Here is a 72,089-nt window from a genome sequence, read left to right as displayed (position 1 = left end):
AGTATTGTTCTGGTAACCACAGCTGCCGGTATTTTTCCGTAGAAACAACGGGATTTTTTTTTACAGTGTATTTATGATATTTGTGCTGTATTGTGCTATGAATCTGAATACCATATTACAGTTTTTTACAGACGCTAGGACACATTTCTCAATACTTAGGTCACTTTTGCAAAACTCTTCACACAGTGAGCACAACAGAAGTCTATGTGGGCTAAACTGAGGATCAATTATCATTGCTTTGGCACAAAATGCATTCAATGACTACATCTCTCAAATTTCATGAATTCTTTTCTCACTCAGACACAACAACTGCCAAAACTCTTTGTACGTACAGGCCAATTTGCACATGCTTACATACTGTTTTCAAAACTGTTAAACTTATGTTTAAAACAATAACATAATACAAAACTGAATAAGACAGAAATTTGCTACATTCCTAAAGTAATATTTTAATAACAGTTTTTTACAGACGCTAGGACACATTTCTCAATACTTAGGTCACTTTTGCAAAACTCTTCACACAGTTCTCCTAACCAACTTTCATCTTGGCAAAGCAGTTCATTTCACATTCAAAATGCACTACAACTACCAAAACACTGTATTCAGGTCTCAAATCAACTCATTCTTCCAGAACACTAGCAAAGGTTGACAGCCGACAAACACACTTTGTCACCCACAAAACAATGACCTAAAAAACACTAACAACATGTAGCATTATACAATGTTTTCTTGTGTAAAACAAGGACACATCTCTGTTTATAATTCACTGCAATATATGTTACTGGAATGAATCAGACATGATGCAGAATTTGTCAATTTTTATGTCGTTTATTTATTTTTATATTTTTTTATAATTCCAAAATTCAAGAATTTGTATACACACCATCCACTGATACAGATACAATTCAATTGTTTTTAAAGCATTTACAGTTTTTTACAGACGCTAGGACACATTTCTCAATACTTAGGTCACTTTTGCAAAACTCTTCACACAGTGAGCACAACAGAAGTCTATGTGGGCTAAACTGAGGATCAATTATCATTGCTTTGACACAAAATGCATTCAATGACTACATCTCTCAAATTTCATGAATTCTTTTCTCACTCAGACACAACAACTGCCAAAACTCTTTGTACGTACAGGCCAATTTGCACATGCTTACATACTGTTTTCAAAACTGTTAAACTTATGTTCAAAACAATAACATAATACAAAACTGAATAAGACAGCATTTTACTACATTCCTACAGTCATATTTTAATGAAATATATTTTAAATCTTAAAATTAAATGCTATAAAAACAATTGAATTGTATCTGTATCAGTGGATGGTGTGTATACAAATTCTTGTATTTTGGAATTATAAAAAAATATAAAAATAAATAAAATACATAAAATATTGACAAATTCTGCATCATGTCTGATTCATTCCAGTAACATATATTGCAGTGAATTATAAACAGAGATGTGTCCTTGTTTTACACAAGAAAACATTGTATAATGCTACATGTTGTTAGTGTTTTTTAGGTCATTGTTTTGTGGGTGACAAAGTGTGTTTGTCGGCTGTCAACCTTTGCTAGTGTTCTGGAAGAATAAGTTTATTTGAGACCTGAATACAGTGTTTTGGTAGTTGTAGTGCATTTTGAATGTGAAATGAACTGCTTTGCCAAGATGAAAGTTGGTTAGGGGAACTGTGTGAAGAGTTTTGCAAAAGTGACCTAAGTATTGAGAAATGTGTCCTAGCGTCTGTAAAAAACTGTAATGGTAATTATAGAGAGATCTCTACAAGACCATGGTATTATCTGAATGGCTTTTTTGATATTCAGATCAGTTCATTATTTCTTTGATTAATGAAATGCAAAACATAATTTCTGTATATTACTGGAAAAGCATGTTATTTCACATCAAATAACTGAAACATTAGTAATAATGCATGCATTAGACGTGACACTCACAGTAAATCTTTACAGTATGTAAGCATCAGCTCCGACCCCAACACTGATAATTGTGCAGAAAGTAAACCAGATGAAAATAATCAGCTGTAATTGAATCATGTTGTCAAGTACATCATTGTTGTGAATCACTTAAAGAACTGCAGGATGGCAGGGAGCATCTCAGAGATCTGATCTATGGTTGCATACTGGTATCTGTCAGAGAATAAAAACATTTTAGGACTCCTAACACATCTAACATGAGACACAGCGGCCTGAAGATATATGAAAGCATAAAAATAGACACTTAGTCACAATCTGCATCAAATGCACAGGACATAAAACCACTAACACCTTCTGAGGAGCTGAAGATGGTTTGACGGGTGTCAAACGCCATTTATACGTATATGTCATACTTTATATAATATATCACATACTTCTTTATGTTCTTTACGATCTCCTGCATCTCCTCAAACTTAAACAGGGTGAAGGATCAGCTCTTTCCTGAGACAAAAATCATTTAAATCATTTAAGTTAGGTAAATATTTTTCTAGATAAAGTAATTTCTAGTTTAGTTATCATTCAGAGAAAACTTATCAAGAAGAAAATAAATAAGCATTTAGCTCTTAGTGATTTTAATTATGTTGGGAATATATTGGGGCTTTTTTCTATTTAGAATATTACGTTTTTGTTTCTTGATGTTTTGAGAACTATATACTGTAAAAAAGGAACATGTACAAAAATTTCTTCTTTCTGTATATGCCAGTCTTTGTGTGTCAATAAATGTCATTTTTCATCTGCAGTGTAATTGCAATTAGGGATGTCAATATTCTGGAAGATATAAATGTATTTGTCATTAAAAATGAATGATCAAATAAATAATTAATGAGAAGAATTTAGACTGTGTTTGGAATGAAGCTGTTTAAAAAACAATTAATTTACTACCGTTAATAATAATAATAATAATAATAATATCAAATACAAACATGACTCTTTCTTCATACAAACATTAATTTTTGGGGAAGGTCCTAAGATGGCGGAGTGAGAGGTGTGAACTCATGAACAAATACACAAATGTGTTCTGGAAATAAGCCTAAAAAACACAACCTGCGATCTATAAGTAGCCTAACTTCATGGAAAAACAAGTAATAAGCGATAGCAAGTAATAAACAAGTAATAATAATAAGCGGACAACTGTGGTAGAGACAAGAACTTTACTCAGTCCATTTTGAAGTTCTAATTCCAGAATTTAGAGGAACACCCAGCAGAGGGCCGCACATCAACTTCACCTGATGGTTTCGGTTTCAGTCTGTTCGGTGCAGAAGATAACGGGACAAAGGGAGGAGGAGCAAATAAGTTCAAGTAAACTTGTTTTAACTTCATTTTGCGTAGATTTTTTCATTGTTTGTCTTTTATTTGTGTTACGCAAATGGTTTAAAACTAAATTGGATGTATTAGTTCTGTGCAAGTTAAGTGTAATTAAGTTGTTATAGCTGTAAAGCTCAGTTCCAGCTTCAGTTTCATTGCAAAACAGAAAAAAAATGACTGTTTTTTAATTAGACGTTGTACTAAACAAGTTCTTAATATTGTTATATTTGTCCAATATGCCACACTTGATTCTTAAGATGGTATTATCACCTTGATGTCTGGATCTAACTTGTGGCGCAGATAGAAAATCTCGTCAGATGGTCTCTAATGTGGTCTCTAAATTAATATTTTTGGTTGCAAAAGCGTCCATTTTAGGCATGGTTTGGAAAATATAGCTAAATGTAATAGTTACTAATATTATTTATGATCATAATCTTTGGTAATGCTGGTGATGGAAATCAACCAGAAGAACCTTCTTGCTCTAACATTTGACTTAATCAGTTTATTGATGTTATTAAAAGCAATATTTTTAAGTTACATCATGGAAAATATTTAGTTAAACACTTGTACAAGTTATTATATGATTATTCATACAATGAATGTTAACAGAATATGTTCTCTCTTTGAGGCCAATGAAAATATAAAGCACTCAAAACAAATTTCAAATACTGATCCTGATTAAACGTTTGATATTTCAGGAGACTTGAATCTTGAATTGAAAAGAAGCATTGAAGAACTAAAGTCAGAATTTGACAGAAATCATCAAACTCTCATTGGTCAAATAAAGAAGCTGAATGACATCACTGATGAACTTGAATCCATGCACAAGAACTATACGGTGGGCAGTTTGGTAGGATCATCCATTGGAGCAGCTGGAGGAATCGCACACTCTAAAAAATGCTGGGTTAAAAACAAACCAAGTTGGGTTGAAAATGGACAAACCCAGCGATTGGGTTGTTTTAACCCAGCGGTTGGGTTAAATGTTTGCTCAACCTGCTGGGTTGTTTTATTTAAACCAACTATTGTTTAAAAATTGCTATATGGCTAGCTTAAAATGAACCCAAAATAGTTGGGAAATTAAAAACCAGATGCAATTAGAGGCAACAATAATAGACAAAAGGTGAATGTTTATTAATAAGCTTTAATATTTTATTAATATAAATTTAATAGTTTAATAGTTTATTAATATAAATTTATTAATAAACTATTTAATAAATGTTTATTGTTTAATAATTATTCATTGAACATTAATAAATGTTCATTTCCAACATACTTTGGGTTAATTTTAATTAAGCAATACAGTAATTTTTAAACAATAGTTGAGTTAAATAAAACTACCCAGCAGGTTGGGCAAACATTTAACCCTACCACTGGGTTAAAACAACCCAATTGCTGGGTTTGTCCATTTTCAACCCAACTTGGGTTGTTTTTAACCCAGCATTTTTTAGAGTGCAGCACTTGTAGGTCTGGTGTTGGCCCCGTTTACATTAGGAGCTTCTTTGGCTCTCACTGGTGTTGGTGTTGCTGCTGGAGTAGCTGGAGGAGTAACAGGTGCAACATCTAACATCACTAATGCGATCAAGCAGAACAACCTGCGTAAGACTATTGAGAAGATCATCAGTGATTTCCAGAACACAGTCAAGCCAATGATTGAGATTCTGAGTGAAATTTGTATCATCACAGAGGACATTGAATTGATGGAGAAGACATTAAATGAGCACATAATCCAGAGAGCAGCAAGAGGTGCTGCAGACGCATTAAAGATTGTAAAAGTAGCTAATGTGGCTGAAATTGGAAAAATGTGTGCAGAAGCTGCCAAAGAAATCCGTGTTTATATAAAAGCTGTAAAAGCTATGCGTGGATCTGCACAGCTATCCGTATGGAAGCAGCGATCACTGGCGGGCTCTCTGCTCTGTTTCTTGCTCTTGATGTTTACTGTATTGTTCAAAATTCAGCAGAGCTCTCTGAAATGAATCAACCAGCAGACAAGAGAAAGGCAGAAGATATCAAATCAGAAACGCTGAAATTCATTCTTCATATGAGAAAAACAGCTACTCAGTTTGAGAAGATTATGGATAAAATTAAACATGCCATAGACACATTTTTTTAACAAAATTCTGCAGATCAGCACTTCCTCTCAGATCTGTCAAAGACACTGAGAACATGATCAAACATGTTAATAAAGATGACATCATTGATAATATTTTAACATTATTTGATCAGTCTTATTGTTGTTGTGTTTCTGATTATTTTTCGTGTGGAGTTTTGATTGGGAAAAAAATCAAAATAAAATTATTATTATCATTATTATTATTATTTGTTTATTTTTTCCTGTTTATTGGTCCTTTAGTAGAGAGAGAAATGTTTATATTTTTGTTTATTTTATATTATTGTTTCATTGAAGTTAACAGTTAATTTGGGTTTTTATTTTATTTTGTCTGACCTTGAAGTCTATTGCATTCAATATGTTTATATATTAATAATATTAATGATAGAAAAGAATAATAAAAAAAAAACAGATTCAACCCTGTTAATGTTTGATGCACCTTGACTCTTGAAATACAGTATCTGACTGATATTGTTCTTCATGTTCATGTTATTTTGTAGGATTATTCACTGCTCATTGATCTGTCTATCTCTAGTGTTTTCTGTTTTAGTTGTATTTGTAATTATGTACTTTATATTGTATTATTTAGACCAATGCATCTGTTTGCCACAGTGAGGCTCTGTGACTAGAGACTCTTATTATGAAAAGGACTTTTTGTATTATTATAACAGTTTATCTCTTTGTTACTGTTAAATCACATTTTTTATTTTTATTTACTATCTTTGTTACCTTTCATTTCTTAATGGTTTAGTCCAATAGGAGGCCAAAATTGGCCTTTTTAAGATGGTCTCTCAGAGTTGTTTGAGAGCTCATAGAGAGAGATGGAGGATAATTGTATAGAGAAATTGCTGTTTTGAATCATTTTATTGGTATAACTGGAAGCTTGTTTGCATATAACTTTTGAACAGTTTATTTTATTGTTGTTTGTTTTGTCTTTTTGGATCTTCACTGTAAATACCATTTGCACTCCATTGGAAAACCTTTATTTTTGCACTTCTTGGAATAAACATTGACCTTTTGACTTCATCATCACATCACTTCATTTTTACGCTTCCATCTGCCGGTACATTCAGTGTTAGTGGCTTTATAAAAAGCATGTTTAAATGTGGCGCTGTGATTCCTCTGTGTGCATGTTGTGGGCAGAAAAGGTCTTGTGGCTTATTTTTCGAGCCCGATCACACGAAAATGCATATGAATAGTACGAGTTTGTAATCTCGTAGAATATATACGCCAAAATGAGTTTTGGCGTATTTATGGTACGCAGTTTTTCGCGTGCATATGATACGCACTTTATGGCGTACTATACGTACGAAACCCCCACTTCCCCACCCCCATCCTACCCAAGAGCGTATCATATACATGCCATAAAGTGCGTATCATATGCACGCGAAAAACCGCGTACCATAAGCACGCCAAAACTCATTTTGCCATATATATTCTACGAGATTACAAACTCGTACTATTGATACGCATTCTCATGTGATCGTGTTGTATTTTTCCTGTTGCTTTCCCCTGGGATGTGTGACGATCGAGTGCAGGTAGCGTAAAATTATAGTAGTCTGAGTCTCGCTTGGGAGGTGCAGCCTAAGAGCGCTAGGTGCTGTTTGCTGCCAGTTTGATACACCTGTTTTTATATACCTGTTTTATACCTGTTGGATCTACGCGTTTCATTGATTGACTTCATATATCCGCTCCATATTGCTGTTTCACTGATACAACTGGCTGTGGATGTCGTGGTTCTGCACCACTGATTTGAACAATGTTTTAAAGATTATTCTGCCCAATTTATCTGTACGACAAGTTTGAATAAGTGCTGAACGCTTTCGTCCTCCGTGCAAGTATATTAAATTAACATGCTTGGTATTTTTCTCCAGTGAAGCAGCTTGGACTACTGTGAAATATTAATAGTGATTTATCTATTGTTGTATTTATTTTGTTTGCATTAGTAATTTTTGCTATGTATTTATCTACATTATTTGAGGAGCTGTTTAACAGAAGGAAAGTGAATATTTGTCTTTTTTTTTTTTTGTTTGATTGATTTTGTCTTTGTTTTATCACTGACTTTAATGATGCACTGATTGCTGTGTAGTTTGTCCCTTCTGTTAAAGTGGACTATTACGGGTTTCATAGTAATTGTGGGTGAATAACTGGTAAACTGTTAAGAGATTTTAAGATTTTAAGAACATTTTAGAGTCAGTTATTTTTGTGGAATAAATGTATACTGTTGTTAGATCAAAATCTCAATAATAGGTAGAATATTTGTAGTCTCAGTCATCAGTTTAGAAACAGGCGCCTCAACCCCTGTGATGTGTGGCGGCAGCACCACGAGGCCTCGGGAGAATGACCAAGCAGACACAGATCAAGTGTGGTACAAAGTCATATTTATAGACATAGGTCAAACAACAATCTCCAGGATGGCTTGAGCATCCAATCATACGACTTAAGAATCAAACCTTACCATGTATGGCATTTCACGAAATATAATAACAAATAAGAAATGTATGTGCGTAAATGTGTGTGTGTCTTCAACTTCTGGTTGTGTGTGAGAGTGTCGGCGTGTTCAAGGACTACTACTTCTTGTTTTGTCTAGGTAGGTACATGAGCTGCACAATGGAAAAATCCCAAGACACAGAGAAAGTCAAAAAGTGAAGCCCATAAGAAATTATTTAACAACTGTATTTTTGGAAAGTCACGTCTCTGTCTTTGATTCCATCCGAACCAGCAGGGTCCTTCATCTTGTTGGACTTCCTTTTGGCTGATCCCTTTTTGAAGGTAATTTATTCTTTTCCTGGGTAAAGAGAGAACCTAGGTGGCGTAGTCGGGGTTTCTTCTACTTTTAGCCAAAGGTTACATGTATTGGAATAACATTTTTATCAAATGCATCATGAAATCATCCTGTAGGAGTTTTAAACTGCATTTGAACAGAATTCAGGTTTATTTTTGTGCCGATATTGAGCTTGTGCATATGAAAAAGTCTTGTTGAGTCTGAGCTAAAGGTCAGAAAGCATCACTGGACTGATAATTATTAGGTCGAAGAGTTAAAATACACCCTGTTTTGTGCTGTTTTGTATTGAAAGTTGATACAAACGTGTGATGTGTCTTTATACAGTCACCCGTGTGAGGTTGAGAAGAACTGACCTCAGAAATCCAAAACACCAGTTGATTCAAACACATTGACACCTTAAGACATGATCAAGAAAAGTGACATTAGTGAAGAGAAAAATCCAGCATTCAATGAAATGACACTCGGATGTTTGAATTTACTTAAGTATCTAAAAGAGTCCAATTACTTTTGATGCCGTTGCATGTCGTACCTGAAAGATAATCAGAATAATTGAATCACAAAGAACAGAGACGATACCAAACTGTGCTCTGCAAAGGTAACTTTTATTTGAAATGCTTCTGAAATTAGATCAGATTTAAACATGAATGTGGCATAGCAACTTTTTAAAATGTACAAAGAACAACAACATTTCAAGTCCCACATAGTTTTTCAGTCTCACAGTGATTAAAAACAAGTCATGTGGTTTCATAGCAATCATCTTCTCCTGTCCCTTTCTTTTGTCCATGATAGTGCACAGGCAAGCTGTTGACACAGGCAACAATTACAAGATAACTGCCTGTTCTACATCGATCGATGGTACAATTCCTGCCTGAGAACTTGCTGTCGACAATATACACTTGGAAATGTGATGTACTTTCATAATAATTCCTCTTCCTGTGTGAGCCATTTATGCAGATTTCTTTAATATTTGTCTCCTGCTCTCCTGCTATGAAAGATGAAGGGGATTTAACGCCACAGAGATTATTGTTCTCTAGGTAGTTAACCCAATTATTTCTACTCCCAGTATCAAAGTTCAAAGGGAGAAGGTGTTTTCGTCTGAACTCATCGTATTGGTCATTGTGGTCCGCTCCATCGCTGAGAGCCAGAATGAAGAGGAGCGAGAGAAGAGCCTTAGATCTCATCCTGAAACCAAGAGAAAAGTTAGACGTTTAGTATGAAAGCAAACACCATACATAGGACCAGAAGTGAGTCATGTTGGGGAAGTCTTCAACATTTTCCAGAATATTGACTTTTGACTATTTATATTATTTTAATGACTAATCGAGCAGTTGGTTGTAATGAAGCCTTGAATAATTAGGATCCTCCAGACCCAGATCAGACACTAAGGTTGAACTTACATTTGACTGTTCTTGTCTATGATTGTTATGAGTTTCAAGAACTATGATTATTTTAAATACTTTCAATTATTCACAGACTTTAAATACTCATTAGAGCAAGTGCGTAAGCATGTGTGTCAAACGAATAAAATGAGCATATTCATTTTTATCAAATTAATACTGTTGAACGTTAAATTTGAACTTTATCCATTAATCAGTCTCATATAAATCTGATTGTAATTGATTACATCGAGTCTCAAATGCTGCAGGTTCTTTTCTAACATGATGTTTCTTCATCATGTTTGCAGTCTTGATAACTTTAAATCAGCTGGTGATTTTTAGTGGTTGTATGAAGTCAGTTTTGCTCAGTCATCATAACTATCTTTATTTCATCACTATGAATATGATTACACTTTACACGTGTTACTCCAAACAAGCTATAATTAAAAAAAATAAAAACTTCAACAGTGGACACTATAGTACATTAACAAAATAACTGAATGCGCATTAATATAATCATATTTTTTATAAATATTGTTTATGTGTTTCAGTCATTTGAACAGGATATTGATTTACCTGTGTGCCGTTTTCGAGATTGTGTAAATGAAGAGTCTCGTTGAGTCTGAGCTGAAGTTCAGAAAGCATCAGCAGTGTCTGAGAAGCTCGCTGAACCCTCATATTTATTGGAGGCAGGTGTGAAAAGAACCTTGTTTCTTGGAAATGCAGCGCAAATACATTTTTTTAATACAAGTGTTACATCTATTAATAATGTAGGTTTAAAGGTAGCTGTGCACATAACACTAAACAAGATGAGCTCTTCACACCTAGTCCATATAGTTAACACTTGCCAAACAGGGTCAAAGTGCAGGAGTACCAAAATAAACACCTAACTAGAAGTTTTTTTATTTATTTTTTTATTGCATGTGCAGTTTTTGGTAAATGGGAAGTTTATGAAGATTTGCATGCGCAGGGTAAGATTTTTAAAGGTGTAAATCGATTTGCAGCATTTTACTGTTTTTTTGTAAGTGAAGTTAATGTATTGTGAAACTGCAGCTTCATGCTAACACAAAATAAATATGATCTGTATTCTTCTGACTTCCATTTTTGATAATGAATGAATTCATGAATTTAAACATAAATGAAACATTTCTCAATTTCCTGAAAATCCAGATTCAGTTCATTTGAAATAAAAAAAAAAAAAAAACCTTGGTCAAAAAATGCTGTTATTAAATAACTTTTAAGTTGATGTTGTTTAAAAGGTTGTTTTAAGTCATATTTGTGCTCTTTAACCTTTTACCTTTCTTTTTAGTGATTTATTTAAAACATTTTATTCCTTTTTATTTGTGTTATTAGTCATGTTCAGCACTACTGTGTAGTTTTGAATATGCTTTGAAATGAAAAGTGAACGAATGAATGTAAACGTGAGAAACGGTCATATGAGTTGTGTTGTATGTGTTTCTGTGTTAAAATAATTATTTGTATAAAGTCAGGACTTCCCAAGTCATGCTATTCATGAACCATCGACAAGACACTTAAACCTCGGGTCAAGTCAAGTTAACCTAACTTATGATGCTGCTATAATCAATACATGTCTATGATGAACTGTGCCACGTCACCCCCTGCGTGGTTTCTGCCACGACCACGTAACACTATCTTGGTCACGAGCCACTTCTTCTATTCATATTACTCGACTCCTGTAAAAGGTTTACCTTTATAGATTTAGGAGGAGTCAGGTAGGCGTATAATATTTTCTTTTTAGATTATATTATCTCAGGGTCTACTTCTGATCACTACCGTTCCTCCTAGGCCTACGGTTCAGATATCAACCAAGCCTACCTGGGTGGGGTGGGTTAGCCTTCCGTTCAGTGCCCCAGAGCTGGCTCTTCGCCCTCAGAGGACAGCTATGCCTGCTAATGCACTCCCACGGCCCACTGTTGCGACTGGTTGGCAACCTTGACTGACTTTGTAAAGTCCGTCAGGATATCTTTATAAAAATCTATCTTTTTCAGACAGTCAACCTCTGATACCCCAAATGGATTCTCACTCTACAACAATAAACAGACTGAGACAATACTATCAGAGTTTGAGGGCAGTCCCCATTCTCATTTTATTATTTCTTGCAAAGGCAAAAGCTAAATATACCACTCAAGTTCCATGGGCCAGATAAATAATTACATTTTAAAGCTTACCCTCTTCTCTATTCAGTATATGTTCTTCTCTAAGAAAATCAGATGTCTTCTTTGATCTTCTGAGGGTTGTGTCTGGCGTTGGCTTCCGCTTGCTGCTTGCTTGTATGCTCTTTCTTTCTTCTACAAAATTACACAACTACTACTACTCCAACTACACCTCCCTTCAGAGAGCTAAAAAGACCCCAATATTTATATTCTCTTTTGACGCACTTTATCTCTTCATTTACGACATGTGGTTTCTACTTGCGTAAATTGCTATGTTACTTGTCTATCACCTTTTTTTACTTGCGTCTATGCATTTGTATTCGCAGCAATGGCTTAAGCAATACACACATTTTTTATTATACATTTTTATCAGATTTATACCTTGCTAGACATTTATTTCCTAACTGTCTTCATTCTTATCAGTTACACACAACAATGCTTCTCTCCCCAGAACCCATGCTCACCTACACACATAATGCAACATTTGTCATCTTTACAGGATGTGGTATACACTTCACTCAAGCCCACAGCATGTGTTTTTGCATGTCTTGTCTATGAAAACTTCATAGACCCCAGAGATTCTCCAAGTTCAGCAATTTTCTGCTTTTTATTATATCTTTTAAAATCTTTATCAAATTGTTTGGAAGAGAACACTCCATTTCTCTTGACAGAACAAACATACTGAGGATTATAAACTTTGTTCAACTTTGTATCATTGTTCGTTATTATTATTTGTTCTTCCTCTTTTTTGTTTGTAGATGGATGATTTTTTGTGTCGCTGTGCTGTGCTTCACATTCAGTTGACTCAGGGGTTTGGTTGTTTTTGGACTCTGTATCAGTTTCTGTTTTTTCTGATTCTCATTGACTCTCCATTAAAGCATAATCTTTGTGGAGGTTGTGAATTTCTTTGGCGTCGAGGGCAACAAAGAAGATGTCAACAGCTACAAATAGTGCAGCCAAAACCCCTGTAGCTGCTTCAGCCACACGAACAACTCTTGCAGTCTGAGCTGCAATTCTCCCAATACTTGCAACTTGAGTTGAACAGACAAGCTCTGGAATTCCTCCCAGACCTCGTCCAAGTCGAGTCCTAACCTGGTTAACCATCTTTGTTATGTTGCTCACACCAGATGCTACTCCACCAGCTACTGCTGTACTGATTCCCACTCCTGGTACTAGAGATGCTCCGAGAGTGAACGGAGCGAGAATAAGTCCAACTATAGATGTGATTCCTCCAGCCAATCCTACTACACCTCCTGTCAGACTGCCTACAGTTGTGTTGTAGTGGACCGTCTTCAAATCATCTGCCAGCTCTTCCAGTACCTTCAGTCTCTCATAAAGCTCTTCAGTAGTTTGTGTGCTCTGAAAAAATAATCAAGTTTAATTAAATAAAAATTTTGTGTTTGACGGTTCAATGTTTTGTTTAATTTCATTAATGTCAATTCCAGTGTCTGAAAAATTCTTGTTTTATGACTTCAGGAGGCTTCAGTAAAATGTATGAAAAACGAACACATTTTAATTACGCAACTCACCTTTTCATAAAGATGATTAATGATAAAGGGCCTCATCAAGATCTCACTGACAGACGGATGGTTCACTGGATCTATCTGAAGTGTGTCTGTTACCAGCTGACGAAGATCCTCAGAGAAGGTCTCAGGAAGAGCTTCATAAGAGCAGTTATGTATCTTTGAAATAATCTCAACTGTGCTTCTTCCTGTAAACTAAAGATATTAATTAACTAAATTTGTGGGCTTGTACAAAATCATGAACTTTTTCTCATACTGAGGCAAAACAGTCAGCCCACCAACCAGAGGCATAAATTTCATCTGACAGTTGGGGGTAGTGTTGTCAAAAGCACCGGTACTTCGGTACCAAGTCGGCACTGAAATTTTGAATATGTGACGATACCCGCATTTCTGTAGTACCCTTCTTCTTCTCCTCTATTAGAATTCTGGCAGTATAGACACTACTAAGTGTATTACTGCCCTCCACAGGCCAAAGTTTGAACTAATTTTTATATACAATATACTAGTTCAATAGTATATAACAATTAGTTCAAACTTTGACCTGTGGAGGGCAGTAATACACTTAGCAGTGTCTATACTGCTGGAATTCAAATATAGAAGAAGAAGAAGAGAGCTAGTTCAAGATGAGCATTTAAGGTTAAAACTTATATAATTGTCAATTTTTTTCAGAAAATGAGCGATGGTTTCTCTAGATAAGACCCTTATTTCTCATCTGGGATCGTGTAGAACAATTTGAAGCTGCAGTGAAACTAATTTTGACCTTCAACTGTTTGGTGCCCATTGAAGTCCACTATAAGGAGAAAAATCCTGGAATGTTTTCATCAAAAACTTTAATTTTTATATTCGCATATTCGCACATCCGTATTCAATAGACTTGTTAATCACACTACATTGGACATTCAGTGGACATTCACAAGTAAATATGCCATTAAAACAATACTTACCTATTTTGATCGACTGTGAAAAATGTTGTAAGTTGACAATCGTTGGTTGTCAATATCATGTCGCTGCTTATAATTTGCAAACATTAATTTATTGCACATTTATTGGAAAGTCTGAATTTATCAGAAGTCCGAATGTGCGAATATAAAACCAACTTTACCGAAGTTTTGTTGTGTTAGAGCGGGCTATTGAAGTTGTTGGCTTTACGTTGTATCAGCGCGCTGGTTGATTATATCGTGCCTGCATGTGATTGCTGTGGCTATTGGTTGTTGGCTTTACGTTGTTTGTACTGTGGTGGTTATTGGCATCTGCCTGTATGCACAAAATGAGATGATCAAATGCTGGTTCAACTTCATCTAAAATGGAGAAAAGAAAAATCACTCTGACTGCAAAGGCCCTGGCAAGCAAGATTGAGTCAGTTCAGAAACAGCGTAAAGGAGAAGTAAACAAATTAAAGAGCCAGATATTGTCTCTCAAAGGGCTCATGAGAGATGATCAAAAGGTTTCACAAGTTAAAGCACAGTTTGATGTTTTGTTGCGATTGTCTGAAAATGCCACTGCATTGTACAAATCTCTGATGCCTTTGATCCCATCTGATGAACAAGAAAGAAAGTTTGGTTTGCAAACATCACTGAATACAATCAAGGGTTCATTAATGATGTTAAAATATGGATTTCAGAAATCAACAAACCTCGTTCAGAGCGAACTCATGACGTTGAGTGTCACCAGGAAGTTCTGTCAAGGGAAGAAAGTGAAATTCATGAGGCTGTAGAAAGGGGACAACAGCAACCATCTTCTCAACATGATGATCAGGATTACATATTACCATGTGACAGTATATCAAACCTAAGCAGTAGAAAACAATGTTCAAAATCAAACGTCTCCACTACTTCATCTGCTCGTCTCAAAGCAGAGGCTGAAATAGCTGCTCTGCTTGCCCGTCAAAGTTTGCTAAAGGATAAACATTCTCTTGAGGAGCAGCAAGAGAATTTAAGACAACAAAAAGAACAACTTCAGCTTAAGGTCGATATAGCTGCATCAGTGGCAAAAGTGAAGGTTTTAAGGACCTTAAGGTGCTGTTTCTCATCGATCTGATGGCATGGAGTCATATTTTAAGAAAAAAGGAAAAACAGTGGAAACTCTTAATGTTGATGCAGAGACTTTTGTTCCACAAAAGGATGAAAAGGAAAAACCAGCGACTGAAAATTCTGATTTACACTTTGGAAGGCCAAAACAGAAAAGGACAGACAATGCTACTGATCTCCAGCAGAGGCCCTAGGAGCTCATGAGACAGCGCACAGTTCCAAATACTACTGCACCTCCAGTGTCTCATCGTAGATATGTCCATGCACCCCTTTCCACGAACAATAACAATGACCAGAACCACATGTTGTCTGTAATGGAAAAACAAAATGAGTTAACATCAATGCTGGTGCATCAGCAATGTCTTGCATCACTGCCTAGGAGAGATATCCAAATATTTGATGGCGACCCTACAGCAGGTACCATTCTTTCATGCGGTATTTTGAACAAGTAATCGAGGAAAAGACTGACAATGTTGAAGATAGCCTGCACTTTTTGGAGCAGTACACTAGGGGGCAACCACAACAACTTGTTAGGAGCTGTCAATATGTGACTGATGGCTCAGGATATGCAAAGGCAAAGACTTTACTGCATGAACACTTTGGAAATGAGTATATGATTGCATCTGCCTATTTGAATAAGGTTTCTTCGTGGCCAACAATTAAGTCAGAAGATGGAAAGGCTTTACAAGCATATACTCTGTTCTTGCGTGGATGTTGCAGTGCCATGGATGAGGTTCATAGTCTGTGTGAATTGAATACACCTGCTAATATGATTGCTGTGCTGCTGATGGTTTGCGTCTCCATATAGCTTTGTTTTCTCTTTTATTGAATCTCTTACTTTTATTCATTGTTGCTTATATTATTATTATTGCCTACCACATTAATCTGACGTCGCTAGCTTGTAATCTTTGAATCTAAATCTATTACAACGCGTTTGCATCTCGCTAGCTTGTTAACTTGTCATCAGTCTCGCGCGCGCTCCTTTTCAACGCGTTCATCAAACAGCTGTGGTAACTCGGATCGGGTCAGTCTACAAACACGGTGAGTCATGTCATCCTCTCCCAGAATTGTTTCCTGTTCCATCTGTCACATGTTCAGTATAGCTCTCTCTGTCAGCGACGAGGGATTTACATGTCATAAATGTAGGGAAATAGTCAGGCTGACAGAGAGAATCTCAGAATTAGAGACACGCATCCAAACTTTAATCGAGGATAGTAAGAATGCAGGGGCGTCAGATACTGTTTTGGATGCGACTAGCTTAGTGAACTCTGTACATTGTTCGGTTCCTTCTTCGCTGCTTTAAGTGCATTTCTGTGGCAGAATTACAGCGCCACATAATGGTCTGGCATGTATACTACATCGTTTTGAGTCGTTTCAGTGGTTTCGTGTGGACGCAGATATTTTTTGAGACGAGGAAAAAAAAAGATCAGTTTAGGGTAAGCTCCGGCTTCATGTGGACGTAGCCTCAGTGATGCACCCACTGAGAATCCTGTTGAAAGTGCCCTAGTTACTGGTGATTCTATTACACGGAACGTGAAAATAGAGACACCAGCCACCATAGTCACATGTTTGCCGGGAGCCAGAGCACCTGACATCAAAGCAAATTTAAAAGTGCTGGCTAATGCTAAACGTAAATATTCTAAAATCATTATCCACGTCGGCATTAATGATGTTCGACTTCGCCAGTCGGAGATCACTAAAATTAACGTTAAAGAGCTGTGTGAACTCACAAGTATGATGTCAGAAAAAGTAATTTGCTCTGGTCCCCTTCCTGTTCGTAGGAGTGATGAGATAGTTAGCAGATTATCATCACTCAATGGCTGGCTGTCTAAGTGGTGTCCGCAGAATAATATAGGTTTCATAGACAATTGGAAAAGTTTTTGGGGCAGTCCTTACCTGTTGAAAAGAGATGGTATTCATCCGTCCCGGGATGGTGCTGCTCTTCTCTCTAGTAATATGGCACATAGTCTTAGAGCGGAAACATGACAAACTGGGGCCCAGGACAGGAAGCAGACAGACCGGCTAAACCGACCGTCTGCTAGCTGCCTCACGTTACAGAAGTCAGATAAATCCCAACACATAGAAACTCTTACACCTAGATATTATCACATAGAGACTGTGTCTGTACCCCGAATTAGTAAAAACAAAAAACTTCCAAACCCATTTAATGGTAAAAATTTAATTGATGTTCAACAAATCTTAAAAATATATCTAAACTACGACATATGCTCTCAATGAAAAATGCAGAACAGTTAGTTCATGCGTTTATGACCTCAAGGCTAGACTACTGTAACGCTCTACTGGGTGGTTGTTCTGCTCGCTTGATAAATAAACTACAGCTCGTACAAAATGCAGCAGCTAGAGTTCTTACTAGAACTAGGAAGTATGACCATATTAGCCCAGTTCTGTCATCACTGCATTGGCTTCCTGTTAAACATTGTATAGATTTTAAAATCTTGCTAATTACTTACAAAGCACTAAATGGTTTAGCTCCCCAGTACCTAAGTGAGCTCTTAATACATTATAGTCCCTCACGTTTATTGCGATCTCAGAATTCAGGCCAGCTGATAATACCTAGAATATCAAAATCAACCGCACGTGGTAGATCCTTCTCCTATTTGGCACCTAAACTCTGGAAAAATCTTCCTAGCATTGTTCGGGATGCAGACACACTCTGTCAGTTTAAATCTAGACTAAAAACACATCTCTTTAACCTGGCATACACATAACACATTATCAATTTATATTTTCAAATCCGTTAAAGGATTATTAGGCTGCATAAATTAGGTCAGCCGGAACCGGGAACACTTCCTATAACACCAGATGTACTCGTTACATCAGAAAAAGAATGGCATCTACGCTAATATTAGTCTTTCTGTTTATCCCTGAGACCAAGGACCGGTGCCATAACACGACCACAACGCAGCCCTGAAGTATCAGCAGAGATCGAGTCAACTAGATCATCCATTGTGAAGACATCATCAACACGACAGCCAGTGCCACAGTTCCTCAACAGACCGCCCATCCCGGCGTGATGAATACGATCCTCAACTGGACACGACCACAACGCAGCCCTGAAGTATCAGCAGAGATCGAGTCAACTGGATCATCCATTGTGAAGGCCTCATCGACACGACAGCCAGTAGCACAGTTCCTCAACAGACCGTCCATACCGGCATGATGAATACGATCCTCAACTGGATGGAACTGAAATAAATACTTTGATTGCTGCGATCCTATCAGACTTATGATAGCAACCTGATTGTAACAAAGCACTGTTCGCCAGAGGAGAACTGGCCCCCCGACTAAGCCTGGTTTCTCCCAAGGTTTTTTTTTTTCTCCATCTTAACACCTATTTGCCACTTGTTTGCCACCTGATGTCACCTGATGGAGTTTGGGTTCCTTGCCGCTGTCGCCTTTGGCTTGCTTAGTTGGGGACACTTGACATTTGATATTCAATAGTATTCTTGACATTTATTCAACAGTGCTTTGATCTGCCTGCATTGACATTATTATTTAAGAGCTGCTGTGCAGCCAAATTATGTACCAGTTATCAATGTAAAGCTGCTTTGACACAATCTGCATTGTAAAAAGCGCTATATAAATAAAGGTGACTTGACTTGACTTGACTTTTAATAGACAAGGAACAACTGTTTTGATATATTTATAGACAGAAAACTAATCATTGTTATATAGCTCAACACGTTTAGTCTTATTGTTTAAATCTAATTTTCTTGATTTTTTGCGAGTACCATGCTTTACCATGCCTCAGAGAAAAACACTATTTTGTGAAGTAGCTAACATAGCATAATCAGATGCAGCTTTATTTTTTAGTAACAGTAATACAGTTTCTCCATCAAACAATACGTTTTAAAATTAATTGCATGCCATTTATCAACACAAGCCATCCATGATCCTAAGTACTAAAACTTGCAGTTATAACTAAATGCGCCGGGTGGCGCTGTAGAGCGTTTTTAACAAGTTTATTTTAGTTGATCATCACAAAATGTTTTCGCCTCTTCAGATGTCTGTTTACTTCCTACAGTTCAGGATGAAAAAATCTGTATGAAACAACAGAAACATGTTGAAGATCACAGAACACAGAAGCTGCATTTACACTTCAGGGTTTAATGCACAGATACAAACTTTTGACACCTTTTTTTCTGTTGATTTTTAGAACAAACAAACATAAAACATGAAATGTTTCTCAGAACAAACTAAAGCAAACACAACAGAATGATTTACAAGGTATACACATGAGCAAGTTTAAACTAAAAGATTTATACTTTCTCCTGGTACTCTACTTCACACATCGGTTCACAATCTGACTAACTTATCAGAATCAGAAATCAGAATCAGAAAGAGCTTTATTGCCAGGTATGTTGTTTACACATACTAGGAATTTGTTTTAGTGACAGAAGCTCCACAGTGCAACAGAGTAACAGCGACAAGACAAGACACATAATAAAAAGAATAAAATAATAATATACAAATTTACAAGATAGACAAAGTGCAAAAAAAGCAAAAGACAATATATATTATAGACAATTGTATGTACAATTATGTGTGCAAATTGAGATATAAATAAGTGTTTTAAGTAAATAAAGTGTAATAGTGTTGTGTGTTCCGTGTTTGTCAAGTGTTCTTGAGATGGATTGCTTGAGGAAAGAAACTGTTCCTGTGTCTGGTCGTTCTGGTGCTCAAACCTCTGTAGCGTCAACCGGATGGCAACAGTTCAAAGAGTGAGTGTGCTGGATGTGAGGGGTCCAGAGTGATCTTCTTTGCCCTTTTTCTCACTCTGGATAAGTACAGTTCTTGGAGAGTGGGGAGGGTTGTGCCAATGATTCGCTCAGCAGACCGGACTACCCTCTGTAGTCTTCTGAGGTCAGATTTGGTAGCTGAGCTGAACCAGACGGTAATTGAAGTGCAGAGGATGGATTCAATGATGGCAGAGTAAAACTGTTTCAGCAGCTCCTGTGGTAGGTTGAACTTCCTCAGCTGGCAAAGGAAGTACAACCTCTGCTGGGCCTTTTTCACAATGGACTCGATGTGGTTGTTCCACTTCAGGTCCTGGGAGATGGTGGTGCCCAGGAACCTGAATGACTCCACTGCAGACACAGTGCTGTTCATGATGGTGAGTGGGGGGAGAGCAGGGGGGTTTCTCCTGAAGTCCACGGTCATCTCCACTGTCTTGAGTGTGTTGAGCTCCAGGTGGTTAAGACTGCACCAGACAGCCAGCTGTTCAACCTCCAGTCTGTAAGCAGACTCGTCACCGTCCTGGATGAGGCCGATCAGTGTGGTGTCATCCGCAAACTTCAGGAGCTTGACAGAGGGGTCTTTAGAGGTGCAGTCGTTGGTGTAGAGGGAGAAGAGCAGTGGGGAGAGGACACAGCCCTGAGGGGAGCCGGTGCTGATGGTGAGGGTGCTGGATGAGAGTTTTCCCAGCCTCACTAGCTGCTGCCTGTCTGTCAGGAAGCTGCTGATCCACTGACAGACAGAGGTGGGCACGGAGAGCTGAGTTAATTTGGACTGGAGGAGTGATGGGATGATGGTGTTAAAAGCAGAGCTGTAGTCCACAAACAGGATCCTCACATAAGTCCCTGGTCTGTCCAGATGCTGGAGAACATAATGCAGTCCCATATTGACTGCATCATCCACAGACCTGTTTGCTCGGTAAGCAAACTGCAGGGGGTCCAGTAAGGGTCCAGTGATGTCCTTCAGAAGAGCCAGAACCAGTCTTTCAAATGACTTCATGGCCACAGACGTTAGAGCCACAGGTCTGTAGTCATTTAGTCCAGTAATTTTGGGTTTCTTTGGGACGGGGATGATGGTGGAGCGTTTGAAGCATGAGGGGACTTCGCACAGCTCCAGTGATCTGTTGAAGATCTGTGTGAAGATGGGGGCCAGCTGGTCAGCGCAGGTTTTCAGCCAGGCTGGTGAAACGCTGTCTGGGCCTGGTGCCTTTCTTCTCTTGTTCTTTCTGAAGACCTGGCGCACGTCATCTTCACTGAACTGAATTGCAGGTGTGGGGGAGAGGGGGGTTGATGGAGGTGTGAATGGTGATTTTTCAAACCTGCAGTAAAACTCATTCAGATCGTCTGCCAGTCGTTGATTCTCCACAGAGCTGGGGGATGGTGTCTTGTAGTTGGTGATAACTTTTAGACCTTTCCACACTGAAGCTGTGTCATTAGAAGAGAACTGATTCCGAAGTTTATCAGAATAATTCCTCTTTGCCACTCTGATCTCCTTTTCCAGTGGGTATTTGGCCTGTTTGTACAAGACTCTGTCCCCTTTTCTGCGAGCATGTTCTTTGGCCTGACGGAGTTGGCTGAGTTTTGCAGTGAACCAGGGTTTGTCGTTGTTGTAAGATAAATGAGTCTTTGTAGGAATGCACAGATCCTCATCCTTTCTCTATAATTCTGTACCATTGTTGCACAATGTTGCACCATATGTTGCAAAAAAATGTATCAATAAAATGTTCCCAAATGAACCAAAAAATGATGTGGAATTTTTTTTTTTTTTTTTTTCATGTGCCATCAACATGTGTGCAGTATTGCATATGTACATTTCTGAAACTGCATAATTGGACACAGTCACCTCTGTTATCAGATTCTCTAAATTGTAATGTTGACATGCATTTCCTGTAAAGCTGCTTTGAAACGATATGTATTGTAAAAAGCGCTATACAAATAAATGTGAATTGAAAATGTGAATTATTAACTTGACTCATTTCATGGCATTTGCAAATTCAAAACAGTAAATTAAATACATCCAGTTTTGTGTGCTATACAAAATTACAAATTGTGTGCGGTTTGCATCTGTGTGAGGTTAAGTATGTGTAAACAGGATATCTGTTCATTTCTGTGGTTGGGTAATTGTCCATTGCATTTAGTTTCTCTTTTACAATACCACATGTTTTTGCAAGGATCGTGTGTGGTTTTGGTGTAATTCTTTTGCAAGTTCATGGGTGTAATTCAGACACTTCAGTTTCTTTGGTACCATACCAGGTTTATTTATGCAATAAGATAAGATCTACTCTTAGCCCCTAACTGACTATCTGTATTTGTCAATGTTTTCTATGTGCTAATTATATGCTTGGTGGATCCCATCATGCACTGCAACTTTTGTTTGATTGTTACCATTGTTGAGGTTCATATGATGATACTTGATGTCTCTGTGTGTTTTTAAAAATACTTCAGATTATAAAAGCACTGCTTGATCTCAAACCGTAACATCATAGATTTACTGTAATGAAAAATTAATAAATATATAAATGCTGGATAAGATCAGTGAATCAGGTCACTACATGATGATAATGTCATCATTAAAACATAACCATTATGACTTGAGCATATTTTCTCTTGCCATATCATAAGTGCTTCGTAAACAAAGTCGCAGCAGCCAAAGAAAAACTAATATTTAAAAGTCAAGAGTCTAACTACAGCAAACACTGATCACCATCACAGTGATTAAATCTTTTTAATAAAACATCAACATCAAAACCTCTGTTAATTCTCAACAAGAACTTCTGTACATGTATGACAGAAATAAAGTCTGGTTAATAATAAGTGTAATAATATGTAATAGCTGGAAGTTGTAGTTGTTGTGTCTCTTTTTTCTGTTCTTGTTTCTCTTTCAGTGATTCTGCTTATTGACATCAGGTGTTCATCACTAATGCTCAACAAATCACTTACATATTTACTAAACCCTCAGGCTACCTTCAGGACAAATGTGGGAAAAAATGCTTTTTTTTTTTTTTTTAAATACTTTCCATAATCTGAGCAGTACAAGACTTGGCTACTTGTAAGTTTGCCACCTTAATACACACACACAAAAAATTGACTTTATTCAACATTGTTAAGTGGTTGGGCCATTCATGGACAAAAATGGGTACCCATAGAAATGAATGGGAAAAACTATAATTATAGTATTTATTTTTTATTATTTGTCCAAAAAAATCCAACACAATGCAGATCATACAGTCACAAATGAAGGGGTGAGCCTATACAACATTCTTAACCCTCGTATTACCCTCAAAATCCAGCGACATTTTTTTGTAGACTGGGGTCAATTTGACCCCAGCAATTAAAAACCTCCAGAATATGATTTTATTTTCAAATGTTTAAGTATCAGGTACTTTATGTTTCTTCATTTACTACTCAAATAGCTCTTTAAATAAAACAACACCCTCCATCACCCCCGACCCCGCCTCTGCTGACCCCCCCCCCCCCCCCCCCCCCCAATCTGGAATACCTATTGCTTGTCTGTGGAAAAATGTGCAAATCACCATAAAAATTCATGATTGGCATAAAAATGGACAAAAAATTGGCTTATTCATATATTAATGGCTTTATTATATTATAATATATACTATATATTATAATTCCCCCTCCCCTACACTATTATGATGTAATACTACAGGTATGGTTATGATAGGTTCAAAAGCAGGTCCAAAGCAGATGAAAGTTGTTTGAAGATTATAAAATTGCATTTTATAATGACCTAATTATAATATAATATAATATAATATAATATAATATAATATAATATAATATAATATAATATACGTCTATGGAAAAATGAGCAAATCACCATAAAAATTCATGATTGGCATAAAAAAATGGCTTATTCATATATTATATTATATTATGTTATATTATATTATATTATATTATATATTATGATTCCCCCTCCCTCTACACTATTATGATGTAATACTTCAGGTATGGTTATGATTAGGGCCTGAATGCAGATGAAAGTTGTTTGAAGATTGTAAAATTTTATAATATAATATAATATAATATAATATAATATAATATAATAGCTATCAAGGGTAATAACATGCAGTATGTTTGGGGTCAATTTGACACTCCCTTGGGACCGCCCCACTCATGGGTGGTCTCAAGATGCTTCACTGTTGGCATGACACAGGATTCATCATGGTAGCATTCACCTTTTATTTCCCTGGACTAATCATTTTCCAGATGTCTCAAACAGTTGGATGGGGGCTTCATCAGAAAAAATAACTTCTTTCAGTCTTCTGCTGTCCAATCCCTGCTGTACTTGCTTAATTCTAGTCTGTCCTTGATGTTTTTCTTGGAGAAAAGTGGCTTCTTTGCTGCCCTTCTTCACCAAGCCACTGTCCAAAAGTCTTGACCTCACTGTGCCTACAGATGCACACCTGATGCCAATATTGAGCTCTGCACATGGTTCAGGATTGACTCTTCAGGAGGTGACCGTCCTGCCGCTTGCTGGACACTATGGGATGTTCTGAAGGCTTCTTCATTGCAGTTGAATTTCTCAACTTGAAGTTCTTGATGATCCAGTAAATGGTTCTTTCAGATGCTTTGCATCAAAATGGCCTCACATGCAAAGAAATTGCTGCAAAGTGATGATGGGTACATGTCTTTCTTTAGAGGTAACCATTGAAGACACAAGAACACAATGACTGGAAACACTTCTTCCTCCTGACTAGAACTTGTTTGCACTTTCCCATGTGCTGATGTGATTAGTGAAATTATGCTAGCTGGTCATCTTTTACCAGGACCTCAAACAGGTCCTTTATTTATTTTTATTTTTTTGCCAATGAAACATTTACTGTATGTACTGTAAATACTGTATGTAAAATGCATCTGATCAACACCACAACTGAAGCAGCAAACTTTTAACAAGCAGTTCATCTAATGAGGGTTTCTGAGACTAGAACCCACTGCAGAGAACCACCAAAACTTTTGGCCATGGCTTTCCCCTATCATTCAAGTGGGGGGCGGGACCATAATAAATTGCCGTTTTTGAAAGGTAATGTACCTCCTTGTGGCTGAGAGACAACAGGAGAGTAAACACTAAGAATCTCATTCTGAGCAGGATGTCTCAAAATTAGGATTCTCCTCATCAATGATTTTGTGAGAATTATGACGCTCCACCCCCACCCCGACCCCCCCGATGACAGTGTTTCTCGCAATACTTCAGGTATGGTTATGATAGTTTAGGGCCCTAAAGCACATGAAAGTTGTTTGTAGATTATAAAATTGCATTTTGTAATGATCTCAGTATTATCCAAAACAAATATGTGTAAAATTTTTATATTTCTAATATATTTTATACAGATAAATGAGCCTGGGGTCAAATTGACCCCAAGGATCAGCGATGTGTATAAGACTGTGTACAGGACACTGAAAATATGTAATTGTGACAAATTTATGTTTACCTAGTTGTCCCTATTAAATGACGAAAAGTCATCAAATATGAAGCAAAAAAAAATGTCAACCATATTTTTAGAGGCGTTAAACATTGCATGGGGTCTCTCAGACCCCAAAGATAATACGAGGGTTAATGTGGCAAACACGCACACACACACACTTCAAAATTCAGATCAAACTCCTACTGCAAGATTTGTTGACGCTTTCAAACAAAACATGTGATCAGTGATCAGTAACTATGTAATTTTTACTTCATGATATAATACTAGATGTGTCACGGTATGTGACCACAGGAGGAAGAAGGCAGGAGGAGCAGGTTTCAAATAGAACTCAAAAGGTTTAACAACTCAAACAGGCAGGTGAATACATCCAAAATACAACAGGCAAACACATCCAACATAGAACAGTGAAAGGACAAAGAGTGAACAAAACCAAGGAATACTTATACAAGAACTAATGAGGGAACTAATGAGATAATAAACAAGACACCTGAAACAAGGACACTAATCAAATCAGAAACCATGACAACTAACTAAAGGTGGGAAAACTAAACAAAGGAGGACATGTGACAAACAGAACATGGTGCAAGAACAGACAGACGTGACAAGAATATAATACATAAACCACCCAGGGGCGGAGCCAGGGCTAAGCTTGGCCACCCCGCTAACAACCGCTGTTTCTGTATCCTTTTTTTGTTGACAAGAATTGCGTTTATTTAAATGCAGAACCGTCTTTTTAAGACCACACACAAAAAAACGGGAGACTATTCAGACGCTTCAACTTCACCTCAGCGCCAGGTGCAAGTCAAAAGCGCGCGGAAATAATACAGGTGCCGAATAAGCTTCAGCAGAACAACAGTGAACGGCGCACATTGTATGTAGCTTATGTTAATGTTTCTCAACTGGTGGGTTGCAAGACGCGCACTTTTCAATCACGCGCAAATACGGCGCGCTGTATATTAGGCTACTCATTATAAATAAAGCGCAAAAGAAACTACGAGCATGCAATGTGGTTCTGTCGTCTATTAGCTAAGTCATGAAATAACCAAAAAGGCGATTTAAGCTGCATTAGAACTGTGCATGCATGTATGTAGGCCTATTTGAGATATATGCGTCACATGTCTCTGGACTAAAATATTCTGCTATGCCAGATCACAATATAAGGCACAAACTGATATGTAATTTTTGAATGCATAAATAAATGTTAGAACTGTGCATTTGTTTTAGAAGATGTTAATTTTGCAATCATTTATAAAGTACAAACAAAAGTTATCACATTTAAATGCATAAAATAATTAATTTTACATTCTGGCATTTATGTGCTGTTGACTTCCGAATCAGCAAATGGGAATTCAAAAGAGAACACATTTTTTTGTCTTTGTACTGAGTTTAATTTAGGTATGATAGAACTGTTGCAATTAATTATTTATTTAATATGGAAAGTTTGAAATTTAGTGTTTACTTTTTGGTTAATTTTTGAAACAGAATAATCTTTGAAGTACAGTATGTAGTTATCTGCATGTCTCATCCATGGATATGCAACAACGGAGAACAAGTTATTAGGGGTTTTGAGAACCAGAACAAGCTGACTGAACAAGTAGAAATTTAGCTATAGCTTGAGCCACTTTATTAATATGCCTGCAAGTGAGGAACGCAAAAAAAATAAAAGAAAAATTCTCAATTAATTAAGTGCAAATGAACTGTACTCAGTTGTGTTGTAGGCACAGTTCAGTACTTTATAGTCAGACTCGTTTTTATGTTGAAATGATGAAGATTTCTGTGCCACCCCTATGAAAAAATCCTGGCTCCGCCACTGAAACCACCTTCAACAACATTTCTCATATAGGCATGTTATTAAAAAAAAAAGCTCTGTGGTTTTTCAGAGAAACTGTATCATTTCTTCCACTGCACGCAGAAAGGAAATGACAATAAAACCACTTCTCTTTATTAGAAAAACAAAGTGGTCAGAAAGGATGACATTCTCCTAAAAACTCAGGGGGAAAATGGCAACTGACAAACCAACTGAATGGCTTTTACATTGTTTATATATATATATATATATATATATATATATATATATATATATATATATATATATATATATATATGGTGTTTTAATGTTTTATATTACTATATTATACAATTGCTGTTATCAAGGATATGTTTGGGGTCAATTTGACACTTCCATGGATGGTTTTTTCTCTGGACAACCAATTTTCCAGATGTCCCAAACAGCCAGAAGGGTGCCTTATCAGAGAAAGTAACTTTGCACCACTCTTCTGCTGTCCAATCCTTGTACTTCTTGCAGAATTTCAGCCCATCTTTGATGTTTTTCTTGGAGAAAAGTGGCTTCTTTGCTGCCCTTCTTGACACCAGGTCATTGTCCAAAAGTTTTGGCCACACTGTTTAGATACATTAGAAACAACCTGCTGCCAATATTGAGCAGTTCTGCATTGGTGACTCTGTTGCTGATTCCTCAGGAGGAGAAGGTCCTGCCACCAGCTTTTCCTTACATGTGAGGCCATATTGATGCAAAGATGAAGCAGTGCTGTAGTACTTGAGACTCTGACTCGATCTCGAGACCATATTGCGATGGTCTTGGTCTTGTCGTGGACTTGTGTGCATTTTGACTCGGAATTGACTCGTCCTCAAAACATATTAGGAATCGGACTGATTCCCTAGTCCACTCGAGTCCCATTAAAAATATTCCTATTACTGTATGTTATTATTTCTGTAAATTGATGTTTGATTGACACATCCAATGATTGGTGATTTTCTTGTGCGCAACTGCGCATGACTTGAGACTAACGTTAGTGCAAAGTTAGCAGGACTCAGGTCAGGATGTCATGTGGAGTCTCTAGCTCTTAACTATGTCTTGAAAATGTCTGCTACATCATCTATTATTCAGTTTGCATATAAGAGCCACAAAGAGTTCATATGCAGTAAGACTCTAAAAAAAACATTCGGTGATATCTAAATTCTGCAATACAACAATTACCGAAGCAAAGGGAACAACATGTGGAGCGAAAGCACAAAGAAAGTTAAGAATAAGAACTCATAATTTCTGTATATGCATAAAATTTCAGTATTTTGACAGCTAATGCTTAGTTCGGTGTAGAAGTCTGCAAGGGACTACGTTTTTAGTCCCGCTCCCACCAGGTTCTCTCCTACTAGGAACTTTGTGGTGGTACTGTGTGGTGTGTGTTTCGGCTTTAGTAGGACAAAAGTGTCACAGAGAAAACCAAATCTCGTTTAATTAAATAATAAAATGAATGCAGATATGATGACTGATGACAGTCTCAACACTGAGCATCAGTCCTCTCAGAAGTCCTCTTCCCCCAGCATATTCACACTTTTGCATTAAAAAGGCAGCAATTTTTCTGCAGTCACTCTTGTGCTCACCCTCCGTAACTAAAAAGTTAATCAAATTGAGTTCTAATTTTGTTTGTGGATTTTCCACAGTTCTATTGGATCATATGGGCTTATTAGCTCAAACACTGGTTTACTATGTAAGGCTTGATTTTCCTGCTAAACGAAAACTGAGATCAAGCATCCTGCAATAAAGCAATAAAACTCACCTAGAGAAGAAGATCTCAGAGAAATAGCAAGGGGCAACGCCTTGCCCTAACTCCAAAAGGACAACGCCTCCCCCCACCACACACACACACACACAAACTCTCCTTTCCCCCTGACTGAAAGTTATTCAACATGTATAATGTAACTTGTGTATTTATTGTTTTTCCCTTTTCATGTTTGGTATCATTTTAAATGTCTCAGGTGCGATTGATAAAATGGTCTCAATTTCACAGCAGTCACTAAAATTATGAAGAAGATGGAAAACTAAGGAAAATGCTGTCCTCTTTTTGGGTGGTGTCTCTTCTCCTCTCCCCCAAAACAGGTGTTGGTGTAATAAACATTTACGATCCTTTTGTTCTGGTCCTGGTATAAAAGGTAAAGAGCAAAGCAGTCATGGGGGACCTTCTGTAACCAGAACCCCCATACGGAGATGGGTGAATGTCTGAAGACATTCATGTATCACTGTGTGTATATGCATTTCTTTGAGTAATCGATGTTATGCATTTATTATTTCTGAATTGGCTTCTAATTGTCTAATTGTAATGTAATTGGCATGATATATTTTTACTTGACAAATAAAAGGTTATATTTGGTTGATTCTGTATGATTCTTAAATATGCCATATAAACTTTTCTGGTTTAATCTTCTCTGATGATTTTAAAGGGTTAGTTCACCCAAACATTAAAATAATGTCATTAACTACTTACCCTCATGCCGTTCCACACCCGTAAGACCTTTGTTCATCATCAGAACATAAATTAAGATATTTTTGTTGAAATCTGATGGATCAGTGAGGCCTGCATAGCCAGCAATGACATTTCTTCTCTCAAGATCCATTAATGTACTAAACCATATTTAAATCAGTTCATGTGAGTACAGTGGTTCAATATTAATATTATAATATTTTTGGTACGCAAAAAAAAAAAAAAAAAATCACTTATATAGTGATGCCGATTTCAAAACACTGCTTCATGAAGCTTCGGAGCGTTATGAATCTTTTGTGTCGAATAAGCGGTTCGGAGCACCAAAGTCACATGATTTCAGCAGTTTGTCAGTTTAACACGCGATCCAAATCATGGAAAATAGGAAATATCCATTCACATTTCCAAACATTCATTTTGCCATTAATTGTAATAATCCAGTGAGATTTTTGAATACACAATAAGACTGATAACAGCTGGTGCCCCACACAGTGATCTGATCTCACCATCATCGAATCCGTCTGCGATTACATGAAGAAACAGATGAAACTGAGACAAACTAAATCCAGGAGAACTGTGGCCGTGTCTCTAAGATGCTTGAAGAAACCTGCCTGCAAAGATACAGTACTCTGAAGAGTTTTAGGCACTTGTGTAAAAATGCTGTAAAGTGGGGATGTTTTTTAAAAATACTGTTATAAATAGATTTTATTTATCAATTAACTTATATTAACTAAATCAAAACAATATTTTGTGTGACCACACTTTGCATTTAAAACAGCTCTTGTCCAGGTACACTTGGGCATCATTTTTCAGGTAGCTTTGGAGGCAGGTTTCTTAAAATCTCTTGGAGACACGGCCATAGTTCTTCTGGATTTGGTTTGTCTCAGTTTCATATGTTTCTTCATCTAATCACAGACGGATTTGAATCTGTCCGTGAAAGTGAACAGATCACGGCTGGATTTAGCTGCCGCCGCGATCTGCCCGGCGAATTCCCAGCCAGATAAAGAAAAGATAAAGAAAAGCAAAATGTAATTAAATACCATAAATGTACAACTACATAAATTAATAAAGACATATACTTTTCTTCCTCCCCCGGGCAACCTCAGCGCTTAAAACCAACAATGCTTAAATTCTCTGTTCCTGCCCGGACTCTTATTTTCGTCACATCAGGATGCGGCTGCAGTGAACCATGTCTGAAGATCATTGCCACACATTACTGGTAAACTTAAACTCAAAATAGAAACAAATGTAAGTAACAGATACAACGTAACTAATTTGTGTGCACTCCAAATCAGTAACAATGTATATAAAGATGTGTTGCGAAATGTAAACACACAAACCTAATAATAAAGAACCAATGAATATTGTTTGTTTCGTGTGGTTATTAGAAGTGATCATTATACTGAAACCAAAATGAATGTGAATAACAAAAGAGGGAAATTTAAATAGATTAACCTTAAATGAAAGAGCATGTCCTTCATGTAGATATGTGTGTGCGAATGTGTGTTTTTGTGATTTGACACAAATTTGTATAATGACATGGGTATTACACTGGTATTACCACGTAAACATGAAATATAAGACATTTCATGAGACCTCGTATTTAAAATAGCTTTAAAAACATATTAAACAATGTTTTATTAAAAATGTAAAAATGCAGAATGTTTTCTGTGATGGGTAGGTTTAGGAGTAGGGGTAGTGTAGGGGGAGAGAATGTACAGTTTGTACAGTATAAAAACCATTACGCCTATGGAATGATAGCAAAACAAACGTGTGTGTGTGAGAGAGATGATACATCCGTATTACCACTCTTGTGGAGCTGTCACAAGGGGGTTTGGCGTCACGCCTTGTTTCCAGGTGGACCTTTAAAGAATGCAACACACAAGTCTCCCAAAAATCCTTGAGAATTCAACCAATCAGATGATGACTTTGAAACTCCCGAAGTGTTTCCAAATTTGTGTGCCTTGTACATCAGACTTCTATTTTTTTATGAACAGAACAGAATATACAACAGTATACAGATATGCACAGAAAAATAAGAGTGTACAAAACAATCAAAAAAAGTATCCACGAAAAATACAAATCTTTTTTTGCTTTTTTTATTGACAATATTCTCTGAACAAGTGCTGTAGTCCTTGATGATCTGGAGAAAATGAATGAAATTTGGCTTGGACCCTGACCAATTCTTTTTATGCCTTGTACATCAGACGTTCATCCAACGGTCCGTGGGCGTGACGTCTGTTATCCCCAACAATGTGTGTGTGTCAATAGAGTTGAGTGGTTTAGCTTGACAAATGCCAGTTATTTTATTGTCTTCTCACCAAACTACAGAAATTGTCCAAATGATTTATTTTTTTGTGTGCCTATTTTCCTTTTTTATATTTATTAGGGAAATCATTCATTTACAAGGTTATGTACGGAGCCCCAAAAGGGACATGGTGGTAGAAAAAAATGGGAAGGAAGGAAATTTTACGTGGTGGTGGAAAAAAATTTGAGATGGGAGGATTTTTTTTTTAAAAATCTTTTGCGTTCCCTCGCGAAGATGTTTTGCGTTCCCACGCAAAGTTATAATCGTTCCCTTGCTGTGAGCTCGGACAAACACTTCCTCTTTAATGTCCCACTGGCTGGCAGTAGTGTTTCAGTCACAGACTGTAAAAAAAGATGGACGCCGCGACGCCGCTTCCTTCCATTGTATTGAACTGAAGCCAAAATGGGCCGATGAATGGGCGCTGACACGTTACGCAATATGTCAAAAAAAAAAAGTTTGGAGCCTGAGCATGCGCAGAAGGAATCGTCAGTGGAGCCCGGAGGCGGAGTCGCGGTATCAAACTTCAGCCCAGACGAGTGCGTCATCATTCATGTATTTTAAATAGGCTATATGAATTATACACAATTTAAAATTCTACCTATAAAATAATAGGCTATTCTGTTTCTAGAGCAATAATATTTTTGAAACAGCAAATTCAGTAGATAAAATCAATATAATATGCCACTAGAAACAACTCTAAATCATCAGAAACGGTACTGCCATTTTAAATCAAGTTCAACTAACGTTACAGGAGATCGATTGCTGTAATTAGAGTAAGCTATCATTAGTTTTGTCCTGCTAATTATTATTTTATACCCATAAAAATAATAAGTATAAACAGTATATGATAGTATATGACAGTAATATCCATATAGGCTATTGTAACAAATGTAATATATATATATTTATTTTATTTATTTATTTTTTTGGTTAGGCTACTTTACACAACGTATAGGGAAATTAAAATACTAGTTTGTAGCCAATTTCTAAGATAAATCGTTGAGCTTTAATTTTGATCACCAAATCGCCAGCTGATCGCGTGAGCAAAGTGCGCACTTCTCTTTAAAACACGCAGCACAAACAGACTGTATATATACTTAATCACTGTATTTTGGTGTTTTATAAAGGCACAAAGCCATATCACGGTTTCGATTTTAGTTCGTTGGCAAAATACAACGTTAGAGACCATTTACATGTTTTACATTTTCGGTTCATTATGAAACGCCGGCGGCACAGGGTCATTAATGGGAAACACTGAATGAATTTTTAGCTGACAAATGTGTTAAATTGTCATATCAGGTGTTATATCATAACAAAAACCCTTCAACCGGACCGAACAAGTTTTTTTTACAGTCTATGGTCTCGAGGCCTGCCGCTGCTCAGAGTGAGTGACAGGAGCGTGCCGGTGTATTGATACTGTAGAAAAGCGGTATTGAACTGTTTAACATATTTTAATAGAGAGATATGTTTAGAAAAAATATATATTTTAACAGCACTATTAAGAAACCTCTATGCTGTATGCTGGCCAGACTTTTTTGCAATGTATTTGCGGATTATTTTGAACAAGATATAAAACGGGGACATTTCCGGGGACAGCTCCAGTCGGGGACGGAGCACCAAAAACCGGGACTGTCCCCGGAAAACGGGGACGTCTGATCACCCTATTATAAAGCCCACATTTAATGTTACAGAAAAAGAAGTTCAGTGATCCGTCAGATCCGGTAGGTCGTTTAGTATACAGTTTACTGCTGAACAGCTCATTTTGTTGGTGTTAAATAACAAAGAAATCGAAAATTAATAGTTAGTTAATACATCTTCAATCTCCCCTCGAAGCTCCGACAGTCCTCAGACAAGCTGTCAATCAACTTCGAATCATGACGACACGCCCCGTTTTTATAGCATCAAATTGCTAGCTAAAATCTAAATCATCACAAAAACGAACAATTGAATATATATCAGCGTGATAACAACTACCTTAAATGACCAAAACCATCTTTCAGAAAGTTTTATTTGAAGTAAAATGTATTTTTAAGTTTTCACTGAAGTCTCATTCGACTGCATTGAGAGGGCGGGGCTTATGACCTGTACTGCATCCAGCCACCAGGGGGCGATCAAAAAGCCCGCAGCTTCACTTTTCAGGATGTATGAGACACACCCGGTTTCAGTTAGTTCCATACGTTAATAATACACACAGATAATGCTCGGCTCATAGAGTTTGAACTTGTTGGACTCAAAAATGAAGAAATGCAGTCAGTGCTTATGTCAAGCAGTTCAGTTGGCAATATATTCACAGATTCGAGCTTCCCGGATTAATAACTCGTGAGCTAAACGTTGTTAAAACACAAATGCAGCTACTTCCAATCATAGTAACCTAGACAACAAGCTACAACAACCCAATTTTCCTCAAATGTGTTTTATAATAAATTGGTCTCTATGAGCAATGCGGCGGAGATACACGCCTGAAGGGACCGTCTGAAAAGTGCAAAACCCGAAACCCTTTTGCTCATTTTATATTACGAAAAATACTCAATAACTTCACTGTAACACACTGTACTGTCACCAAATTCAGTTCATACATCACTGCTCTCCTGTTGGTTAGGTACTACAACACCTAGTTTGGCAAGTAGCACATAAAGGCCTTCTTTACACAAATGATGTTGGAACACAGCTTACATACAACAGCTTTTGCATGATAATTGCTTACTGGATTTGATGGCATTACAATTTATTTAATATTTTTACTAATAGCAGTGAAGTTATTATTGTATTATTTTATTTAATAATTAATAATCATAAACGTTATGCTTTTTTTTTTTAATCAAACTAAGTGTTGGGTTTTGCACTTTTCAGACGGTCCCTTCAGGCGTGTATCTCCGCCGCCTGCTCATAGAGACCAATTTATTATAAAACACATTTGAGGAAAATTGGGTTGTTGTAGCTTGTTGTCTAAGTTACTATGATTGGAAGTAGCTGCATTTGTGTTTTAACAACGTTTAGCTCACGAGTTATTAATCCGGGAAGCTTGAATCTGTGATTATATTGCCAACTGAACTGCTTGACATAAGCACTGACTGCATTTCTTCATTTTTGAGTCCAACAAGTTCAAACTCTATGAGCCGCGCATTATTTGTGTGCATTATTAACGTTACTAACTGAAACACTACTGCCAGCCAGCGGGACATTAAAGAGGAAGTGTTTGTCCGAGCTCACAGCAAGGGAACGATTATAACTTTGCGAGAGAACGCAAAAGATTTGAAAAAAAAAATAAAAATCCTCCCATCCCAAATTTTTTTCCACCACCACGTAAAATTTCCTTCCTTCCCATTTTTTTTTTTCTACCACCATATCCCTTTAGGGGCTCCGTAGTTATGAACAAAATGCCTACCACAAACAAAACATTGAATTCAGGCCTTTAAAAAAGTGATTGTGGAAAGAACTATATTAGCTGATAAATTTGCTCCTTCATTGCCAGCATTGTGAAACTGTGTAGCTTTGCTAACCACTGCTAAATAAAAACAGGCATTTTAGCTCTTGTGTACTGATCGAGAGAAACTGCCCATGTGGGAGTGTCTCATACATTCAAATACAAACTAAGCTCTCAAATCATGTTTCATTTTTGAATAGCTTGACTAAGAGGCAGACTACACAATTTATTTTACCGGATGAGATAGGACAACACAGAATTATAATAGTGATTGTGTTTGCGTGTATAAATGCTAAAATGCATAAAAGAGGTTTAGAACCTGATCCCAGGTTCAGATGTCACGGGCAATTGAGACAATGCGTTTTGTTACCAGAGCAGATTTAATCTTTGTATGTTTACTGATTCATCACCATGTACATAGCTGTGTTTACATTTTACATTAAACATGCTGTTGTTTAGGAAACCTTTATTCTGCTCAGTGCCTGCAGACCGGTTTTGTTCCAGGATGTGTTACATCATAGGGGTTACTGTGCAAATAAGTCTTTTTACAAAGATATTTTAATATTATCATAATATTAACTTTTATAAATGTCATTAACTGGTTTATATTCAATATGAATAACAATATCTAATAATTGTCTTAAATTCCTTGATCACAACAGAAATGCACCTGCTTTTCTATTATGCTGCATTCATAATGGTGAACAGTAGGGGTTGTTTGACAATTCATAGCTGTGACGTCCGCATGTCTGTTGTACTCACCTGTGGTCACGCACAAGGTGCTCCACCTAGATCTCTTTGGTTACCTTCCTGCTGTGAAAAGCAGTGCATCAACACACGTCTCATACACAGCCCCTGAAGACCAGGCTTCAGGCAAGTACACTGTTTTCTAGGCTTGTGACCTTTCTGTTTCTGAACTTTTATTCCATTTCTGAACTGTTCCTATATCTGATGACTTTTTATTAGATTGTTTTTCAGATGTTTTAGGACTTTTTGCTTTTAGTTTAGCTTTTGCACAGCAACAAAGTTGCGTATGAATGTAAATTTATGTTTTGTTTTTCAAATTAGTATTAGTTTAGCATGTCCAGGCACTGCAGCTTTAATTGTATTTGACAGTAGCATCTCTTGATACTTTAAAAATCATATTCTTGCAATTTTCTATAGCACTTCTTTTGCATTTTCAAATGCATTATGCTGAATGTTTCCTGCCATGACATATGAGAACCTGTGGAGGCTATTTACAAGTAAAATGAGGGGGGAAAGTATATGAAAAACCAGTTCCCTGAGCTCACCTATGTGCTTTCATTTCATGTTGTTCTTGGTCATTGGCAACCATACTGCTCTATTATTTTCCATTACTTCTTCCTTCCCCCTCTTTATGCTCTGATACTCTTTGACAGAATAAAAGGAGTGGAAATTTGCATTGTATTCCTCTGTTCTGGGGTGAAGGAGCAGACTTGCCCTGAAGGTGGAGAAGGGATTTTTTTTTTTTTTTTTTGCTTGAGTTTCACCGTGATGTCTGATTGTAGTGGAAATATTGGATAATGGAAGACTTAAGGCTAAAAGCAATCATGTAGCTCTTTTCTGTCTCTATTTAATGTGATGCGATTTAAATCCTCTCCGTCCGACTTGTAGAAAGTTCAGAAAACTCTGTCTAGGTTTCTAAACATTTGCTTTCTCACAAAATATACAATTGACTCAGAAAGGCTTTAAGCCTAAAAATTTTCACAGTAAATACTTCATTTTAGATGGTGTGAGCTATGTAAAAGTGGGACAGATAACTATTTTTACTCCCGCATGGGTTTTGTGATGCTACAACCTCAAAACTAAATCCAATGTGGATTAATCAACTTTTAGCACTGCTATTCACTCAATCTGTTTCGTCATTCAAAGTGGGGCAGTGATTTTGTTTATAATCCAACGAGAATGTAAAATTATGTAAAATCAGTCAGCTGTGGATGGGTTAGACATAGTCTACCATATGTAATCTAATGTCTGTGCTAGCAACAAGCAGACTTACAGTATAAATATCCTGACATTAACTGTGGTATGATCAGAACAGGTTTAAAGAGTGTCCTGGGTCCCACTTTATATTAAGTGGCCTTAACTACTAAGTACTTACATCAAAAAATAAGTACAGTGTACTTATTGTGTTTATATTGTATTGAAAAACACTTTTGCTGCTATTGAGGTGGGGTACGGGTAAGGTTAGTTAAAGCTTTGGTGGTATGGGTAGGTTTAAGGGTTGGGGTAAGGGTTAAGGGATGGGTCAACAGTGTAATTATAAATGTAATTACAGAAATTAATTACAGATGTAATTACATGCAGGTGTTTTTAAAATATAAGTACAATGTAGAAACATGTATGTACAAAGTATAATAATGTTTATAAAACAGATAGTTCTGTTCCTTGATGTTGATTGGTCAATATCTGTGTTTTATTTACGATAAAGCATGGCTATGACTACTTCAACTTTTGGCCACATCCACCAATGGCTGGTGACTTTTACCAGCTATAAATATTTTTTACCGGCCATGAAACTGTTAGGACACCAAAATTTTAGATACCAGTAAAAATTCACAATTCTCTATTCCAATTTCGATACCACTAGCCTAACTAATATAACTTTAAAACTTTATTAAAGACAAGCAACAGCAGGTATCAGGTAGAGACACTGAATAAATGTATCAAATGTAAAATAACCCTGGATAGTCCTCACTGTATAAATTAAACTAATCCTTATTAAAGTTACAAAAGTTATTCAGTCAAGAGCAATTAATGTTTTTTCTTTGTGCTTTGTTGTTTGATTAACATCAAAAACACAGAAAGCAGCAGAAATATTAGGCTGCTGTCACTTTAAGACCTAATGCACAGATCCAATGCACTGATACTGATACACAAACAGTTGATAGGCCCCATTGACTTCTACAGTATTTTTTTTTTTTTTCTTTTTTTTTTCTATACTATGGACGTCAAAGAGGTCCATCAACTGTTTGGTTACTTACATTCTTCATAATATCTTCTTTGGTGTTCAGCAGATAAAAATAAAAATAAAATAAAACATCAGACGGAACAACTTGATGGCGAGTAAATGATGAAAGATTTTTCATTTTTGGGTGAACTATCACTTTAAGCCATAACCAACTTAGTTTACTAGGATACTCGCTGAGACGGATATTTTTTGAACATAATTTTTTTGTGTGAATTTGTCCGTTGAAGCACAAGAAGACACGAAACAGAGCTCAATTCTGTATTCACGCAGATGCAGCTTTCTGGGCACGCACTTCGGATGTGTGCACAAAAACTTTCCACACAACTTGTGAGTAACGAATTGAGTTCTTTTCGCATCTTCTTGCGCTTGTATATTTAAATTTCCAAGGCAACTCTTGTGACGATATCCCGAGCGTTGTTCACGTTTGTTTACATTCATGTTCTGCATTATTAGAACTCATAAATGTTAACGGCCAACTAGCGATTGACACAGTTTTTGCCAAGCGTGTCCAACTGCGTCCTGCAGTACTATAAACCATTACACGCCCTACATCAAGTTATGCTTCCTACAATGAAACAGACATTTGGTATGTCATCAGAGCCCCTCCCTCGGAATCGCTGATGGAAATCGCTGTGTCTCAATTCAGAGGCTGCATCCTTCGAAGGACTCGAACTTAAAAGGCCATGCCTTCGAAGGCCACAAAGGTCAGCCTGAGCATTGTTAAATGGTGGTCTAGCCTATGGAGGACTGTTCTTGTCGCCTAGCAACTGTGACAGCTGCTGTTGATGTGACTAAGGCCGTGTGTCCACCAAAGCGTTTTTAGCCAGCTGAAAACGCTAGGCACTCTGCTTAAAACGCCCATCTGTGAGCGCTTGAGAGCGATTCAGCTGCGCAGCATTTTTTTCCGTTTAGACGCTTTGTTGCTATGATACAGAATATATGCGGCACTGTTACTTATAACTGATTTTGCAGGTAATTTGTTTCAGACTTAAAATGTTGACACAATGTGAAATTACTTTGCTATGTATTTTCGGAGAGCAGCAATATTAATTTAATCTTAGTAAGATATGTCAACATTTGAACCGCTTTAAAGGTTTTCTTTTATTTTTACATTTTTATCATTTGATATTTGAGTAAGTTGAAACCCAATACTTACGTTTAAAAGTGTAATTTGGCAATTTCTCTCTCAAAAAAAAATGTAGTCACTGGAGCACTGTAGATGCAAAGTCCTAGATTAACTTCACTGGAATATAGCAGCAGGAAAATTGGGTTCTTACTCATCACAGAAGTCAGTCCAAAGTCTGTAAACAAGTGTGAGTTTAATCAAAAACACAAAAATACAAAAATATACACAAATCCTGTTGGTTCTTGTATTTTATAATGTTACACTTGTTAAACCTTTGTCTTGTGTTTTCTTAAACATTTAAACAAGTTGTATCCATAAATGACGGCAATGGTAAGAAAACTGTTTCTCCCTTCTTTTCCTGCCTGAATCCATTCAATCTCGCGTAACAACAAGTGGGCGTGGCAGTTAAAGAAACAGAACAGAAATTATACATCCATAAATTATACATACAGAAAACATAAGAAATAATAATGATACAGGAAATATCAGAATTGACCCTTCGCCAGGAGTTTGATTGACAAGCGATTTAACCAATCATAACGCCGAATCCGCCATTTTGTCCGACAAAGTAGTCAGGAGTTAGAAGATTAACCTCGGTGGACTTGAACTTGAAAAATTCTGTGTCCTGACGTCTTCCGCATTTGAAACAACTTTACTTCTCATGTTCATTCATGTTTATTTGATGCTATAAATTATCTAGTAGGAAGAGATGATCGGTTCACGAGCCGCTTGAGCTGAGGCATTACAGCTATCTGTCACGACACATCAAAGAGCCACAAAACGTTTTTTATTGTTTGAATTTCTTAAAAAAATTACAGTTTCCCATTACAGCTGGGACTTTGATTAATACTCTGTCTTGTCTGTCGACGTGTTGTCAGTGTCCTCTTTGCTCTGCAATGTATTTTTCACTGCGTGTGGTATGACAGCACCACGGCTTGCCGGACAAAGCAACAGTAACTAAGGGGGGCAGGTCTTTGCGAAGGGTCAATTGCCCTTCAAAGAAGTCACAAAAATATATAAAATATACTTTGCTATTACTTGCAAATCAACAAACAATAATAATTACAAATTATTGATATATTAAATTGGCTCTTACAAGCACAATGAATTCTGGGGTAGGCAAGGCCACGAAGGATCCATCAGAAAGAAACTCTCTTTCATGCATTTGGCGCTTGGCAACACCCTTTGCAACACCCTTTGCAACATAAACAAACAATATACTGTCAAAACTGTTCCATGTATTATGCATCTCAGCAAAAAATGGTTTACTATTAATTTAATGAAGTATGAGTGACCCCTGCATGTCTGCGTCATTCATTCACTTTTAATTTTGAAGCCACAACCTTTCCCCATTAAAGAAATGTCAGGGACTATATATATATATATAAATAGTCCCTGACATTTCTTTAATGGGGAAAGGTTGTGGTATATATATATATATATATATATATATATATATATATATATATATATATATATAGTAAGAGAGGCTGTGCTGTATTGTGAATTTACAAGTCACAGTCATGCTCTTCAGCCATGACTGTATACACAATACAGCACCGCTGCTCAGACCTTAATTATTGCTTACTTTATTAGTATTAAACTTTAAAAAAATATATAATGTAATATAATATAATATAAATAAAAAATATATATATAAAAAATATAAATATTACTGTACATGTAAAACACATGCCTTTATAAATAAATACATATCTATTTATATGTATTTATTAGAAGCATATGTTGAAGACATGCATTCTTATTTGTCTGTGGATTTTCCCATGTGTTTTTCCAGCTCAGTGGAATGATGATGACACATTCAGCTGTAAGTGTCCAGCCAGCCATGGTTGTGACCACTGATAACTTGAGGCAAAACCAGTGGACCAGCGGAGTGTGTGACTGCTGCGAAGACATGGGCATTTGTAAGTGTTTGGTGAGAGAGAAAAAGGGAAATTATTGGAAGTATAATATAGAGTTTGGCATATGTTAGTATGTGAGAAATAATGAAAATCAGCTGTGTGATATTTGTGTTTGAGGATGTGCGCTTGCGTATGATCTGAATGCATGACAAATTCAAACTTTTGACGTCTGTTTTTCTGTGGCAGGTTGCTGTGGTTTCTGGTGTACATACTGCCTCATGTGTAAGACCAGTGAGGATTTTGGAGAGTGTCTCTGTCTCCCCTTGCTGGAGATATGCTTTGGAGGCATTTTGCACCCTATTACTTTCGCCATGAGGAGCAGTATGAGAGAGAGGTACCACATTAAGGTAATTACTATGTAATTACTATTTATTAGTAGTATTTTACTATGTTGTATTACAGTTTTGACAATTATTGCTATTTAAAATAAATTAATTTTCAACATCCATTATTCCAGTCTTCAGTGTTTTTGAGGAAACCATGATGCATTGTTTCGGTATTTGAATAAAACTACCACAGTGGTGTGAGTTTATTTGTTTACGAATTGGAAAAACATTGTTTATGAAAGTCTTTTCTAGTAGTGTTCAAATATTTTCTTCCAGTTTAGGAAATACAAAATGAATAGCTTTATATCATATTTAGATGTTGCATGGCTCAAATTTGTGTCCCCATTTTATATGGGCTGATGTTTCACCCACCCTCCCCTTTTAGACTACTCAGTTTCACATCACTTTAGATTTAAAGTTATTTTCTCTCATTAAGGGTTCGATACAAAATGACTGCTGCGTGGTGACCTGTTGCCCTGTGTGCGTCTGGTGTCAGATGGCGAGAGAGCTGAAGGCTCGACGGCACTCCCTAGTGGTCATTAACCAAACCATCAACCCAGTACACCAGCAGCCACAAGCTTTTAACCAGCCATCTCAAGCCGTGAATATGGGCTACCAGCCTCCACACGCCGTAAATGTTGCATACTAATGACTTCAGTGCATATGTGCACATCTGTTTCTTTAACCTCAAGCTCCCCAAAGAGCAAAACCTGCTGTTTTGTTGAAGTAACATAGTGGGGTCAGGAAATCTGTTGAGTTCAATCTTTATACCTAACCTTCCAGTTTAAACTCTTCAGGAATTTTTTTTTTTTTTTTTCTTAACAAAACAATATTTAATGACAACAGTTTCTATGGCCTGGTTTCACAGACAGGGCTTAGAGTAAGCCAGGATTAGGCCTTAGTTCAATTAGGGTATTTAAGTTTTTATAAACGTACCCTAGAAAAAAAAAGAAAAAAAAAAAAAAAAAACTTTACTGGTGTGCATCTTGAGATAAAGATATATACAAACACCATATATATATATATATATATATACAAACACATGTGTGTGTGTGTGTGTGTGTGTGTGTGTTAGATGCTTTTTTTGACAGAACTATATATATAAAATATAAATATATTGCCTATATTGTAGCCAAAACAAAATATGTAACTGCAGCAACAAGCAAATCCTTGTGACCACACAAGTGTTAAAGAATAGTGACAGTCCCACATATTTCTAAGGAAACTCTATAAACAGAAAGCTTTTCTTTTTTGCTCTCTGAAAAGCCTCCTGTGAACTGGTGTTGAAAATTAGCATGTGTGCTAAAACACTTAAGCAAGTGCATATGGTTCGTTCCAATGTAACTGTGATATCCATGTCAAATAAAAATGTAATAATAACAATAATAATAACTCTAACCTTCTCGGAAATGAAGATTATATTAAATTGGTCAAAGGTATTGTTTCTGATATTGTTAATGATAATAGCATGGTTTCCTGGACAAGTAAATGGAAATTCTTTAAACACAAACTTCACCAGTTATCTACTTCATATAGTAAACAGCTAAACTGTAATGTCAGGATGGCATGTATAAATGTGGCGATACAAGCGTTACTCTGTTTCTGTTATTTACAACTGTGCAACATGTAGCAGCATTAACGCACTCTGTGTTGACTCCCCATCTACCGTATATACTCATTAGCTGTGCATATCACAACAGGTACAAGTTGCTCTATACATTACTGTATATAATCAGATTCTCAAACTGTGATTACATCTTCCCCTGTTTTCAAATATTATTCTGCATTAAAATGTGATCATTCCACAACAATACTAATAAACATAATAAACAAACAGCTTTCAGTGTCTTCTTCTTTCAAACATCTTATTAAAACAATTAAATCTTCTTTAGAATCATGAATGACTATCTAGGGATTCCAGGTAGACTACTGGACACCCACACAGATGCTGAGAGTTATTCTGCCTCATGTAGTAATCTATGTACTAACTACAAAGTCTTTCAAATATCCAGGCTGTTTAACAACTCTTCCTCTGGATGTAACAACTTTTTTTGTTGTTGTTCTGGAACGTCTCTTTGTCGAACTCATATTGGTGTGAAGATGGGTTGCAGAAACGGAGATGCTTTCTGTTTTCTTCTCAAGTCTCCATTCTCTGTGCGAATTATGTTAGATCTCGGAGTTGTGTTTTTACAAACAACTGTAGCTGTCTTGTTCCAGCCTTTCTAGTTGTCCGTTTTGACTGTAATAGGGTCTCCAGGTTTGAGTTCAAGCAACGGTCGACAACCATGACGTCTGTCACAATAAAGCTTGTAGTTAGATTTTGCCATATTGTCTGTTACTCTCACCTTTGAGAAATCAGAACACTCAGGTTTCTTTTCCAGGACAGGAACCAGTGTTCCCAGCTGGCGTCCAAGCATCAACTGCGCAGGGCTGTAGCCTGTGCCCTGGATGGGTGTAGCTCTGTAAGCTAGAAGAGCTAGAAAAGGATCCTCTTACCTGAGAATGTGCTTTGCGATTCTCACGGCCCTTTCAACCTCACCATTTGACTATGGAAAATACGGTGATGTGGTGAAACCCGTAAGCTTTTGCAAAATCCTGAAACTGTTGACGAACGAATTGCGGACCATTGTCCGTAACAAGGGTATCAGGACAACCCCAACTAGTGAACATGTTGCTCAATCTCAATGCCACTGTCTTTCCTGACATATCTGGAAGATAGGCAATGTCGATGAATCTAGAAAAATAGTCAACCACTACAAGGTAGTTTCTTTTGTTGACACTTGGAATAATGATCCTGTCACTATAAATCAGAAGATCATGACACAACTAGTGAACATGTTGCTCAATCTCAATGCCACTGTCTTTCCTGACATATCTGGAAGATAGGCAATGTCGATGAATCTAGAAAAATAGTCAACCACTACAAGGTAGTTTCTTTTGTTGACACTTGGAATAATGATCCTGTCACTATAAATCAGAAGATCATGACACACAGACAACATATCTTTCACAGCAAAGTAAGGCTTGACGTGCCATCCCTGTCTAACGTACTTCATCACCACCTGCAACTCGGAATCAGTCTTTGTGGTTTCTATGACCTCGTTCAGCATGCCATTGGCCAGGCTCTAGTGGACTCCTCCAGGGCCGTAATGTCATCTGTACGCTCCACTGAATCCAGATGTGGTGTCGAAGATGAATGTCTAGAAAAAGTATCAGCAATAACCAGTAATTTCCCTGGTACATATTTAGCCTTGGCATTGAACCTCATCAGTCGAATCAAGAGTCGCTGGCATCTCAGAGGAACCATGTCAATTTCCTTGCTGTTGATGAGTAGAATCAATGACTTATGGTCCGTGTGAATTACAAAACTGTCCAGACCGTACAAGTACTTGGAAAATCTTTCACAAGCCCATACCACACTGAAACATTCCTTTTCAATCTGTACGTGTTTTGTTTTGGTGTTGGTTAAGGTACGTGAACAGTAAGCTACAGGTCTCAAACATCCATCATGCTGCTGAAAGAGAACTCCTCCTAGTCCATAACTGCTAGCGTCCACACTTACAATGGTTGGTTTGTTCACATCAAAAAAAGGAAAGAACTAGTGCTTCAGTCATGAGCTGTTGAACTCTTTTGAGCGCTTGTTCCTGTGCATGACTCCAAGTCCAGACTGTGTCGCTTTTAGCAGATCATTAAATGGAAGGGTTATCTCAGCCAAACCAGGTAGGTATCAACCTAGATAATGAACCATTCCCAAGATCCTCTTTACTTCTGTCACGTTCTGTGGAGGTTGAATAATCATAATGGCCACAACCTTTTCTTATCTGATCTGACTTCACGAGCATCAATGATATGACCAAGAAACTGTATCTGTGTTTGTCTCAACAGACATTTGTCATCACTGAGTTTCAATCCCGCATCAGAAAGTATCTTCAAGACCCTCCGTAGACGACAATCGTGAACCTCTGTGGCATTTCCCCATAGATGATTATGTTATCCATGTACGCTGCTGTACCTTCATGGTCTCTTAAGAGGTTATTCATCTCTCTTTGGAATATCTCCAGCGCACTTGAGATTCCGAAAGGATGTCTATGAAAGAAATACCTCCCAAATGGTGTTATAAATGTCATGAATTTATCACTTTCTCTCTCGCTCCATTGGAATTTGCAAAATCCACTCGCTGCATCCAGTAGCGGAAACTCCTTATTGGCTCAGACACCTCAAGAGGGTGTGACACCTTCACCCCTTAAAATCAATGATCACCAGATCAAATTCTCTTAATTTTCTCTTTTACTGACAAATGCTGATGTCAAGATGAAGCTGTAGGCCTACTAGAAGCTTCTAAGGAACCCCAAGCTTGTGCCAGGCTTCAGCCTAGACCTTCCATTCACCAAAGATCCTCTGACTCCTGTTTCTGTTTCATCAAGACAATATCAGATTCAACGGGAGCCTCCACAAATTTCATCAGGACAGTTTTAATTCAAATGGGCGAGACATACAAGTATCAAACTTAGTCTCATTATTCGATACATTGAGTATCCTTACCCCTTTTAAAGAAGGGCCTGTTAAAACTAAACTGATGGTTTGCTCAAGGCTGTTGATCTGCTGAATTTCAAACAATGCTGTAACTTTGTGCTTCCTGTACTCTGCTTTAGCTTTCTCTTTCCCTTGGTAAACTGTATGCATGTATGTGTGTGAATGTTAGAGTAGTTAAGTGTTTAGTCTAGTTAATAAAGTCTTGTTCATGTCACACTGGAACAATACAGATTTAACATATTAATATGACATGTCCGAAATTTCCGTTTACATTCAGGAGTATGTACAACATAATCTGTGTGTCACAGACACGTCAGGTTCCACCTCACTGCAGTACCCACGCACTCAATCACCAGCCTTCTAATCACCGCCACCTGCACGTCATTAACTCTGCAATCACCAGCACCATAAAGCCACCACACTCACACACACTCACTGTCCGGTCTCGTTCGCACTACGACATATGTGTGCTTACCTTAAGGACTCCCAAACGACTTACCTACCTGCTCCAGCGATCTCCTTCATCTCCTTCGTCTCCTGGTCTCCCCGTGTGCAAACCTACCTGTGTGTGTGAGTGTCTCCATCGTCTCCCTCCATTGCATCTCTCATCCAGCATCTGCAAGTTTAAAAGGACAGTATTATATCCCATTCATCTCTCATCACGCTATATCTGCTTGTTATCACTCTGTGCTCATCTACTTGTGAATAAATACTTAACTGGATTGCTTCTACTTCAGTCTCCGTGTCTCTGTTGTAACAGAAGACCGGACCATAACAACTTCACAGTATGAGCACCAACGACCCGTTTCAAGAGCTCGTGGACACGCTGCGCCGAGCACTCACACCACAGCTATCGTCATCTTCCTCCAGCAACGCTTCCACTCCAGCACCAGCCAGCACCGCTTCCTCACCAGCATTCACCGCCAGTCCCATGGCCAAACCGGCGCCCTACTCTGGATCGGCGAAGGAATGCAGCGGATTCCTTCTCCAATGCGAACTGGTCCTGGAGATGCAGCCGCAATTCTACATCACCGACATGGCTAAAATAGCGTTCATCATCTCGCAATTGCAAGGTAAGGCCCTGCAATGGGCAGACTCTCTGTGGACTCAAAAAGGCCCTGTGGTCAGATCATACTCGGCGTTCGTCTCTCACTTCCGGGAGGTCTTCGGGAGACCTCTGACGGATTCATCGACTGGTGAGAAACTCTACAATCTAAAACAACGTAATCTCTCTGTTAACGAATATGCCTTGCAGTTCCGAACGCTAGCCGCCACCAGCGGATGGAATGAACAAGCTCTCATCACATCATTCCGTCAGGGGTTGGAACCCAATATGCGGCTGCATCTCGCTGCATACGAGGACTCCATTGGACTTGAACGCTTTATCCAACTCGCCATTCGCGTGGGGTCCCGTATGCAGTCGTGTCTCCTAGAGCACCAGGGCCAGTCGACCATCACCAATCTCCTCCGTCGGTCCGAACCCGTCAGCCCTCCAGAACCAGCCACCGAACCCATGCAGATTGATCATTCTCGTCTCACCACAAATGAAAGACAAAGAAGGCTGACCCTGAACTTATGTTTATATTGTGGATTACCGGGGCATGTCATCTCCACATGCCCAACCCGTCCTCCTCGGCCCGTGGTGAGTGCAATTTTTCCCTCTATCCAAAAAATGAAACCACTCACTACTGTTGTAATCCTTACTGCTGCAAACACCTCTGTTCCAGTGGTGGCGCTCCTCGACTCAGGGTCAGCAGGAAATTTCATCTCTGGTGCCCTCTGCCGACAACTCAACCTCAAAGTCTCCCCGTCTCCGACTAGCTATCAAATCCACTCCATCACGGGCAAACCCCTGAGCCGTAAGAACATCCGTCATTATGTGGGACCTCTTCAACTCTGTGTCGGCATCCTGCACTCTGAGAAGGTACATCTGCTGGTTCTGGAGGAATCCACCGCTGACGTGGTTCTAGGGCGCCCGTGGCTAGAACAACACAATCCCACCATCTCTTGGCGTACGGGCGAAGTCCTGAAGTGGGGCGATCACTGCTTTCCCGACTGTTTCCCAGCGCTTCCTGTTCCAAAGTCTCCACTCTCCAAGTCTCTCTCCATGAACGCCACCTCTATCGAAAGTCCTGTCGAGAAACGCTCCGTGGATGTCCCCCCGGACTACGCCCCCTTCAGTGACGTTTTCTGCCCGCAGCGCGCCTCCAAACTTCCTCCACACCGGCCATGGGACTGTGCCATCGATCTGCTACCGGGTGAACCAGTGCCTAGGGGACGTATCTACCCCCTATCACTACCGGAGGAGAAGGCCATGGAGGAATACATCAAAGAGGCACTCGAACAGGGATACATCCGCCCGTCTACTTCCCCTGCTGCTTCAAGCTTCTTTTTCGTGGCAAAGAAGGACGGAGGCTTGAGGCCCTGCATCGACTACCGTGCCCTCAACAAAATCACCGTCAAATTCCGCTACCCACTTCCCCTCGTCTCAGCGGCCCTGGAACATCTCCGCGGTGCCACTGTGTTCACTAAGTTGGACCTCCGCAGCGCGTACAACCTCATCCGGATACGTGAGGGGGACGAGTGGAAGACCGCCTTTGTCACGCCCACCGGACACTACGAATATCTCGTCATGCCGTATGGCCTGGTCAACGCCCCCTCCGTATTCCAGGATTTCATTCACGAGGTGCTCCGGGAGTTTCTCCACAAGTTCGTTCTGGTATATATTGATGACATCCTCATCTACTCCCGGAGCTTGGCCGAACATCGCCACCACGTTGCGGAGGTCCTTCAACGCTTACGGCAGTTTCACCTCTTCCTAAAAGCTGAAAAGTGCTCCTTTCACCAGCCCTCCGTCCAGTTTCTGGGATACATCATAGATCACAGTGGCATCCGGATGGACGAGGGGAAGGTCACCGCTATCCAGTCCTGGCCCACTCCATCAACTATCAAAGAGCTCCAACGATTCCTAGGTTTCTCCAACTTCTACCGCAGATTTATCAAGAATTACAGTACCATCGTCAGTCCACTCACCAACTTACTCCGTAACCAGCCCAAGTCTCTGTCCTGGTCCCAACTTGCCACCAACGCCTTCGAGTCCCTGAAAAGAGCCTTCACCACCGCTCCCCTCCTCGTCCACCCTAACCCGGATCTACCATTCATCGTGGAAGTGGACGCCTCCACCACCGGAGTGGGAGCGGTCCTTTCACAGCAGCAGGGGACGCCAAGTAGACTCCATCCATGCGCCGCCTTCTCCCGCAAGCTCAACCCGGCGGAGGTCAATTATGACATCGGTGACCGCGAACTCCTGGCCGTCAAGCTTGCCCTCGAGGAGTGGAGGCATTGGTTGGAGGGGGCTACTCATCCGTTTCAAGTTCTCACTGACCATAAAAACCTCGAATATCTGAAGGCTGCCAAAAGACTCAACCCTCGCCAAGCTCGCTGGGCCATGTTTTTCTCGAGATTCAATTTCTCCATCTCTTACCGCCCTGGTTCTAAGAATACTAAAGCTGACGCTCTGTCTCGTCTCCATTCCCCTGAGGAAAAGCCCGAAGAGCCTGAAAAGATCCTGCCGGAGTCCATCTTCGTGAACCCCATCCAGTGGTCCGAAGAAACCATTCCCTCCTCCAATGCCTCCACACGCACTCCGCCGGGTTGCCCCCAAGGCTTGCAATACGTCACACGGGCACGTCGCACTCCACTCCTGCACAATACCCACTCATCACTTGGCACTGGTCACCCGGGGGTCAATGAGACCCTCTCGTTGCTCAAACAACGCTTCTGGTGGCCCAACATGGCCAACGACGTCAGAAGGTACGTGCAGGGCTGCAGGGAGTGCGCCATCTCCAAAAGTCCACGCCATCTTCCCACCGGCAAGCTACTTCCTCTGCCCGTTCCTGAGCGACCCTGGTCACACCTGGGAGTGGACTTCGTCACCGATCTCCCTGAGTCTGACGGTCACACGTGCATCCTGGTGGTGGTAGACCGCTTCTCTAAGTCCTGCCGTTTGATACCCCTGGAGGGTCTACCTACCGCTATGGCCACTGCAGAGATGCTATTCAACCATGTTTTTCGCTATTATGGAATACCTGAAGATATAGTCTCCGACAGAGGACCCCAATTCGTTTCCCACGTCTGGAAGGCCTTCTTCTCCCTCCTGGGTGTGACCGTCAGCCTGTCATCTGGATACCATCCTCAGTCGAACGGGCAGACGGAAAGGAAGATCCAGGAGATTGGCCGCTTCCTGCGTACCTTCTGTCACGGCCACCAGAACTCCTGGAACCAGTATCTGGGTTGGGCCGAGTACGCACAGAACTCCCTCCGTCAAGCCACAACTGGACTAACACCTTTCCAGTGCGTACTCGGCTACCAACCCCCGCTGTTCCCCTGGGATGGGGAACCCTCCAACGTCCCTGCAGTCGACTACTGGTTCCGGGAGAGCGAGAGGGTATGGGACTCAGCTCACCACCAACTGCAGAGAGCCCTGCGCAGACGCAAGAGGACAGCCGACCTTCGGCGCTCCGACGCTCCAGTCTATCAACCGGGGCAGAAGGTCTGGCTGTCCACCAGGGACATCAGGATGCGTCTGCCCTGCAAGAAGCTGAGTCCCCGCTTCATTGGCCCGTTCACCATCCTTCGGCAGATCAACCCCGTCACTTACCGTCTCCAACTCCCTGCACAGTATAGTAGAATTCATCCTACTTTCCACGTTTCTCTGCTAAAACCTCACCACCCTTCTGTTGTTCCCTCCACAGAACCTGACGTGGCAGCCGCCGAGCCCCCCTTCCACTCATCCTGGAGGACGGCACAGCTTACGTGGTTCATGAGATCCTGGATTCCCGGCGCCGTGGTGGTCAGCTCGAATACCTCGTTGACTGGGAAGGTTATGGCCCCGAGGAACGCTCATGGGTGCCCAAGAATGATATCCTTGATCCTATCCTATTACAGAACTTCCACGCCAACCACCCGGACAGACCTGCCCCACGACCCAGAGGACGACCACCACGGCGTCGAGGTCCGCGGCCCTCAGGAGCGGGCTGTGGGAGGGGGGGTACTGTCACAGACACGTCAGGTTCCACCTCACTGCAGTACCCACGCACTCAATCACCAGCCTTCTAATCACCGCCACCTGCACGTCATTAACTCTGCAATCACCAGCACCATAAAGCCACCACACTCACACACACTCACTGTCCGGTCTCGTTCGCACTACGACATATGTGTGCTTACCTTAAGGACTCCCAAACGACTTACCTACCTGCTCCAGCGATCTCCTTCATCTCCTTCGTCTCCTGGTCTCCCCGTGTGCAAACCTACCTGTGTGTGTGAGTGTCTCCATCGTCTCCCTCCATTGCATCTCTCATCCAGCATCTGCAAGTTTAAAAGGACAGTATTATATCCCATTCATCTCTCATCACGCTATATCTGCTTGTTATCACTCTGTGCTCATCTACTTGTGAATAAATACTTAACTGGATTGCTTCTACTTCAGTCTCCGTGTCTCTGTTGTAACACTGTGTCACTCAATTTTTTAGATACCACATATAGACCAGCAAAACAAGCAGACAGAGCAGAACCAGGAACTGGCAAAAGTTCCAAGACTTCATCTCCAGGTTTGATTACAAGAGTGACAGATTTTATATCAAAGTGTTTTTTCATGTTCTTTTGCGCTCCAGCCAAAGATTCTTTCGCGAACGTACAGGCATTATGTAGGCACTCCCTGAATCGGCTAACATAATCCAGTATATTTTCCTTGGGTGCTACATCCTCACCCAGCATTCCCTCTTTTAAAATTTTGAACAGACCACGCACTGTATGCCCAAACACTAGATCTGGGGGACTAAAACCAAGGGATTCTTGAACAGTTTCACGAATGCCAAATAAAACTAACGGGACCCCTTCATCCCACTCTCTACCAGAGCTTAGGCAGTATTTGCGCAGCATGGATTTCAGCATTTGGTGAATGAAACCGCTCAATTGCCCCTTGACTTTCGGGATGATATGCGCTAGGAACTCTGTGCGTTATACCCAAAGATTTTAACACCTGTCTGAACAGTTTTGAGAGAAAATTCGTTCCTTGATCCATCTGTACAATTTTTGGCAGTCCAAATGTGGAAAAGAATTTGATCAGTGACTTTACAATAGCTGCAGAAGTAATTTTTCTCAACGATATTGCTTCGGGGAATCGGGTTGCAGAGCACATGATTGTTAACAAAAACTGATTTCCTGATTTTGTCTTTGGGAAAGGGCGACACAGTCCAAAATAACATACTTGAAAGGCTCACAAATTACAGGAATGGGGATCAGTGGAGCAGGTGGAATCTTTTTATTTGGCTTTCCTGTTACCTGACATACATGACAGGTGCAACAGTAGTGACATACATCTTTTTTCAAGCCAGGCCAAAAGAAATGCTTCAAGAAACGATTATATGTTTTTGTAATTCCTAGATGACCTGACAGATAATGATCATGAGCCAAATTTAACACTTGCTGTCTGTAAGCAGTGGGCAACACAATTTGACAGGTAACTTTCCACTCATTATCCATCCCTGCGACAGGGCTCCACTTATCTAACAGTAATCCATCGTCTAACACATACTCAGCTTTGATGTTTTTTACAGATTTTGGGTGTTCAGTAGCAGAGAAGCACTTTGCCAAAGAAGGATCGTCTCGCTGTGCTGCAATCATCCGTTCACGCGTAACAGGTACCGTCACCAACTCCGAATCTTTCACAACGTTATCAAGCTGTTTATCATTTTTTACAACTTCAAAACATTGGACCTCAGGCAGAGAGCCTTCCTCAGTAAAAAGCGGCAACATGAATGAGTCATTTAGTGAAACTGGATTAAATGAATGAAAACAAATTACATTATGAAATAGCTTCAATCATAACTAAGCAAATACTGTATTTAATTCATAATAGCTTTGAAAACGTGACTGTGTTAGTGTTAGACCTAACCGTTTCAACACTTCAACCCTAGTGCATTTTCAAATGGTTAAAGGAAATCAGTTTTCTTTCAGTTTGAGAAAGTCACAGGTTTGTTTCCTGTTTCTGTTTATTTATGAAGCAAGATTAAAATGACAAGACATTGACCAATGTGCTGCACATAGTTAAATAAAATGATAAAAATAGCCACCTAAACATAAGTCTGTTGTGAGCGCAAACCTCACAAGAATCAAAAATAGGTTACTTTCCCATAGACTTGAGTGATATCGTCTCTCAAGCTGTCGTGATCTTTCTTGGCGCTCTGTGGCGTGACAGATCTGTAGCACTTTAGTTCATGTAGAGGGCACGTGAACCGATCATCTCTTCCACTTTATAAGCTACAATATGAAATAAACACAAATACACATCCGATTGTATGATAAAAGATACAGTACAACATACCGAAATTTGTATCATGTCTCATATGTAATCACTCAATCAGTGTTTCAACTGCGGAAAGGCATCAGTAAAACTGTACCGTCATTTAGCTTTTGGCACTGGCGCCGTACTCCTTCAGGAGGATGATGCTGGTTTGGACCATCCTATTTGTTATTTTTCGCAGAAATGTTTGGAGCACAGTGTTATAGAGACATGGGGGTGGGCTCATTTTACTCTGGCAACCAATCAGTCTTGCAGGGTCATCGTGAAGCTATCGAGCCACGCCCTAGACCAAAGAGGGATATTTTCAAATATCATTCATACTCACATGCAGCCTTTGGAGTATTCATCAAAGGCGGCTGCAAAGTCACTCCCTAGCAACCAAACACAGTAGGTTACTATGAGGCTAAAGTGTATGATGGAGGAAAAATAAAATCAAATATAAGTAGTTAATTTTTATTTAAACTACACTTAAAAAAAATGCTGGGTTAAAAAGAACCCAAGTTGGGTTGAAAATGGACAAACCCAGAGGTTGGGTTAAATGTTTGCCTAACCTGCCTTGGCAGTTTTATTTGACTTAACTATTGTTTAAAAATGACTATATGGCTGGCTTAAAATGAACCCAAAATAGGTTGGAAATTAAAAATCAGACACATAATTACTTGAGGCAACAATAATAATCAAAAGGTGTACATTTATTAATAAGCAATTTAGTAAATGTTTATTGTTTATTATTTATTATCTTATTAATAAATGTTCATTTATTAAACATATTAATAAATGTTAATTTCCAGCATATTTTTGGTTCATTTTAAGCAAGAAATACAATAATTTTTATAAAATAGTTGAGTTAAATAAAACTACCCAGCATGTTTGGCAAACATTTAACCCAACCGTTAGGTTAAAACAACCCAATTGCTGGGTTTGTCTATTTTCCATCCCAACTTTGGATGTTTTTAACCCATCATTTTTTAGAGTGTAACACAATAAATGTAAGATACAGGCTTTAACAAGTATGAAGACATTTTATCACTGCTGACCACCAGATGACGCTCAAGAACAGATGAGTCTAAGTGACATTTTTGCTCATTTCTGTGAATCACACTTCACTTATTATTTTATATATTTTAAATATATATAATTAATAGTAGACTTTAATATTTTGTTTGTTTGTTTTTCCATTAGCAAATTTCTAATTTGTTTTGTATCTATCTTCCTTAACTGTAATTCACATCTTTTGCAATCATACACAAGTGGTTGCTTGCCAAACTAAAAATTATATAACCAAACATTACATTTATTCTTTTAATAAATACATTTAATTCTGTGCATCTATATTCATACACTTCTATCTACTTTTTTCAGACATATCTGTCATAAATAAATAAATAAAAATCCACACTAAATTGGGAACAAGTAAACATTGGATTTGTGACTTATTTATAAAAATTAAAATGTAGCTTAAAATGGTTATCATATGTTTATTGAAAGTTCTGATGAGTAATTACCTTTTAAGATGCAGTTTATGCACTATGTTTTAGGGATGTTATACCATGCTTTTGTAAATATTCCATGTTTTATACAGTATTTTGAAGTCATGAGTCTCTATGATTTAGCTATGATTTCCAGTTGCTGCTTCACCTCTTCAATTTCTCTCTGAATTTTATTCAGCACCTTATTTGTCTCATAAATGTCATTCTGAATATTACAGATCCTGGACTGATAATCACCCAGCCAGCACAGCTATGTGGGGCCCAAATGGGCTTGACCTGGCCTATCCACCTTGGGCCCAGCAAGTTTTGTCCTCAGTTTCCATGTGTACTCCACATGGACTAGCTCAGATGAAATGAACACTACTCAGTGTGCACACTACAGGCTGTTAAATGTAACACTGAAACATTGAAGTTAATGAGATAATTAAGTGATGACTGAGCATTATTGAGGATATCTGATGAGAACAAGCAGAATCACTGAAGGAAAGAGGAACAAGAAGAACAAAAAGAGAGAGAGAGACTTTGACTTTTAAGGTCTCTTTATTACAAAATGTAGTTACTCAAATATAAATTTGCAAGCCTTCTTCAGAGTCAACTTTACAAATACATTGATTAACTTCCCATTTATATTTGAACATCTGCAGATCATTTATTAACTCATAATAACTATACTTTATATTAATACAGGATTTTATTAATCCCTTCAATATTGAAATAGCATCAGTTGATCCCTCATCATTCAATTTACTTTTTCTTGACAACCAGATAGCCATCTTTGCTTGCCCAAATAAGAAGTTTAATAAAACATGACTCCTCATTTTACTTCTGCTGTACTTTGGCCCAAAAATTAACCTTGCAGGTACAAATATTCCATCCAGCTCTGTTACACTATCGGTTATTAGAGCTGGGACAATACATTGATTCTGTACTCATGGTGCAATGATTCTGGGTCAATTCTGAGCTTAGTTTTAACAGCAGATGGCAATGTAGGCTAGTTTTAACTATACATTCAAATATTCACAAAGAAGAGTGCTGAAGAGCATTCAGCTGAGTCATGAAAGTGGTTAAATATACTTGCACCTCAGCTCAGAATGCTTTTAAGATGCGAGATTAATGTAAATACACCCTTTTAATTCACTTCAACCGTTTCAAACTTTATGAATGATTATTTATGGTTTAAGTGGTGTGTGTAAAGGAACGAAGCGTACTGGAAGAGTACGGGTGTTTCTAAAGCACGCAGTGCCATCTGCTGTTTAAATCTAAGCTCCGTTTCGATTCGAGAGAGAATGGAGATACATTAAAAATATTAAAATCACTCCAAATTCTTTTTATTGCAAATCGAGAATCAACGTATTGTCCCAGCCCTATTGGTTATTCTGAGCAAATCGCTACAGATGATGGCGTGAGAGTGCGGTCTGAACAAATGCAAATCGATTCTGACTGTATTGCAAACGCGTCTGGCCAATTTACAGGAGAGAAAGAACCGAACTTGCAAGAATGGATATTTAATTAATGATTGGTATCACTGATTCAGTCTATGTTAATATAATTAAACTGTAAGGAAATTGTTTCAGTATGAGCGGCCATGGTATGCATGGTCTGTACAGCTGCAGGTGCCACTGTCATGTGACAGTGTAGAATGTTATATAAAATATAAATGAAAATATTGAATTTACAACAGCAATTTGTTGCATTTCATTCATTCATAACAAGAAATTCTACTGAATCTTCTTATAAACATTAGAAGGGAGTTGTTCCACCTTACTAATAACCTCTTTTGCATTCTTATAGTTAACTTTAGCTGCCATTTTAATGGCATCAAACAGAGAATCAGCTTCCTTTGTTGATTTGTATCCAGTGATTCCTCCTCCAACAGCTCCTGCAAGAGCTGCAGCTCCTAATATGACACCTGCAGCGATTCCTATACCAGCTGCTGCTCCGATGCCGGCTCCTGCTGCAACTCCTGCCTCCACCGCTACTGTTCCTGCAGCTGCTGCTCCTGTTACTATCCCTGCCTCCACCGCTACTGTTCCCACTCCTGCTGCTGCTGCTGCTGTTACTGCAGATGCTCCTGCTGTTGCTACTGCTGTTGCTCCTGTTGCTGTTGCTGCCACTGCTGCTTTACCCGCTAATGTGCTTACATCAGTTGCAGTTGCAGTTGTGGCTATTTCTTTGAATACTTTTGTCAATATAACCGCTCTCAGTAAAGCCACAACAGATACCACTGCGACACCGATGCCCATAAAAGCACCAACCAGTGTCCCTGTAGCCACTCCTGCAAACCTAATGAGATATTTTTTATAAACAATCTTCTTCGCTGCCTCACGCTTCTCTTCCGGAGACAAATTAATTGTGTCCATACTATGCATCTCCTCTTGAATGTCTTCCTCTGCTTGTGACATCAGCTCATTGGTGTAGCAGCCATTCTCTTGCACCATCATGTCGATGGTCTCCATCAGTTTTTTCATGTGGACCTTGTTGCTCCTGTACCCTAAGTGACAGTCATTCCAGTGTTTATTGTCAATGACATGACAGCAACCTCCACATTTATTGACAAGCTCCTGTAGTTTTGAACTCTTCTTCACAAATTCTTCAATAGTTTGACCGTCTAGTTCTTCACCATGAGTGAATAAAACCACTGCATGTTTAAAGGTATTCTCTCCACAGCACTCAACAATTTTATCCAGAATCTCCATTTCTTGTCGTGTGTACCTTTCAACTTTTAGAACGATGACAAAGGCATCGATAGCTGGAGCACATTCAATAATGGACCTAATGATCTGAGATTTGATGAATTCCTCATCAAGATGTGTGTCAAAGAATCCAGGTGTGTCAATAACTGTGACTGATCTTCCATCAACCATCTCAACTCCTGTTTGACATCCAGCTATTACAGATTCAGGTGAAGATTCAGTTGTGAATGTTTCTTTATTGAGAATAGTATTTCCACTGCTGCTTTTTCCATCTCCTGTTTTTCCAAGGAGAAAAATCTTTCTTGCAGGTTTAGACTCTATTTGAAAAAGACACTCTGGTAAGTGATTAATGTTTTGAATACTGATAAAATAAATAAATAAATAAAAACTATAACATGTTAATACATATTAAACAGATTTGATTGTAGTCTTATTTTATTAACACTGTTCTTACCTGTCATTACGCGTGTACTTTGCTGAGCTGAATATCTGCAATGTTGGAAATAATATTCAAGACATTATTGTTACATTATTTTTTTTTCTAGATTGCTTAGACATTTAAATCCAGTCAAATATCCTAAAGCATAACACATTTATTATATGTGTGTGTGTGTGTATATATATATATATATATATATATATATATATATATATATAAGCTATACAAATAAACAAACTGAATTGTGAATAATTTTAATAGTTTGAATTATATTTTAGTTTAGATTTGAAGAGATTGTTTGACTTTCATCTTTAAAGTTTGAGGTTTGTACATCTGGAAATGTTACAGCAACTGAATTGAACAAGTAAATTGTTTCTCTAAATTACCAATAAAATTACTTGACCAATGATCAATTTACAACAAGAAGCAGCATCTATAGCCTATATGTCATTTTATATTTTATCAACAGCATCAACATACATGGTTGCTTAAAGTGCGCCACCAGCTGGACGGGTGCCAATGAGCACCCCAATGCCCCAGTTATGAATTGTTTTCTAAAATACAGTGTTAAAGGGTTAGTTCACTCAAAAATGAAAATAACGTCATTAATTACCCTCATGTCGTTCTACACCCGCAAGACTTTCGTTCATCTTCAGAACACAAATTAAGATATTTTTGATGAAATCTGATGACTCTGTGAGGCCTCTATTGAGAGCAAAGCCATCGAACCTCTCAAGATCAATAAAAGTACTAAAAACATATTTAAAACAGTTCATGTGACTACAGTGGTTCAACCTTAATATCATAAAGCAATGAAAATGCTTTCTGTGCGCCAAAAAAAAAAAATAATAATAATAATAATAATAATAATAATGACTTTTTAACAATATCTAGTGATGGTGATGGAGTATTTTATCCATCCTACAGAGAACAATTGTAGAATTTGCTTACTATAAAAGCTAGAAGTGTTTTGAGGCCTCTTGACCTATGTAACTGTAAGGGTCAGATGTGTCTGAGAAGTTAACTTGACCACTAAGCATATTTTGAAAAGGGTTGACCATCAATTGGCAGAAGGACCATGAGAAATTAAGTAAAAAGATGAACAGTAGTTGGAAATTGGTCACCCTTACTAAGAAAAATTATCTCTTACATAAGCAACACCTGCAATTATTTTGCTGAAATGACTGAGGTGGAAAGGTTGGGGAGTATATGGGAAAGAGGTGTGGGAGAGCCCCTGTAAGTGAGAATATGGGAAAAATGTAAGGGTGAATATTACCAGCCAATGATACTACTTTGGTGTGTTTTAAGAGATAAGAAAAATGTATAAAAACTGTGCCCTGGCTAGAGAGATTCAGATGTGGAGCTCGCATCTCACTTTGCTGCTTGACAATAAAGTTAAACTCACAACAAAAAAATTTGCCACAACAATGGCCGATTTCAATACACTGCTTTAGAGCTTTACAAATCTTTTGTTTTGAATCAGTGATTCAGAAACTGCTGAAATCATGTGACTCTGACAATCTGAATCACTAATTCAAAACAAAAGATTTGTGAAGCTTCATGAAGCAGTGTTTTGAAATCACTAAATATTGTTGAATAAAGTTTTTTTTTTTTTTTTTGGTGCACAAAAAGTATTCTTGTCACTTCATAACATTAAGGTTGAACCATTGTAGTCACATGAACTGTTTCAAATACGTCTTTAGTAGCTTTCTGTGCATCTGAAAGTGTTAATTATCTTGCTATGCAGGCATCACTGAGCCATCAGATTTTATCAAAAATATCTTAATTTGTGTTCTGAAGATGAACGAAGATCTTACGGTTGTGGAACAACATGAGGGTGATAAATTACATAAATTTCATATTTGGGTGAACTAACCCTTACATTTAAACTAATATTAAACCAATAACTTTTTTTTTTTTTTTAAATGTTAGCAATAAGAAATTATCAGAAATACAAATATTTAATGTAAATTGAAATCATATAGGCCCTTTTTTAAAAAAAAAAAAATAATAATAATAATAATGGCATCGTTAGCAAAATAATAGTAGAGACAGAAGTACCTATATTCTTTTGAATACTAGTGCATTTAATGCCGAGTTCAAACTGCACAATTTTCAAAGTCGTCAGATCACTGTTGTTTTCTCACTGCACGACTATCTGGTGTAGCATTCAGTCCCTGCTGTGCGCACATCGCACATAATGGATTGGCGACAGGGGTTTCACATTGCATGACTTCAGAATCAACTCTGTCTGAGAGTTTGGGTACATTTTGCAATGTGCTACTGTTGTGGCTGGTGAAGCAAATGATTGTGATTTGTTTATATTTAATATAATCCTAAGGCTTGTGTCTAATAATGATATTCTGGTCTATAACTACCCTGTATCTTGCTTTCTCATCAGGGGTAAAATTGTGCAGTGTGAACCCGCCATGTGAGCTTTGTACTAAGAGTTTTGAAAATCTACTTTACATGTGCAAATAGTACCAAATGCGCTTGAAGCACAGCGCGTGGTGCACCTTTGCAGCAGTTTACTGAGCATTTTCTTTTAACAGTTTTAAATTTCAGTTACTGTGTCTGTGAAGAACGATTCATAGCGCTCTATTCTCCAGTGCTGTGATTACAGACACTGTTTGAGATGTATGCTCGCTTTATACACGCGGAAATGATAAACTTTCGTGAAGATTCAGCACTGGCTCGATCGGGTAGTAACAGGTCCATCTACTGCCCCGAGTATCTTTCACAAGTTTTGAAAGTTGGTTTAAACGAGAATGCATGCGTTGGCGATAATGCATAGACTGAAATTGTGTGAAAATGTGAAGAGGTGCCTCTATAAATAGCCCACAGGTATCGATTTTTTTGCGCGTTGCATCGATGCATCATATTGTTAGACATTAGATCAATGTATCGATCTATATCGATTTATTGTTACACCCCTATTGTTTATGTCAAGCAGTTTCTCTAAATAACGCAGCTTGGCAGTGTTATTTAGTCTCTCTCAATAGAGTCCCTGTTTTTATTTATAGTAAATCATTTATAGTAAATAAATGTTGTAATTTATAGTAAATACTATAGTGTTTTTGAACTATACTATAGTAAATTGTAGTATACTGTATATATTATAGTATTTACAACACTTTTTGATGAATGCTACAGCATACTGTAGTATTAACTATAATAAACTGTAATACTGTAGTATACTTTAGTTTTTACTACAGTAAACTCTAGTGTACTGTAGTATAATATATAGTTGTAGAAAACTACAGTTTTCAGGTAAAGTAATTTATTTATATTACTATAGTTGTTCTGTTACTACAGCAACAATAGAATTACCACAACAAGTTGATTTTAACTATACTATAGTATGGTTCAAAAACACTATAGTATTTACTATAAATTACTATAGTATTTTTTCACCTGGGACTTTTTAAAAATGTTACTGTCTCAAGCATTTATGCAGTTTTCAAAAGCATGAAATTCTAACCTGTTGGTAGACATGTCTGCAAATTTTCTGATGCTGTTGCCTTCTGTCCAATATACCCAGTCTGTGAAGAAAAAAAAAAAGAGGACATTTATTCATCTTTGCTCTATTGACATTTTAAAATAGAGAATAAAAGAAGCCATAAAAGGAGGGTGGAGTTTTCTCTCATTCGCCCGAGGCTGTATTATATGGTGCAAATGTGTGTGTGTGCTTCTCTCTCTCCATAGTTTCTGTCTCTCCTCCCGTTTCTCACAGGTCTTTCTGCCCTAATTGGACGTGCCGTCAGCGTGCACAGTGCTTAACAAAACATAATTTTACAGGTTTCAAAAATCCTGGAAAGTTTCCAAAAAATCTAGAAAGTTTCTGGAAACTTTTAACAACAGAAGGTAGTATAAATGCATAGACTTTCTAGGAAAAATTAAAACATTAAGGGCAAAAATGTATATCTATATGTTTCAAACTCCAAAGTGACAACAGAACAAAAGCATGTCCATATAATAAGACAAACTAGACTGTGACAACGAGGTTAAAAAGGATGTGGTCAGTGCTGTTTCATAACTCCGGCTCATAATGTCACATGATTTACAAGAACAAGAGCTTCAAAAATTGTGGCCTCGTGTTATATTATTTTTTGATAGGTTTGATAAAATTATATCATCCTAAATAATTAGGTTTATTTATATAATATCATGAACTGAATAGCTGTTATTCTAAAGAATGAGGGAACTAAGGAGTGACTGTATGTAACACTTTACAGTACGGTTTCATTAGTTAACATTAGTTTTAGTTAACAAACTAAGAATGAACAATACTTCTACAGCATTTATTAATCTTATGTTAATTTCAACATTTACTAATACTTTATTGAAAAATAAATAACATGAATGACTGTATTTTTATTAAGTAACATTAACAAAGATTAAATGTACTCAAAAAATAAATGTATTCATTGTTTATATCATGTTAGTGTAAGGCTGGAAGCTTACGCTGCTATTTTGAACCAATAATCAGAAACAAAAAGCAGTTGAAGGATGACTGTAAGGAACCCCGCATCGGCCCAAAAACGGAATCCGACGCGCCTGGGTGAAGGTTAACGCGTGTATGCCTTTTCAGCGTCTCTATTAAGTTCACTTAATTTCACTCATTTAATCTGACTCCAATTTCAAATGATTCTTATTCTTAGGTTGTGTTTCCAATTAGAAATTAATCATTAGTTATGCCTTAATTTAGATTTTTGATTATTCTGATTACCTTATATCTTCAATTATTTTGTTCACTGCAGTCCCAGTATCGCTTTAGAAGAGTCACTTTGGCCAACTTGCTCCTCACGGACACAAACTCGTCAGTTCTGACCTTAAACATTGGATGCAGGGTAAATATCTACCTTTAAGTCGGTCGCGCTCTGCTTACTCGTAACAAAAAGCATAGCTTTTATATAGTTACGAAAACTGCAACTTATTTAAAGCAGTGATCGTCAGAAATCGAAATGGACTTAATGGATGTGCCCCATGCTCCATCTATTAAACCTTTCGTATGAACAATCCTGAACACAGATTTGAGGTAATACCTTCGCTTTGATCTACTAGAAATAATGAATAAAGAATAATACAGAACAAACCATTTTATTTGTCAAGTAAAAATGTAGCATGCCAATTACATTACAGTTAGACAATTAGAAGCCAATTCAGAAATGATAAATGCATAACATCAATTACTTGAAGAAATGCATATACACACAGTGATGTGTGAATGTCTTCAGACATTCACCCATCTCTGTGGGGGCCTCTGGCTACAGATGATCCCACCTGACTGCTTTGCACTTTACCTTTTATGCCAGGACCAGAACAAAAGGATCGTAAATGTTTATTACACCAACACCTGTTTTGGGGGAGAGGAGAAGAGACACCACCCAAAGACAGGACAGAATTTTCCTTAGTTTTCAATCTTCTTCATAATACCAGTGACTGCTGTGAAATTGAGACCATTTTACCAACCGCACTGAGACATTTAAAATGATACCAAACATAAAAAGGGAAGAACAATAAATACACAAGTTACATTATATGTCTTGAAGAATTTTCAGTGACTTGAGTCAAGGGAAAGGAAGGAGGGTGTGTGTGTGTGTGTGTGTGTGTGTGGATGTGTGTGGAGGGGGAGGCATTGTCCTTTTGGGGTTAGGGCAAGGCGTTGTCAATTGCTATTTCTTTGAGATCTTCTTCTCTAGGTGAGTTTTATTGCTTTATTGCAGGATGCTTGATCTCAGTTTTCGTTTAGCAGGAAAATCAAGCCTTACAGACGTGCATAATTCAGTTATTTATCTGACTCCAATATAATTAATCTGACTCCATTAAAGTTGTCATTATTTTTACCTCTTATTCATTAAAGGTAAAAGTCTTTCTTTGAATTGATAGGAAAACGTAGGGTTTAACCTGAACGTTTAGATAATGAAAGTTACAATCAATTTAGCTTTCAACATTATCAGTTACAAAAGGAAAGATTCTTAAACCCTTTAAAGCAGGCAAAGTTATTTATTATGTTACATATTTAAATATACAGACAGTAGAATGGAACAACATATAGAAAACTTAGTTGTAACAAATAATGCACTGCTGTGCAGAAGAGGCCGTAAAAGCCTTTATTGTATTAAGAGGTTATGTAACCCTGTATAATTTAAGTTTATTATAAAAAAATAAATTAAAGAGTGTTAAAATAAACTAACCAGAAACAATCCTAATAATAAAAGTGTAAGAAATTATAAAACTAAAGTGAAATGTATGTTAGTGTGATGATTGACATTTTAATGACTGTCCAATTATTTTTTAATTGATTAAAAAAAAAAAATCCCCCCACCCTCCCCCAACCCCAAAATATTTTTTTTTGAGGCAACGTTGTGCAACAATGGTACAGGGTCATAGAGAAAATTATTATCAAAATCATTTTTTTTTTTTTTTAAATTCAAGAAATCATTAAGTAAAAAGGGAAAAACACTTGAAAGACATTGATATATTGAATTTGATACATGCATATGTCTGTATCATGTAGTGTGCTATGCAATATAATGTACTTCATGTAATAAGATTTCACTGCGTACGAAACTTCAAAAAGCAGTCAAAAAGCTTCAAAAAGCTTCTCTGCTGTGACATAGTGGTATATGTTACAATTTTTGCACATCACTTTGGGTGTTCCTGCACACCCAGGAACCCTGCATCTTCCCTTCTTTGTGGCCAATGAGAGGTATTCTCTAAAACCTCCTCGAAAAGTACCCCTTATCGCACAACGTTGCCCTGAGGCAACGAAAAGAAAAACTGAATTTCTGAACATGCAAAATAAAAAAAAAACTTCATAAAATCTGACAAAAGGCTTCTCTACACCTTCATACACACATATTTTTTATGTGCAGTTCATGTCATTTTAAATAAGATTACTAAAGCAAATAATATTGCCTCCTTCTCACACCATGTGCTCCTGTGACCATGTGTCAGAACAGGACGTCCCACCTTTAAATGGTGCTTGATAGTGACTCCAACACCTTACTGAACTGTTCTTTGGTACTTTCTCGACCTTTCTAATTGGTTGTTATCATTTAAAGAAAAATTTACTAAACATAGGGCTTAAGAAAACTTTCCGTTGCCTGAGGGCAACGCTGTGCTGTAGAGGGTTAGGATATTTCAATGTCTCCCATAATTACACTACCATTCAGTTCAGTTTATAAGCTGTCAGATGAGACCAAACATGAGTTAGAAAACACTAGTAGATACATAGCAGGTAGTTGAAAGCATATATGCCATGTGAAGCAAATGGTACAGATGAGGTGTATTGAGGTGTAAAAGACTCTGTCTCTATAAACAGAACCACCCTGTGCCTGGAGTGTCCCAACAGTCCTCAATCAGCATATTGATGAATCGCTCGCCCTAGATAGGCATTAGCATACTGTGATGATATGGCCATTGTGCCATGTTTAATTCACATGTATACCTTTTTAAAGGGATTTCTGAAGTACTAGGGCAGTAAAGAGTTCTACCCATATTTGCTCAGCCCTACATTAGTTAATGCATTAACTAATGTTAACAAACGAGACCTGATTGTAAAGTGTTGGTGGCAATGGAGCTACGATCAGCTTAAGCTTACGATGCTTTTGGGAAACTCTGCCCTGGTCTGTGAAGGATGATTTCTGTTTTTGTTTGACACCAAAAAAAGTACAATCTGGAATTTTTAAGGTATATCAAATTTTTTTGATAATATTACCATTGATCTATTTATCTAAAAAATAAATAAATAAATAAATAAAATGTCAATGAAAACATGTATTTAATTGCTCGTTTGTTTGTCAGCATAGTTTCACTGGCACACTTTTCAAACATACAACAAACAAACACACAGAGTGGATTGTGGCCTTATCTTAGATTTGCTACCGTACTTTCCTAAAGTTGTTTCCTAAACTTTGCAAACATGAATATTAGCATGAGATTGTCATTGAACTGGAACAGACATATTTTTCTTCCCAGTTTCTTTCTCTGAAGCTGCCAGTTCCTCTTCTAAATGTTTTTGAGCATTTTATGATTGTCAAAGATAGACTTGTCATTTAATTAAATGATCTTATATGAACTGTCCTTGTGCCTGTATGTATGTAACAGATTTTAGAGTGCATTAATGTTTAAAATGAACAGACTTCAATATGAAGCTGTGTGACTCAGCACTATCAAAAATATGCTGGCAAATGGGTTAATGTAACAAGCTAGGTCAAAAATAACCCAGCACTGGGTTGCCAAATAACCCAAAAATTGTGTTTTTAATTTTTAGAGTGTTACTTACTCTTAAGCTTAAATGTTGATCTGTTGATGTGTTTACTGACTTGGTGTTCTGAATATTGACATTCTTTTATTTATTTTTAAAACTGCTACTTTGGTGTAATGCAACTGTTACTGTTTTTTTTTTTTCTTTAATAAAGTTGAATGTGTTAATAAAATTAGAGCTAGAATCTCCTAGAATGCCCTAGAATCTGGTCTTGAATTTCTGCTTTTCAAATTCAACAATATAACATTGTTTCAAAATTATAACATTGCTCCTATTAACACTCTGAGGTCTAAAAACGCGCCGGCGCGTTTTGCAGGTTTTTTTTCACATTGCAGCAAAACAGACTTAAAATACTCTGTCATTTTTTGTCATAGAGACATAAGTAATACATCAATTGGAACTATAGAATATCTCCTTTTATTTGTATACACTCAGAGTAAAAACAAAATGTTGTGCTTTTTGTAAAATAAAGAAAACTAACATGATGCGTGATCTCTCATCTCCCTCTGAACGAAGTCCAATCTGATAGTTCTCAGAAAATGAAGTGTAACTTAGTGAATGCTAATCACAAAAAATTTATACTTATGTCTAACAAAACGTTGAAATGTCAGGTTTTAAATCGTGCAAGTCAAATCGAAAACAAACATTCTGTGTTTATGTAATCTGTATGAAAAGAGAGCCATGTCAGAAGTCCGTGATTCAGCTCATTACCCACTAATGCGGCCACACCCACGGAGCCAGCGCTATTCACAGGCAAATTCAGAGACAACACATGCATTCATCATCTCAATCGTGTATTTATTGCCTTGAAAATTGTTTATCTGGATGAAAAAGCCATGGTTAGCGATCTCTGGAAGACATTCAGTAAATTCCTGTTTGTTTTCTTCTATTGATAAGTTTTAAGTGAGTTTTTGTTTCTTTAGCGCCCTCCGGCTGTAGTATGAATTGGTAAACACCATTCATGGAATATCGTCTTCTTCTTAGGTGAATTTGTGGACTAAAATGCACAGAGCGCCCTCCGGCTGCAGTATGAATTGCAAACACCAGCGCTCATAGAGATAACAATGAATATTAAATAAAAAATAACTCCTCTGTATAGAAAATTGACATAAACATATGAGAATCCTATATTTCTCCAAATGTGCATGCTTTTAAACTAAAAGCCTATATTCAGACTCTTTGCATCACAGAAATACATTATATTTTAAAGTATAATATAAAACCATTATTTTATATTGTAATAAAATTTTTCTGTATGTTTCATATACCATGATGAGCTTGAGACATCACAGAAGTTTTTTTTCACAGCCTACCTGACTGAAATGCCTCATTAATATGCAAGTCTTTTCAGGTCATTACTATTCAATTCTTTTGTCTTCACAGGTGAGAATGAGCCATTATTCATGGAGATTCACGCCTCCTCGCATACCGTGTTTCTTGGCAAAAAGTGTCTTACAAAAACTAAATCAGTATATTGTTATAAATGAAAGAGTAGTCAGCATAATTTTTACATAATTTTGAAGCAAAAACTCTAGTCTACAACCTTCAATACCCAAAAGTCTTGTGAACACAGATTTAATATACTTTTATTGGCCTTATATCAGTGACTTAAGTTTTTTGTTTTTTCAGTAACCACGCATAAACGTTATTCCTTCAAAAACACAAACATGTACATACATGTTCCTCACATATTATGGTAGCCTAGTTTGTGCTGAATACAGTGTAATGACACTTTTGTCATTAATATGTTTATGAACAACTGAAAAAAGCACAAATGTCAGGGCATGTCAAAACTTCTCCAGGCCCCAAATCAGCCTCAGACTCCAGAGGGTTAACTTGCTTGTTTGAATACTTAATTAACAGGCTTTACAATTTGTATTATAATAGCATATCACTGTCTAAAAAAGGTCAGAATATCTTGCTCACCTTCAAGAGTTTCCTCACTTGTAGAAGTTCTTACAGTGATATTTATAGATATTTTATACTAACACCCGCTCGTGTCCGTTATATACCCTGCTGTCATGACGATGGGTGGAGACTAGTGGAAAGACTTACATACACATTTATTTTTTGCTTTCACTTTTGATTGGTAATTTCATATCTTTCACAAAAACAACCTGAAACTTCTCATCTATGATGCCATAACATTAAGGACTCAAATACAGGATTGACAACGTGTGAATGTGGCCTTTGAAACCCGTTTTCAAAAGTTTGCGTTTTCAGGCCCCCATAACTCTGATGTTGTGTAAATGAATAGGCAAAACACATAAAAAAAAAAAAAAAAAAAAGTTTTGACTGGTGGATTCACTTCACCTGTGTGTTACAACAGAGACACGGAGGCAGAGGTAAAAGCAATCCAGGTAAGTTTATTCACAATTTAGCAGAGCAAAGGGTGATGGTAAGCAGGTATGTAGTTCTTGAGAGAGGGAGAGAATGTGATACTGTCCTGATTTTGTCTTGCAGACGCTGATGGGGAGATGCAATGGAAGGAGCGGACGGAGACACTCACACACACAGGCAGGTAGGCACACGAGGAGAACAGGAGACGAAGGAGATGGAGGAGATCGCTGGAGCAGGTAAGTATGTCGTTGGGAGTCCTTAAGGTAAGCATACATGTGTAGTAGTGCAAACGAGACCGGACAGTGAGTGTGTGTGAGTGTGGTGGTTTTGTAGTGGTGGTGATTGCAGTGCTGATGAGTAACAGGTGGTGGTGATCAGTACGCTGGTGATTGAGTGCGTGGGTAAAGGAGTGAGGTGGAACCTGACGTGTCTGTGACAGTACCCCCCCTCCCACGGCCCGCTCCTGAGGGCCGCGGACCCCGACGTCGTGGTGGTCTTCCTCTAGGGCGTGGGGCAGGTCTGTCTGGGTGGTTGGCGTGGAAGGTCTGTAACAGGATAGGATCAAGGATATCATTCTTGGGAACCCATGAGCGTTCTTCGGGGCCATAGCCTTCCCAGTCGACGAGGTATTCGAGTTGACCACCACGGCGCCGGGAGTCCAGGATCTCGTGAACCACGTAAGCTGTGCCGTCCTCCAGGATGAGTGGAAGGGGGGGCTCGGCGGCTGTCACGTCAGGTTCTGTGGAGGGAACAACAGAAGGGTGGTGAGGCTTTAGCAGTCATACATGGAATGTAGGATGGATTCTACTGTACTGTGAAGGGAGTTGGAGTCGGTAGGTGACGGGGTTGATCTGCCGGATGATGGTGAACGGGCCAATGAAGCGGGGACTCAGCTTCTTGCAGGGCAGACGCATCCTGATGTCCCTGGTGGACAGCCAGACCTTCTGCCCCGGTTGATAGACAGGAGCGTCGGAGCGTCGAAGGTCGGCTGCCATCTTGCGTCTGCGCAGGGCTCTCTGCAGTTGGTGGTGAGCTGAGTCCCAAACCCTCTCGCTCTCCCGGAACCAGTAGTCTACTGCAGGAACGTTGGAGGGTTCCCCATCCCAGGGGAACAGTGGGGGTTGGTAGCCGAGTACGCAATGGAAGGGTGTTAGTCCAGTTGTGGCTTGGCGGAGGGAGTTCTGTGCGTACTCGGCCCAACCCAGGTACTGGTTCCAGGAGTTCTGGTGGCCGTGACAGAAGGTACGCAGGAAGCGGCCTATCTCCTGGATCTTCCGTTCCGTCTGCCCGTTCGACTGAGGATGGTATCCAGATGACAGGCTGACGGTCACACCCAGGAGGGAGAAGAAGGCCTTCCAGACATGGGAGAGGAATTGGGGTCCTCTGTCGGAGACTATGTCTTCAGGAATTCCATAATAACGAAAAACATGATTAAACATAAATTCTGCAGTGGCCATGGCGGTAGGTAGACCCTCCAGGGGTATCAGACGGCAGGACTTTGAGAAGCGGTCTACCACCACCAGGATGCACGTGTGACCGTCAGACTCAGGGAGATCGGTGACGAAGTTCACTCCCAGGTGTGACCAGGGTCTCTCAGGAACGGGCAGAGGAAGGAGCTTGCCGGTGGGAAGATGGCGTGGGCTCTTTGAGATGGCGCACTCCCTGCAGCCCTGCACGTACCTTCTGACATCGTTGGCCATGTTGGGCCACCAGAAGCGTTGTTTGAGCAACGAGAGGGTCTCATTGGCCCCCGGGTGGCCAGTGCCAAGTGAAGAGTGGGTATTGTGCAGGAGTGGAGTGCGACGTGCCCGTGTGACGTATTGCAAGCCTTGGGGGCAACCCGGCGGAGTGCGTGTGGAGGCATTGGAGGAGGGAATGGTTTCTTCGGACCACTGGATAGGGTTCACGAAAATGGACTCACGGCAGGATTGTTTCAGGATCTTCAGGCTTTTCCTCAGGGGAATGGAGGCGAGACAGGGCGTCGGCTTTGGTATTCTTTGAACCAGGGCGATAAGAGATGGAGAAGTTGAACCTTGAGAAGAACATGGCCCAGCGAGCTTGGCGAGGGTTGAGTCTTTTGGCAGCCTTCAGATATTCTAGGTTCTTATGATCAGTGAGAACTTGAAAAGGATGAGTAGCCCCCTCCAACCAATGCCTCCACTCCTCGAGGGCAAGCTTGACGGCCAGGAGTTCGCGGTCACCGATGTCATAATTGACCTCCGCCGGGTTGAGCTTGCGGGAGAAGAAGGCGCATGGATGGAGTCTACTTGGTGTCCCCTGCTGCTGTGAGAGGATCGCTCCCACTCCAGTGGTGGAGGCGTCCACTTCCACGACGAATGGGAGATCTGGGTTAGGGTGGACGAGGAGGGGAACGATGGTGAAGGCTCTTTTAAGGGTCTCGAAGGCGTTGGTGGCTTGTTGGGACCAGGACAGAGACTTGGGCTGATGACGGAGTAAGTTGGTGAGTGGGCTGACGATGGTACTGTAATTCTTGATAAACCGGCGGTAGAAATTGGAGAAACCTAGGAAGCGTTGGAGTTCTTTGATTGTAGATGGAGTGGGCCATGACTGGATAGCGGAGACCTTCCCCTCGTCCATCCGGATGCCACTGTGATCAATTATGTACCCCAGGAACTGGACAGAGGGCTGGTGGAAGGAGCACTTTTCAGCTTTGAGGAAGAGGTGGAATTGCCGTAAGCGTTGGAGGACCTCCGCAACGTGGTGGCGATGTTCGGCCAAGCTCCGGGAGTAGATGAGGATGTCATCAATATATACCAGCACGAACTTGTGGAGAAACTCCCGGAGCACCTCGTGTATGAAATCCTGGAATACGGAGGGGGCGTTGACCAGGCCATACGGCATGACGAGATACTCGTAGTGGCCAGTGGGCGTGACAAAGGCGGTCTTCCACTCGTCCCCCTCACGTATCCGGATGAGGTTGTACGCGCTGCGGAGGTCCAACTTAGTGAACACAGTGGCACCACGGAGATGTTCCAGGGCCGCTGGGACGAGGGGAAGTGGGTAGCGGAACTTGACTGTAATCTTGTTGAGGGCACGGTAATCGATGCAGGGCCTCAAGCCTCCATCCTTCT

The 72,089-nt window shown here is 38.6% G+C and overlaps 2 protein-coding genes across 2 annotated transcripts; one reads left to right on the top strand and one right to left on the bottom strand.

Annotated features, from left to right (window-relative positions):
- Window positions 1–36,224: 36,224 nt before the first annotated feature.
- On the top strand, window positions 36,225–42,702 carry LOC125264370 (cornifelin homolog). The gene is made up of 4 exons (XM_048183634.1): window positions 36,225–36,371; window positions 41,415–41,541; window positions 41,725–41,885; window positions 42,301–42,702. The coding sequence occupies exons 2-4, from the start codon at window positions 41,424–41,426 to the stop codon at window positions 42,511–42,513; spliced, it is 492 nt and encodes a 163-aa protein (XP_048039591.1). The 5' UTR covers window positions 36,225–36,371; window positions 41,415–41,423; the 3' UTR covers window positions 42,514–42,702.
- A 13,131-nt stretch (window positions 42,703–55,833) lies between these two features.
- LOC125264352 (GTPase IMAP family member 7-like) lies at window positions 55,834–68,834 on the bottom strand. The gene is made up of 4 exons (XM_048183605.1): window positions 68,584–68,834; window positions 61,867–61,927; window positions 58,401–58,435; window positions 55,834–58,263 (listed from the first exon to the last, which is right to left on the bottom strand). Exons 2-4 carry the CDS (start codon window positions 61,878–61,880, stop codon window positions 56,972–56,974), a joined length of 1,341 nt encoding a protein of 446 aa, XP_048039562.1. The 5' UTR covers window positions 61,881–61,927; window positions 68,584–68,834; the 3' UTR covers window positions 55,834–56,971.
- Between the last annotated feature and the right edge of the window lie 3,255 nt (window positions 68,835–72,089).

Source organism: Megalobrama amblycephala, linkage group LG3 (genome assembly GCF_018812025.1).
Source record: "Megalobrama amblycephala isolate DHTTF-2021 linkage group LG3, ASM1881202v1, whole genome shotgun sequence".
Taxonomy (NCBI): Eukaryota; Metazoa; Chordata; class Actinopteri; order Cypriniformes; family Xenocyprididae; genus Megalobrama; species Megalobrama amblycephala.
Note: the sequence above shows the minus strand (reverse complement) of the source record. Positions and strands in the feature narration are given on the sequence as shown.

Excerpts from the sequence above, each read along its gene's own strand:
- LOC125264370 (XM_048183634.1), top strand. The coding sequence starts at position 41,424 with ATGATGATGACACATTCAGCTGTAAGTGTCCAGCCAGCCATGGTTGTG. Across the intron at positions 41,542-41,724 it reads CTGCGAAGACATGGGCATTT|GTTGCTGTGGTTTCTGGTGT; the intron begins GTAAGTGTTTGG and ends TTTCTGTGGCAG. Across the intron at positions 41,886-42,300 it reads GAGAGAGGTACCACATTAAG|GGTTCGATACAAAATGACTG; the intron begins GTAATTACTATG and ends TCTCTCATTAAG.
- LOC125264352 (XM_048183605.1), bottom strand. Across the intron at positions 58,264-58,400 it reads AAGTACACGCGTAATGACAG|AGTCTAAACCTGCAAGAAAG; the intron begins GTAAGAACAGTG and ends TTTTTCAAATAG.